The 72,089-nt window shown below is 42.0% G+C and overlaps 1 long non-coding RNA gene across 1 annotated transcript; it reads right to left on the bottom strand.

Annotated features, from left to right (window-relative positions):
• Window positions 1–33,101: 33,101 nt before the first annotated feature.
• Window positions 33,102–44,922, bottom strand: LOC147012973 (uncharacterized). Its single transcript, XR_015050963.1, has 3 exons — window positions 44,600–44,922; window positions 36,624–36,685; window positions 33,102–33,620 (listed from the first exon to the last, which is right to left on the bottom strand). It is a non-coding gene; the product is annotated as an uncharacterized LOC147012973 (long non-coding RNA).
• Between the last annotated feature and the right edge of the window lie 27,167 nt (window positions 44,923–72,089).

Here is a 72,089-nt window from a genome sequence, read left to right as displayed (position 1 = left end):
CCAGGGAGGCCGACGGCGCGACCTGGTCGAGGTGGAGACGCTCGTCGCGGGACTCGAGACAGAGTAAAAATCCTCCTTTCCCCGAGCATCAGCAACCCCCTCCTGTTTCCCCCCCCCCGCGCTGAGATAGTGCGACCACGGGGGCCCCTTTCCCCACCCCCTACCAGACACTGTCCACGAGGCCCGCGGAGTTGAGGCACCATCGCCGCTCCGCGTCTCATCACCAGACGGGTAGGCCCGACCCGGTCTCGGCCTCAGGCCCGCCTCATCCTTGAGGGTGTTCTTTTTCTTGGTTTTGGGTATGTGTTGTCGGCGCCGTCTGTGAAGTAGAATTGTATAAGTGTTGCCGTGTGCTCGGTAGTCGGATAGCTCTGCATTGTGTCTTCGCTTTCACATTTGCTTTTTGTGTAAAATTGCATTGTGTTTCTTCTTCTTTTTCTATGTGCTTTTGGTGGAATTGTATATGTGTGCTTTCCGTTCATCGCGAATAAATGTGCTTTATGTTGAACTGTTTCCCGCTTCGCTTCGTCATTTCTTTCATTGAATCCTCATCTTGCTTCACGTAAAGGGTTGGTAGTGGGCTGAATACGCCCGATAATTAATCGAACCGTCGAGGCCGACGATAACACCGCTCGGTTATCCCGATAGTACGGAACGGGTCGCTTAAGTGGCCCGTGTCCGAAGTCGACCTGCGGCGAGGTGCGATCGCCCGGTCTACCCTCCGTGTGGGTACTTAGGTAGGTCGAATTTGGCGAGCAACCCTATCCCACGCGGGGGCCGATTGGCTCGATCGCGGTGAGACCGAAAGATCCACCCGTGACTGGTTCCCGGCGTTAGTCCGAGAGGGTCACGACTGGATTGTCCGTCCGGTGGGCGACGTGCCGCGATTCGAGTTACGTGGCCGTCAGCACGCCGGCGGGCGCGAATCCGTAACAATATATATATATATATATATATATATATATATATATATATATATATATATATATATATATATATATGTATACATGTATATATATATATATAAATATATGTATATATGTATATATATATATATTTGTATATGTGTATATGTATATATGTATATATGTATATGTATATATATGTATATATGTATATATATATATATATATATATATATATATATATATGTATATATACATATGCCTGGTGTTGGCTTAATGGTTAGGGTGGTGGGCTTTGGATCCTATGATCCTGGGTTCAAACCCCACTCGGCTGTTGAATTCATACCAGGTGGGGTGAACTCTGCTTGTCATCCTTCTGGGGTCAGCACAATGAGTGCCAGCATGCTGTTACACTGTGTCGGAGTGGTGACCCATCCAAAATTGTGTCCGATAGCCAAGGAGACTGCTTAGGCAGCACCAACGCTCTGCACAGTGTATGGTCCCAATGGATAGATGGATATATATATATATATATATATATATATATATATATATATATATATATATATATATATATATATATATATATATATATATATATATTTGTAATGCAGTCATGGAGAAGACCACACCACACATTGACCATGGACTTTGCCGTGTGAGCTCATTGACCACGTGGGGTTTTTCAGAGCCCCAGATCCTCACATTGTGCCAGTTGATCTTCCCCAATACATGAAAGCAAGCTTCGTCTGTGAACATGACCTTTTTCAGATAATCTTTGTCATCCTCTATGGGATTAAGCATTTCCAAGGCAAACGCCTTCCATTTCAGTCTGTCATTTGTTTTGAGTTCCTGGTGAATCTGCACCTTATCGGCATAAAGCTTCAGTCTTGTTTCCAAAAGCCTGTGTACAATGGTAGTTGGTCGTCCCAGTTCTCTGGATGTGTGTTGAATTGATTTTCTGGGACTTTGTTGATACGATTCACGCACTTGTTCAACATCTGCTTCACATTTGCTTGGTCGACCGATACTTTTCTGTTTCTCAGAACTTCCAGTCTCCTTATATTAAACATCTTCTAACACTCTTTTATACGAGTCCGCGATGACGGATTCCTTCCATCCGTTGCACGGAAATTACGCTGAACTTGCATGTCGGATCTCGCCTTGAGGAACCATTTGACATACTGAGCTTTCTTCTGTGGAGTCGCCATTTTCTTTTACATTGAACCCCAGACCGGAAAATAAAGAAAACTTTTTTAGTTTCTGTATTATACAGGGTGTGTCAATAAAAGGTTAACCACTTCAAATGACCTTTGTACTTTTAGTCCTTACCTTAATTTTTTTGTGTTTTCTTGAAGTGATCAATGATCTTTGGAGAAATCATTCAAGCATAACCAAAGTATTCTATGGAAAAAAATAACGTTTTCTACGGAGAAAATAGTATACATTATCAAATGGTATTTTGAGACCAAATCAATTGCTTCTGTCCAGAGGAGGTTCTGCACTGAATGTGGAGTGCATCCCAGATACAACCCAAGCAAGCCAGCCATTTGGAAACTTGTGAAAAAGTTCAAAAGTGAAGGGGCAATTCTCAACATCAAGAAGGGCACGTCCGGTTGCCCAGGAAGTGTACGATGTGAAGGAAACATGGAACGAGTTTGTGAGCAAGTCATGCAAAGTCCGAATAAATCACATCGACAAAGATCGGCTGAACTGGGTCTCACTCCCAGCAGTATCAGAAGAATAATGAAACAAGATTTAAACCTCTTTCCATACCACATCACAACAGTCCATAAATTGACCGATGGGGACAAAGCAGCACGAGTTGCTTTGTGTGAGATGCTGCTGCAGAAGATGGAGGCAAACCCAAACTGGATTTGCGATGTGTGGTTTAGTGACGAGGCACACTTTCACGTCAATGTTGCTGTCAATTCACACAACAACATTTTCGGGGGAAGTCAAGGCCCAGATGAGGTTGAAAAGAAGTCACTTAAGGGTCGGAAAGTCACTGCTTTTGGGCCGTCAGCTATAGAGGTGTGTTTGGGCCATATTGGTTTGAAGACAAAAACGGAAGATTGATTACCATCAATCAAGAATGATACCGATCGATTGTCAATGCATTCGACAAGTACTGCAGCACTCCGTTGACAGTGGTACATGCAAGACGGTGCTACCCAGCATACAGCCAAATGAATCATTTGCCTTTCTGCATCAAAAATTCGGACGAGTTCTCAGTTTGCGTATGGAAAATGAATTTTCTCCACATTAGGCCGACCTCAATCTGCTGGATTTGTTCCTCTGGGGAGCTTGTAAGGATAACGTCTACAAGGAACATCGCAGATCTGAACCTGATTTGGAGGCTGCAATTGAGGCTTATGTGCAGACAGTAAACATTAAAACTTGCAGAAAGGTCATTGAAAACTTCCCATTTCGCGTGAATGCATGTTGTGTGCGTCGGGGTGTTCACATCAAACACTTCAACTCGAAGCACATTAATGCAAAATGAGTTTCATTTCCCAATGATTTGTTTTTCATTTTCCGAGTTAATTTTTTGTTTTGTTAACCTCCGCCATCGAAGATCGGAGGTTACTGTTTTTACCCCTTTCTGTTTGTTTGTTTGTTTGTTTGTGAACAGATTTACGGAAAAACTCCTTGACGGATTTCGACGAAACTTGGTGGGAGGATTAGGTATGGTCCAAGGATCATGCCATTAGATTTTGGACTTGGTCAAAAATCCAATATGGCCGCTATGGCGGCGATTTAAAAAAAAAAATTTGAATTTTTTTTTTGCATTTATACATGTTTTAAGTGATTTCCACCCCCCCCAAAAAAAATTGTTATAGAAAAAAAAAATTTTGCAACTTTTTTTTCAACAAAATTTCGATTTTTTTTTTTTTTTTGCATTTCTAGATGTTATAAGTGATTTCCAACAAAAAAACATGCCAAAATTATAATTGCGGATGATTTTGGAATTTCAGGTGGATATACCCACATAAAATCAATTTCTGTCTCAAGGAATCTAGTTATGACGAATGAATTGAGTATGTAAAAGTTAAAAGTAAAAGGGAAAGTTGCAAACTATAACTCTCTGAGCACTGTTGATGTCAAATTGAATGAATAGGATATCAGGTTCACTTGAGTGACCGAGCAGTATTGGCGGCGGAGGTTTTGCACTCTACCGAGTGCTTCCCCTCTAGTTACTCAATGTTTTGGTTAATAAAGTTTTGAAGTGGTTAACCTTTTATTGACACATCTTTGAAAGTATAAACCAAAGGGGATCATTGTATAATTTGTGGTTCCAAATAATTTAACAACCAAAGTTGTCAAGGTCTTTTTGGAACACCTTGTATATTGTGTTTGGCCACATCGTTCAATGGTAAAGAATCATTAAAAAAAAAATCGTATCAGGATCTTCATCAAAATCTAAACAATTCGTCTGTGTCACACAACCAACCTGTCCACCAAATTTTATCCGAATTCGTCCATAACTTTTTGAGATATCCTGCTCACAGACAAACAAACAAACAGTAGTAAATTCATAACCAGCACACGTGATCACATGCATAAGTGAGATAATTATTGAATTATCACCATATTCTGGGGGCTTATGCTCATTACAAGGATGTCACCTGAACAAAAGAGGAAACACTGACTACAGATCTACTAACTCGAAAAGTCTCCACTTGTGATTTATACAGACGTGCAATTGTTAATTAAATATTATCCACTCATCTGGACAACCTCTCATCCATGGTGAATGAAAGAGCACCTCATCAATAAAGGCAAGTCGAGATAACGAACGATCAAGAGTGACGTGAAAAAAACTTCTGCACCGTTGTGCTCTCATTTTTCTCATCCATTTTGAGTGCATGTACGAACATCGTCGTTTAAACTTTGTCACATATAGTCTTGCGCTGGGCTTTAAAGACTTGCTGTGCCAATTATTTCAAGATCACCGAATGTCAAACGCCATCGACATGGTCCATGTTTGCATCGGTGATTGACTTTCGCAGTCCACTTTTACTGTGAGGTGTGCCATTGCCATTTGACCTTTCTCGATATCGATTCATCAAATTATGGACAGCTTTCCTGCTGAATGGTTACATCTGCCAATTTTCAACACATTTTTAGATCCAACACCTTCTGCTTTCTGCAAAATAAATAAATAAATAAATAACAGTTAATCCACAACATACTACATTTCATCCTTTGAATCCTCAATTAAGATGTGATGTGTATTTCAAGGCAGTGGGACAGATAGCTCAGCCATTGCAATTTTTGCCTTATAAACCATCCTATGACTCGTCATGGGGTCTTGTATAAATCTGATGAGATTTTCATCAGATCTCATGAGAATTTATTGAAGGGAATTGGTGACATGGTTGTCCTTGGGTTTCCCTTGGGCTTGATGTCAATGACACTGCCATTCAAAGATGTGCAAACAGGAACATTGATTGCATCATGGAGTAAGCAATCTTTCAGAAGGGACATCAAAGCTGGCTATCCTATCTATAGTGCAAATGTTTAAAAAAAATAACTCATGCTATTATAATAGCTTGGCTTCCACTACCATGACAGATTTCATTCCCACCATGGGTTGATAATTTCACCTCAATCACACTCTTCTTGAGCTACGACCACAACAATAGCTCAATGATGATCCAGTGGTAATATTCCTCGAGAGATCGAGTAATAGTTTTGAAGAAAAACCACGATTGTTGGATTACCAATTGAATTTTTTCTGAAACATGTGAAGTGAAAAAAAACTTTCAACACATTGCTTATGTGTGAATGTATGTATGTATGTATAGTAAATGCCCATGCACATATGCTCATACATTTAGATGTAACAAATGTGTAGATGGAGATAGTGATACAGATGTTTAAATGGAAATAAAGTCAGAGACAAAAAGACAGGCAGGCAGATAGAGTATGCTAACTACAGAGGCTGCTTTAATTATTGCCTTGGATATCCCATCATCCGATAGATTATTAACAATTCACATTCTGCAGGTGTGCCTTATGATCGTGCTTGGCAGGCAGTGCCATGTGTGTGAGGTTGTGGGGGAGGAGTGAGGGGGTGGAAAAATTGGGGTGGGTAGTGGTGGGAGTGGGAAATGAAGGCCAGGGTTAGTTGCAAAAGCCCTCATTTCATTTTCAATTTTTTTCCCAAATTCAAATCAGCAATCTTAGCCTGTTGGCAGCGACAGAAATTAATCGCATGACTCTGAATGCCGCCATAACTAACACCTCCCCCCTCCCACCCTCCCCTACCCCCTTCCCACCACTCCAACCCCAGCCTCTCTTTCTTTCTCTCTCTATCTATCTCTTCTCTCAGCAACCTCCTTCCCCGCGACGATGACCGAGCCCCAGCTTCAAAAGTGCCATCGTTCCAATTTGCATACTTGGCGAGAGTAATTTCATTAAGGTAACCTCGGGGAGAGTGGGCGGCGAGGCACACGCCGCTTTGACCCACACTGATTGGTAACCTCAGCAACCCCAGCCAGCTGTTGCTGCTGATTGGTAGACCAACCTGAACTTTAAGAATGGCTTAGGCCAGAATGAAAGGGGAGTTAGAATGTTAAGAACCGTGAAATCTGCTGCGGGATCCTTGAGTGAATAGCATTCTCGGTAGCCATCTTTGAAGCAATGAGGTATGGTTCGATTTGACATCAAAATTGAGCAAGATGCGGGTTGCAATAAAAGGAGGATGAGGCCTCAGCAAAGTGGGTTTAATGCAGCTTCAGTCGCATTGCAAAGGGAAAAGCAAACGAAATAAGTTACTTGCCTCCTTGCAGGCCCAAATTACCATAGCAACTTCCAAATTTGGAACAGAAACTGCACATAATCCCACTCGACGAAAAGTTCTGAACAAGCAAAGGGAAATAAAGCAGGTGACAATGCCGGATCGATAATACACAACCTGCTGTATTCTTAATCTTACAACAGGAAGTTACCTGATGTTTCACTCCTTATGGTTTTCCATTTGGGGTTAAGGAGCAAGAGTCAAAAATTGACATTTTCTTTTCATGGCCCCTTCCTCATCCTCTCCCATATTTTTCTGACATACAGTGTGGCCACTTCAACATCGCGTTGGCACGGTTACGTGATGAAGTGTCTTTAACAATCGTAGTTTTCCTTCAACAATTATGGATGCCCCACTCAACAGCAGTTTTTCTTTCTCTCGACAGAAGTTGCGGCTCGTGGAAGAGCTAAATGATCGATAATTGTAGATGAATATACTGGATATGTAATGATAGGAAACGGATGGACATAAATCAGTCAGATGAACAGGAAAAGCTTTTGATCTTAATTAAGCTTCTTGAGAGTTGGGACAAATCAAAATAGGAAAAGGATGGACCTACTTGGCCTTCAGAGTAAACTTGTCATTGTTATGTCTAGTTTTCATGATGTACCCTGGAAGCTGTTCACAGACATTTGATTCTTCCATCAGCAGTTACTGTACAATTTACATTTACATTTACATCAGTCTTTATTTGACCAAAAACACTTACCATAGAGTCGTTGTGATTTTGCCAAGGAAATGGGGAAAAGGGGGCTGTTGGTGCCAAGTTCGGTGGCTTTACGGTTACATGCTGACTTGGTGGCATTGCATTACCTGCAGACTCGGTGGCATGACGGTTATCTGCAGACTCGATGACATTACGGTTACTCGCAGACTTGGCGGCATTCCGGTCACCCGCAGACTCGGCGGCATTCCGGTCACCCGCAGACTCGGCGGCATTCCCGTCACGCGCAGATTCGGTGGCATTACAGTCACCTGCAGATTCGGTGGCATTACGGTCACCTGCAGACTCGGTTGCATTACAGTTACCCACAGGCATGGCAGCATTCCGGTCACCCGCAAATCCAGCGGCATTATTGATACCTGCAGACATGGCGGAATTCTGGTCAACCACAGACCGGCGCACTACGGTTACCCACAGACTTGGTGGAATTTCCGTAACCTGCAGACTCAACGGCATAACAGTTACCCGCAGACCAGGCAGCATTCCTGTCACTCACAGACTCGGTGGCATTCTGGTCAACTGCAGAATCGGTGGCATTCTGGTCACCTGCAGACTTGGTGGCATTCTGGTCACCTTCAGACTCGGTGGCATCACGGTTACCTGTAGAGTTGTCGCATTACAGTTACCCGCAGACCTGGTGGCATTCCGGTCACTCACAGACCCAGTGGCATTATGGTTACTCACAGACCAGGCGGCGTTACAATTACGCACAGACCCAATGGCATTACTGTTCCCAGCAGACGTGGTGGAATTCCGGTCACCTGCAGACTCGGTGGCATTAGAGTATCCTTCCTGGGTCAGGGAGGTCGGAAGATCCGATTCTGACGATGGCAAGGTTATAGCAATGCCTTGCAAAATGGAATGTATCGCTTCCTCAGGCAAAACTCAATATACAGAGATGAGCACAGACAAAACCCCCGTGATTGGGGGTGGAGAAAATGATGTCGCAGATATTCAGAGTTCCTTTGGAAGTTACAACACTTCTCCAGAGGTCGTATTTGTCCGAATTGTCTTGTTCATCACATACTATTATTTTTTAAAGTTGACAAACCTCACATCTTCATCTCTATCACCTTGAATAGTCCAACAATTATTTTTCCCAATGAATCAATTAATTGCTTTTGTTTCTCTTGTGCACAATGGTGGATCAGAACAAAGTACGTCCCCAACAAATGTTCAGCCCTTTGTGCTTCGAATTTTTCATTCACACCACAAAACAAAGTTTCAGAAACTAAAGTCCTTCACCGACAGGATTGCATAAGATTTATCAAGCCTTAAAGCAAAATTTTCAACAACTTGATTCCTGAATTCATGGTAAAGGATGATGTGTAAAGTATACCCATCTGGGAATTGCGATGGGTACTGCAATGATGGGCTATAGCTTACAGGTTTAGACCAAATAATATCTCGTCTATATATGGAAAGGCTGCCTTTGTTATTCTTCAAATTTATACTCACAAGATGTACACCTGTGCAAGATTACCAATCAATCATAATTTCCCTGAAATAAGGTTATTAATCTTGTTTGCTTCAGGTTTTTAGTTTCCGCCATTCTAGAAGTCAACAAGATGTGCACCCATGGTTAGGGTAATGCTACCCCCTGCTGTGCCTTTCTGGGAGTGATTTTATCCACACCATGGTTAGCAACCCCTGAAAGAGTGATCAACGATGCCCTGTCCAAGCAGCCTATTCTAGTGCACTGCAGGACCAAGGTCTGTCTCCATTTGTGTTGAGGGGCATTTGGAAGACTTGCCACACTTGTCAAGGGAAGGTTGGTGAGAGTGAGCAGCGATGGCAATTTAACCAACATTAGCCGGTGAAGAAAGAAATGTCTGGAACCACTCAACCAAACACTCTGCTTCATTGGTGTGCTCTAGCAAAAGTATCTGAAATGTATTTATATGGTTGGGGAGGGGGAGGGGGGAGTCGGTAGTTTGGAAGGGGTGGGGGTCGTTCGTTCGTATGATGCACATGTTTGCATCAGTTCTTGCAAGTGCACGGCGATGGCGCGGATGCCTCCTCCTGGAGGTAAGAGCAATAAATTAATGACATAAAGACATAATCCTTCATCCATCGACTGGTTTGGGTTGGATTCCAATGGCTGCTCACTCTCGCCAATCCACACTTGGCAAGGAAAGCATGGCGAGTTTGCCAAATATCCCTTCAACACAAGTGGAGTGGACCTTTGTCCGACGGTGGAGAGAAATAAATGAATTTGAGGTTTTGAAAATCACTTTTCAACTGAAAAATTACCATATTTTCCCATTGTTCAGCCACAGACTTGATAATCAATCCTCGACCTAATAATCAAGGTAGCACTGGTGCACTAATTAAATTCCAATAATCAAAAGCTAATTGAGTGGGAATGCACATGAGCGTTGATCTTTAAGTTCATGGCCGAACGGAAATAGGAAATATAACATAGAAAAGAGTTTTAACATTTTAAAATTGAACTTGAAAACTCATCAATTCACTTCTGTGAGGCTCATTCTTGTTACCTCTGCCACCGAAAGTGGACAGAGGTTATGCTTTCACCCATCTGTGTGTTTGTTTGTCTGTCTGTCTGTGAGCAGGATATCTCAAAAAAGTTACTGACGGATTCGGACCAAACCCGTTGGACAGGTTGGGTGTGCGACAAGGACGAATTGTTTAGATTTTGGTGAATATCCATATTAGGATGGGAGAATTTTTTTAGTTATTCTTCACCAATGAAAGGAGAAAAAGATGATCAGTTTGGACAAATTGACAAGGCTGTGAAAATAAGTTGTCGAAAAGATAGAAGGGAATGGATAGAATCCAAAGGTAATGAAGTGCAAGAAGGAGCAAGCCAGAACAATTCTAAGATGCTTTAAAAGATTGTACACGACTTTACTGGTACAAGATCAAACACCACCACACCAATTAAAGACAAAGATGGCAAATCACTGCTGTTAGATGAAGAGCAAAGAGGAAGGTGGATGGAGCATTTCCAAGGGATTCTCAAACAACCAAATCCCACCTCCACGTTTGAGTTTGATGACAATATCGTGTTGATGAAGCTGGACGTCAATTTAGAAGGAATCACCGATGCGGAGGTTCAGAGAGCCATCATGAAATTTACTAACAACAAGGTACCTGGGTTGGATGAAATTCCAGCAAAGCTTCTGAAACATTGACAGCATGTCATCATCAGAGAGCTCAGAGACCTGTTCAATAAGATCTGGAAAGTGGAAGTTGTTCCAGCTGAGTGGAAGCAAGGGGGTAATTGTTAGGTTACCAAAAAAAAGGAAACCTTCATAACTGCAACAATTAGAGAGGTATAGCACTCCTATCTGCATCTGGTCAAGTTTTTTTGCACAGTGCTCCTTTACAGACTAAATGAAGATGTAGAGGAAATCTTTCATGAAGAACAGTCTAGTTTTCAAAGTCTTAAATCATGCATAGAGCAGATTTTCACCCTGAGGAACATTTTTGAACCATCCCTCCATCCTTTGAGACCATACTCTGTGCAGAGCATTGATGCTGCCCCAGCAGTCTCCTGGGCTATTGGGCACAATCCTGGACAGGTCACCACTCTGACACAGGATACCAGCAAACTGGTACTCATTTTTGCCAACTTCAGAAGGGTGACAGGCTGAGTCAACCCCAGAAGGATGACAGGCTGTGAACCCCACCTGGTATTAATTCAACAGCCAAACAGGATTTGAACTCAGGACCCTTGGATCCCAAGCCAACCACTCGAGCAAACACCAGGCATATCATTGAACAGAGCCTCGAATATCAGAAGACATTCACTATCAACTTCATAGACTTCAAGAAAGCCTTTGATAGTATCCACGGACAGTCATTATGGAACATTACAAGACAGTATGGAATCCCACAGCGATATATCAATATATTTTAAAGCTCTATTCCAAAACTCTAGCTGCTGCATCAGGACCAACTCTGGAACTACAGACTCTTTTGATATTGTTACAGGAGTATGCCAAGGGTATATACTCTCCCCTTTTCTATTCCTTTTGGTTATTATTGACTTTGTAATGAGGAAAGCCATGACAGGTGCCATCTTTGGCATCTCATGGCAGCAACATCACTTGCAGACCTTGACTTTGCAGATGACTTTGCACTGTAGGCTGTAGATTGTACTGGGCTGCAAGATGTGACCTCTAGCTTGGAGAAATCTAGTGCCAAAGTAGGCCTGAATATCAGCTGCTCAAAGACCAAGACCATGATTACACAACAACAAAGAGGTCACCCTATTACAGTTAGTTAATAAAACATTGAGGAAGCCTACCATATCCCATATTTAGGTAGCACACTCTCCAGGGAAGGTGATGCTGAGATTGATGTCTACACAAGAATTGGCAAGGCAGCCTCAGTTTTTCAGTGCCTCTGCAAAGTATGGAAATTAACCACTATTAATATTGCCACCAAGCTAAAACTCTACATGTCCATTGTAGTAACCATTGCAATTTATGCCAGTGAGACCTGGAATTGAACAGTGATGGCATCACATAAACTGGACATTACCAATGTTGCCTCCGCAAGATTCTTGGAATCACATAAAGAGACCATATCACAAACAAGGAATTGTTAAAGAGAACTGGGTTAAGGTGCCTCTCAGACATCGTAACAGACAGAAGGTTGAGGTTAGCTGGACATAACTTTTGTCTCCCTGATACCTGCTATGCCAGAGTAGCCCTCAAATGGATACCACTAGATGGTAAAAGGAAACAATGTCACCCAAAAAAGGCCTGGTGAAATTTTTAAAGAAGACCGGAAAACAAGAAGCATCACATGGATGAGGGCGAGAGAAATTGCTTTGTATCGGACAAGATGGTGACACTTTGCTGTCCAATTCCCCACTAGGGACAGGAGGAACTAAGTTCACATAAGTCTTCACCTTTGAGAGATATAGGGCGCAAAATGATATATAGCATGATATCTCAAAAAATGATGGACAGATTATGACAAAATTAGGTGGATGAGTTGGGTAGGTGACAAGAACAAGCCGATTCAATTTCAGTTCAGGTCTGGATGGAGATCCGGCCTATCAGTGGGATAACAAACACAAACCTTTTAACCTGGTGAAGGTATGCATTCTACCGAGTGTCGTTCTAGTTAACAAGAGTTTTGAAGTGCATATAAATTCTCAGATATTTCCCCAAGTTAAACATTTTTATCAAAAGAATCAAAAAATAATTAAAATAAAAACCCTCTTCGGGTCTCGTAATTTTGCACAATGAAAAGGAGGTTTGGATTCTGCTAATCGTTGACATGTGATGTCCCTCCATCCTCCCCTTTGGGAGAGTACTTAACACTGGGTGCAAGATGCCAGCACAGTCTTGGATGAAGACCATTCGGTGGTCCAAACATCAGACCTCAGCCTGTACTAGCTGGAAGTGAAATATACTTACTGGTGTGTGGTGGTGCTTTAGTCAGAGTATTGACCTTGGCAACTACAATAAGCTGTTTTGAGAACTTGAAGACCTTACATTGCATGTGAGAAATATTACATTTCAGCTGTTTGAAAACCTACTATAGTTCTCAAATTCTCAAATTATTACTTTACGATGGGTGATTGTCAAGTCAAGACCAGAGGGGAGAAAATAAATTTATATAATCTCTGATACAATTCTAACGTTTTACCTGAAAAACCATCATGTTAAAATAAATTTATAAAATTCTGTTTAAATAAAATTTATAAAAATGTTAGAATAAAACTGAAAAATGAAAATAATATTATCAAATCTCTGATACAGAAAGTTTAACTTTCACTTACTGTTTCACTTTCAAAGTTTCACTTTCTGTTAAGAAATAGGACAGTCCTCAAAGCTCCTGTGGGTTTGTATTATTATTATTTTTACATTGAAATAAACTCGGGAAAAGACTCTGGCCTATCTGAATAACAATGTTACAAGTATAAATTGGGAGTTCTTCTTTTTAAAGACCTTTTAAAAGAGTTTTTCTTTTTAAAGACCGATAACGAATCCTCCATAATCTCAAACACATCATATAGAATGTGAAAACAAGCATGCGTGTCAGAAATATGGACAGAGTTGAGGCCTGGCAAGGAATGGAGTTCAGGAGCATTTACTATTACCTTTTCACATAGCCACAAATGCTTAGGCACCACATCAAGTGATTAACAAAAACAAAAAACAACAATAATAATAAAAAAAATTAAGAACCTTTCCTGAAGAATTTTCAACATGACTTTTGCCCATAACACTCCCCGGATACACTGATGAACCTCGGAAAGTTTGAGGAAGATCCGTTTGGCCATCTCCAAGAAAAAGGGCGACATACAGACCAACGGCTCTCTCATAGTATCGATATACTGTGTGTGTTGGTATATAATATATATATATATATATATATATATATATAATATATATATATATAATATATATGTATATAATATATAATATATATATATATAATATATGTATATAATATATATAATATATATAATATATATATATATATATATATATATATATATATATATATATATATATATATATATATATATATATATATATATACACACACACACACACACACACACACACACACACACACACACACACACACACACACACACACACACACACACACACACACACACACACACACACACACACACACACGAGTCGACCCGTGAACCCGTTGGATTCCCGTTGTGACAGCGGTTGATGAAAAAGATCATTTTAAGAAAACAAAAAAAAGATAGCTCCAGCGAACTATACTGCTGAGGTTGTTGGCATTGATCAAAATTGCCAAAGATTACTTGATGAAACGGGAATTGATTTTTAAATATTTTTTTTGTTGCCCGATTTGAACGAAACTTGACACTGCACAACGCAGGCGAATGGTGAGTAAGGTGGCCCTAAAATTTTTGCGCTATCACTTACCGTCTTGGCTGTATTTCGGGTACATATATATATACACACACACAATATATATATATATATATATATATATATATATATATATATATATATATATATATATATATATATAACATATATGTGTGTGTGTGTGTGTGTGTGTGTATTTATATACATGTGTATATATATATATATATATATATATATACATATATATATACATATATATATATATATATATATATATATATATATATATATATATATATATATATATATATATATATATATATATATATATATATATATATATATACAGTGGGGAGAACATGTATTTGATACACTGCCGATTTTGCAGGTTTTCCCACTTACAAAGCACGAAGAGGTCTGTAATTTTTATCATAGGTACACATCAACTGTGAAAGACGGAATCTAAAAGAAAAATCTTGAAAATCACATTGTATGATTATAAAAAAAATTAATTTGCATTTTATTGCATGAAATAAGTATTTGATACATCAGACAAACAGAATTTAATATTTGGTACAGAAACCTTTGTTTGCAATTACAGAGAGCAGACGTTTCCTGTAGTTCTTCAGCAGGTTTGCACAGACTACAGCAGGGATTTTGGCCCACTCCTCCATACAGATCTTCTCCAGATCCTTCAGGTTTCGGGGCTGTCGCTGGGTAACACAGACTTTCAGCTCCCTCCAAAAATTTTCTATTGGGTTCAGGTCTGGAAACTGGCGAGACCACTCCAGGACCTTGAGATGCTTCTTACGGAGCCACTCCTTAGTTGCCCTGGCTGTTTTTCGGGTCGTTGTCATGATGGAAGACCCAGCCACGCCCCATCTTCAATGCTCTTGTTGAGTGAAGGAGGTTGTTGGCCAAGATCTCGCGATACATGGCCCCATCCATCCCCCCCTCAATACGGTGCAGTCGTCCTGTCCTTTTTGCAGAAAAGCATCCCCAAATTATGATGTTTCCACCTCCATGCTTCACGGTTGGGATGATGTTCTTGGGGTTGTACTCATGCTTCTTCTTCCTCCAAACACGGCAAGTGGAGTTTAAACCAAAAAGCTCTATTTTGGTCTCATCAGACCACATGACCTTCTCCCAATTCCTGTCTGGATCATCCAAATGGTCATTGGCAAACTTCAGACAGGCCTGGACATGCGCTGGCTTGAGCAGAGGGACCTTGTGTGCGCTGCAGGATTTTAATCCATGACGGTGTAGTGTGTTACTGATGGTTTATTTTGATACTGTGGTCCCAGCTCTCTTCAGGTCATTGACCAGGTCCTGCCGTGTAGTTCTGGGCTGATCCCTCACCTTTCTCATGATCATTGATGCTCCACGAGGTGAGATCTTGCATGGAGCCCCAGACTGAAGGAGATTGACTGTTATCTTGAACTTCTTTCATTTTCTAATAATTGCGCCAACATTTGTTGCCTTCTCACCAAGCTGCTTGACTATTGTCCTGTCACCCATCCGAGCCTTGTGAAGGCCTACAATTTTGTCCCTGATGTCCTTCGACAGCTCTCTGGTCTTGCCCATTGTGGAGAGGTTGGAGTCTGATTGATTGAATGTGGACAGCTGTCTTTTATGCAGATAACGAGTTCAAACAGGTGCAGTAAATAAAGGTAATGAGTGGAGAATGGGAGGGCTTCTTAAAGACAAAACTAACAGGTCTGTGAGAGCTGGAATTCTTACTGGTTGGTTGGTGATCAAATACTTATTTCATGCAATAAAATGCAAATTAATTATTTTAAAATCATACAATGTGATTTTCAAGATTTTTATTTTAGATTCCGTCTTTCACAGTTGAAGTGTACCCATGATAAAAATTACAGACCTCTACTTGCTTTGGAAGTGGGAAAACCTGCAAAATCGGCAGTGTATCAAATACTTGTTCTCCCCACTGTATATATATTGTTACGGATTTCAGAATCCGGTCTGATGAATGCATCCACACATCCAGGTCCTCAGACAGTTATTTCCTTAAATGCATGTTCAGATGAGCCCCATCCCCATGTCTAATGGGATCTTAAATGTGATGCGTTGAGAAGGGTAAGGGATAGAACCCCTCTCTTATGGGAAGCTATTTTCTTTACGACAGACACATACATTCACACGTATTCTTTCACAAGCTCTGAAGCCCGCCCTCGTTTTTCCTCAGCAACATTCCTTCGCGAGCTCCGACGCCTGCCTTTTTTGAGAGCGCACGGGTTGTCATGGTAACCGTTCCCCAGTGGGGTGGGGTGAGCTTGGGGTGGACGGCACCCCGTGGAGATGGCCTGGGGATATAAAAACGAGCGAGAGAAAGCATGAGGGGTGTTCTGTGAGGATAGACGTTCTGTGAGGAGAGTCGTTCTGTGAGGAGAGTCGTTGCCTTCCATTCCTCTCACCTCACACTGTCTTCCCTTCCCCCACCCCTCCTTGATCACCCACCCCTCCTCCCTCCTCTCTCCTCACTCTCTCTCCCCTGCCCCTCTCTCCCTCTTCCGCTCTCTTTTTCTCCCTCACCCCTTTCGTATGACCGTCAGTGAAGTGACGGGTAGTATTTGCTTGTATATATATATATATATATATATATATATATATATATATATATATATATATATATATATATATATATATATATATATATATATATATATGTACATATCTTCTTCTTCTTTCGGCTGCTCCCGTTCGGGGTCGCCACAGCGGATCATCCGTATGATCCGCATAGTGATTTCGCACATGTTTTTCGCCGGATGCCCTTCCTGACGCAACCCTGGTTGCCTCTTACGACACAGGGATATGGTACACCTATTTTAACCGGGGTATACACCGGCCCAGTACACTGGTACTCATTTCGCCGACCTCGGAAGGATGACAGGCTGAGTCAACCCCCTGGTGTATTAATTCAGCGGCCCAACGGAGCTTGAACTCAGGATCTTTTGGATCCCAAGCCGCTGCCCGAACCACTGCGCCAACACCAGGCTCCTATATATATTGTTGTGGTTACCAAATTCGCAAACCACCATTCAGGTCCCTTAGGTGAGGTATCTCGGTAAGTATATGTGTAGTTAGGCCCAAACCCGTTGTCTAGTGGGAATACATGTCATTTATGCGTGCTGCGACTCTTCAGGATAGCCGTTTTTCTTTTACTATCTTTATTTTGGACCAACCGCCATTGTTACCACCACCAACCACAACATCAACCACCCACCGCGGCGCCGCTTCACGTCACACCTCGCAACCGTCGCATCGCCACCGTTCTTGCGCCGCTTGTGGGTACCGGTGTTGGACTCGTGCAGGGCGCGCGCCGAACAGCATGTACAAAACCACGGATTTTCAGCTCCAAAAACGGATCAAAAACGACACACGCCCACTTTTGTTCCGTCCAATCGGTGAGCGAGGGGCGATTTGGCCCCGCCTCCAGGGCGTTGGAGGGCGGTCGCTATATGCAAATTTATGGATCAAAAAGCATTCACGCCCATTTTTTCTCGGGCCAATGGGGAGCGAGGTGAAAGGTCGAAGGCAGGGGGTCAAATATGAGAGAGCGAAGCTTATATATAACGACCTTATATATACGGGGCTTATATAAGCGACCGCGTTCGTCAGTCAAGGGAGTAAAGACTTCGCAGTCGGTGGAGTTGGGAAGAAGAAGCAAGAAGGAGTTGGTCGTCGTCGTGTGCGTTGGAGTCGGAGCGAAGGGGACGGAGCTGTGGAGAGGCGGCGAGGGCAGACGAGGGGTGCTCGCGTCGTGCCGGGAGCTGCACACCAGGGAGGCCGACGGCGCGACCTGGCCGAGGTGGAGACGCTCGTCGCGGGACTCGAGGAAGAGTAGAAATCCTCCTTTCCCCCGAGCATCAGCAACCCCCTCCTGTTTCCCCCCCGCGCTGAGATAGTGCGACCAAGGGGGCCCCTTTCCCACCCCCTACCAGACACTGTCCGCGAGGCCCGCGGAGTTGAGGGACCATCGCCGCTCCGCATCTCATCACCAGACGGGTAGGCCCGACCCGGTCTCGGCCTCAGGCCCGCCTCATCCTTGAGGGTTCTCTTTTCTTTTTCTTGGTTTTGGATATGTGTTGTCGGCGCCGTCTGTGAAGTAAAATTGCATAAGTGTTGCCGTGTGCTCGCGTAATCGGTATTAGATCTGCATTGTCGCATTTGCTTTTTGTGTAAAATTGCATTGTGTTTCTCTTCTTTTCTATGTGCTTTTGGTGGAATTGAATATGTGTGCTTTCCGTTCATCGCGAATAAATGTGCTTTGTGTTAAACTGTTTCCCGCTTCGCTTCGTCATTTCTTTCATTGAATCCTCATCTTGCTTCATGTAAAGGGTTGGTAGTGGGCTGAATACGCCCGATAATTAATTGAACCGTCGAGGCCGACGATAACACCGCTCGGTTATCCCGATAGTACGGAACGGGTCGCTTAAGTGGCCCGTGTCCGAAGTCGACCTGCGGCGAGGTGCGATCGCCCGGTCTACCCTCCGCGTGGGTACTTAGGTAGGTCGAATTTGGCGAGCAACCCTATCCCACGCGGGGGCTGATTGGCTCGATCGCGGTGAGACCGAAAGGTCCACCCGTGACTGGTTCCCGGCGTTAGTCCGAGAGGGTCACTACTGGATTGTCCGTCCGGTGGGCGACGTGCCGCGATTCGGGTTACGTGGCCGTCAGCACGCCGGCGGGCGCGAATCCGCAACACTGGTGTCAGGTCGTGCGAAACAAATCCATCGCCCTCCTCGCGGCACTGGTATCGGAGAACAGGAAAACGGGCTCTCCTGTCTCCAGCTAAATTCACGGGAATCGGTCCAGGGGTGAGAGAAGCGACCCCCGATTCCCTCCAAATTAGGAGCGAGCGAAATTAACCCTTCACGAGAAGCAAGATGGCGTCTCAAGGCGAGCGGGAGCCGGGGGTATTAGAAATGGATGTAGAATGTGTAGAATCCATGGCTCAGGATGGAATCCCCGAGCAGGAAATGTTGATTGTGCAGGAACACGGACTCGCCCAACTGAACCCAGAGCCCGAAATGGGTGCGGCAGCGGCCGCGGTGTATGACACCTCCCCTCCCCCTCTCCACCAAAACCCTTCCCCAACCCCTGCCGAAACGGCTCACCCAAGCGCACCCGACATGGCCCAGCTATTCGCCATGCTGGCGGCAATGACAGCGAGAATGGATGCGAATACACAAAAAATGGATGCGAATACACAACAAATAAACGAAAAGATGGATGCATTCACAAACGCAATAAATGGAAACTAAAATGGAAACAAACATGAAGGAAGAAACGAAAAAGCTGCGGGGTGAGACGCAGAACATGGGCCGATGCCTGCAGGCGGGCATGAAGGCCGTGACCAGGGAGCTGGGAATGGCGACTCCACGTGTGGGAGCAAACGAGCTGGAAGGGGGTGCAACGGCTGACAGGCCCGCGGTGGAGGCGGGTAAAAAAATAATTCGGGGGGCGTGTTGGACGAGGGTCGTGACAGAGGAATCGACGGTGACCAAAAGGGAAAAATTAAATGGGGAGACCAAAACGTGTGAGACGAGACACGAGGTGACGACGACAGAAACTTATAAATGTATAGAGACACGGGAGATAGAGGGTGAATTGGACGGGGTAAGTGACGCACACACACACACGGAGGTAGTGGAGGATAATGGGGGTGAGCTCGCGGAGCGTGTAGAGACCCAGTGCGAGCACCTGGATGACCTCCTCCAGGAACGAGGGGAGGGAGTATGCCCCCTTGAGGCGAGTCACGACCAGGTGAGTTCGGTCGTGCTTTGCGAGGTTGAGGGGACGAGTGCTGTGGACAGGTACACGGAGAGCTTGGGGGGTATAGAGGCCCCGGAGACCCTTGTGGGGACACAAATCCCCAGTGTGGTTGTCCCTGTGTGTGTGGTGCAAGGCGTGAGTGCGTCCCCGTGTGTGGAAGCGACCCCGTGTGTGAGTGGTGTGGTGGCGATGGTGCCAAAGTACGTGCTTCCCAGCACGCCGAGGGTGGATGGGGCACCGCGGGTGAGTGCCCCCGTGTGTGTGGGTGAGGCACCGTGTGTGAGTGAGGCCGTGTGTGTGGATGAAACGGCCAGTGTGGATGAGGCACCGCGGGTGAGTGCCCCCGCGTGTGTGAGTGAGGCACGGAGTATGGATGAGACACCGCGGTTGAGTTCCCCCGCGTGTGTGGATGAGGCACCGCGGTGAGTGCCCCCGCGTGTATGAGTGAGGCATGGTGTGTGGGTGAGGCACAGCGGTTGAGTGCCCCCGCGTGTGTGAGTAGTATGGTTTGTGTGAGTAGTGAGGCACGCGTGAGTGAACAGCCGTATGCAAGGGAGACCGTGTGTGTGAGAGAGCGGTATGTGAGGGAGATGTCGGTCGGCATGTGTGAACATGCAGCCGCGTCTCCCGGTGTGAATGTGATGGAATGGAGCGTGAGCGTCGTAACATGCGGGAGTGCGTGTGTGGAATGGAGACGGAGACGGCGACAGAGGAGAGAAAGCCGAGTAGCGGCTGTAGTTGTTTCGGGGACCGTGCCGGGTTCACCCAGCAGGGAGCACGCGGTCAGTGCTGTGCAACGCACGAGACCACCACGTGCTCGCTTGCGAGAGTGAAGTCCCGGTCTGGAAACGCACGCGGTGGATTTGCCGATCCCGCGGACGGACAAAGTTTAGGCAGGTAAATGGATTTGGACCGGACGCGTTCTCCACGCGATCGTGTGTGTTAAGCTCCAACGGGCAAAGCACACGTGTTCGCGTGGGGAACCCCTCGAGACGTGGGGCTTGTGTTTTTTTTTATGCGCACGGTGACGTCATGGCTGCACGTGGGGTTGGAATCCGGCAGGAGGGGTATCTCTGCCGGATGGTACCGTCCAAGGAGGGACGAGGAACACGTGCAGCTGCATGACGTCACGGGCAGGTGCAAAGTGCGCGAGTTGCCGCGCTGGTGATGCGCATGAAAAAAAAAAAAAAGCAAGCCTCACTTTCGGGTGCACAGGATTCCTGGGCAAGGGGTGGAAGACCCCCTTACCTGGGCACAGGATGGAAACTAGTTAGGGGAAAGGTTAGCTTAGTTAGACCGACTTCATGGGGCAGGGGTAAGTCCTCATGGAGTCCGTGGAATGGATTAGTTAGAGGGATGATAGCCAGATGTAGGTTGGGTAAATAATTTTTGGGACATTTGAGAACAGTGACAGACAGTGAATGTGTAGTGGGGACGTAGCCTAGCTACGTAGTGTTAAAAGGAACGTGCTATAGTTTAAGGGACGACGTGGGAGCACGAGTTAGTTAGGGGATGTAGTTAGAAGGATGGCAGAGTTCAGCGGTGAGTGTGTTGAGGAGTTGTTGGTGAGTGGATTGGAAGCATGTGCTTGGTGAGTGAGTGAGGCCAGCGGGTCTGTGTGAGTGGAGCGAATGGGGAATGCATGGTGCGATGAGTGATTGGGGGGAGGAGTGACTCCTGCCCAAGGGACCCCCGGGGTCAGTGTAGACTGAGTTAGTGGGATAGTCAAATTAACAAATATGGAAGTCGTTTTGTTGTTGGTGGGGAAGTAGGCTCGAAACCCATTTGGAGGGGTGCAGGAGCCCTGTTGACGGGCTGGGAGCGTGGCTGCGAAAGGTGAGTATCGCTGAGTGGGTACCCCGGGCACCAGGCTAGTCGGCCGTGGTAGGCCAAGGGCCCATGGGGGGCCGGGATAGCGTAGTGGGCACGGGTGCGCCTGCTTGGTGCGGGGGCCCGGGGCGCCATTAGCCGCGTGGGCAGTGTTGTGGGCACGGGTGACCCTCGGAAAGGGGCCTGGGAAGCCAGCCTGCCACGTGTGCGTTTCAGGGGAGGTGCCATGGGGGGCACTCCCCGGTGTTAGGCAGCTGGTAGGCTCGGAGGCAGTGTAGTGCCCGGGGGTGCCATTGTCAGAGAATCGGCAGAGGGTCGTGCCTGCCAAAGGGAGCCACGTGTCCCAGCCATGAGACCGTGTGAGGGCACGGAGAGAAAATTGGGGGGCGAGGCCCGAAATTGTGAGGACACCAACACAGGCGATGCGAATCTGGGTTGTTAGAACCAATAGTTTAAGCGAGAGGCGCTTGTTGAAGCCCCGGGCTAGTTTAACAGTTAAATGGTTAGGGTAGATTAGGAGATGTACCCCTCCGCACCATCCATCCCCTCGCTCTCGTTGTGGGCCGCTGGACCCACTTTGGTTATAGATCGCCGACCTCTGGGGAGGCCATTCTGGGGCTTGAGTTGGGCCTCGACACAGGACGTTAGCTCTCCCTTGTTCCCCTCCGGGAAGGGAACGTAGGGGTTGGGAGTAGGCTAGGTGACAGGATAGGTTAGCCGAACAAGGACGATAAAGGGGGTTAGGGGACGATTTATAGTGGGGAAGTAAAAAAATAAATAAAAAAAAATAAAAAATAAGTGGGGGCTAAATTGGTTTTTCACAAATTAAGGGAGTGGGTATGTACAGTGACAGGCAAAGGCGATAGGTTGGGAGGGAGACAGGTAGGTAGGTCCGAGCCCACCTTCCAAGTGGCCAGCACCACCGCACTTCCTCCACCAACCTCCACTGAACGGCAAAAGCTGGCCAGCTTCATCTGTTGGCTGTGTTGCTGCAAGGCCTGTGCCGGCCCACTTCATCTGCCGGCTGGCTGTTTTTTTCTCAAGGCCTGTGCCGGCCCACTTCATCGGCAGCTGTTGTGTGCTGCAAGGCCTGTGCCGGCTGGATCGTCTGCAGCTGCTGTACTTCAAGGCCTGTGCCGGCCAGTTCATCTGCGGGCTGTGTTTGCCTGCTTGCCTTTGCCATGCCATGCCCACTGCCCATGTTCACCAGCCCCGTTCAATTTTGCTTTGCCCCCCCCCCCCATGTTCATTTCCATGTGCTGTTTCCAAGTTAAGGTTAAGATGTACTGTAAATATGAGTGCGCACCCGGCATGTCTGTCCTAGCGCCGGCAATTTTATTTAAGTCGTCCGTGTGAGTGAGTTTGTTTAGGTAGTTACGCAGCCCTCAGGTTATTTATTTTGGGGACACGAATACCATGAATGTCGCACTCAGGGATCCGTAGGTAAAATGTACTAGGGGAAAACTACACACGATGGCACACGAAAATTTGACGACTCGGGACGAGTCTGTAAAAAGGGGAGGGGGTAGTGTTGTGGTTACCAAATTCGCAAACCACCATTCAGGTCCCTTAGGTGAGGTATCTCGGTAAGTATATGTGTAGTTAGGCCCAAACCCGTTGTCTAGTGGGAATACATGTCATTTATGCGTGCTGCGACTCTTCAGGATAGCCGTTTTTCTTTTACTATCTTTATTTTGGACCAACCGCCATTGTTACCACCACCAACCACAACATCAACCACCCACCGCGGCGCCGCTTCACGTCACACCTCGCAACCGTCGCATCGCCACCGTTCTTGCGCCGCTTGTGGGTACCAGTGTTGGACTCGTGCAGGGCGCGCGCTGAACAGCGTGTACAAAACCACGGATTTTCAGCTCCAAAAACGGATCAAAAACGACACACGCCCACTTTTGTTCCGTCCAATCGGTGAGCGAGGGGCGATTTGGCCCCGCCTCCAGGGCGTTGGAGGGCGGTCGCTATATGCAAATTTATGGATCAAAAAGCATTCACGCCCATTTTTTCTCGGGCCAATGGGGAGCGAGGTGAAAGGTCGAAGGCAGGGGGTCAAAGATGAGAGAGCGAAGCCACGGGGCTTATATAAGCGACCGCGTTCGTCAGTCAAGGGAGTTAAGACTTCGCAGTCGGTGGAGTTGGAAAGAAGAAGCAAGAAGGAGTTGGTCGTCGTCGTGTGCGTTGGAGTCGGAGCGAAGGGGACGGAGCTGTGGAGAGGCGGCGAGGGCAGACGAGGGGGTGCTCGCGTCGTGCCGGGAGCTGCACACCAGGGAGGCCGACGGCGCGACCTGGCCGAGGTGGAGACGCTCGTCGCGGGACTCGAGGCAGAGTAGAAATCCTCCTTTCCCCCGAGCATCAGCAACCCCCTCCTGTTTCCCCCCGCGCTGAGATAGTGCGACCAAGGGGCCCCTTTCCCACCCCCTACCAGACACTGTCCGCGAGGCCCGCGGAGTTGAGGCACCATCGCCGCTCCGCGTCTCATCACCAGACGGGTAGGCCCGACCCGGTCTCGGCCTCAGGCCCGCCTCATCCTTGAGGGTTCTCTTTTCTTTTTCTTGGTTTTGGATATGTGTTGTCGGCGCCGTCTGTGAAGTAAAATTGTATAAGTGTTGCCGTGTGCTCGCGTAATCGGTATTAGATCTGCATTGTCGCATTTGCTTTTTGTGTAAAATTGCATTGTGTTTCTCTTCTTTTCTATGTGCTTTTGGTGGAATTGAATATGTGTGCTTTCCGTTCATCGCGAATAAATGTGCTTTGTGTTAAACTGTTTCCCGCTTCGCTTCGTCATTTCTTTCATTGAATCCTCATCTTGCTTCACGTAAAGGGTTGGTAGTGGGCTGAATACGCCCGATAATTAATTGAACCGTCGAGGCCGACGATAACACCGCTCGGTTATCCCGATAGTACGGAACGGGTCGCTTAAGTGGCCCGTGTCCGAAGTCGACCTGCGGCGAGGTGCGATCGCCCGGTCTACCCTCCGTGTGGGTAGTTAGGTAGGTCGAATTTGGCGAGCAACCCCATCCCACGCGGGGGCTGATTGGCTCGATCGCGGTGAGACCGAAAGGTCCACCCGTGACTGGTTCCCGGCGTTAGTCCGAGAGGGTCACGACTGGATTGTCCGTCCGGTGGGCGACATGCCGCGATTCGAGTTACGTGGCCGTCAGCACGCCGGCGGGCGCGAATCCGCAACAATATATATTATATATATATATATATATATATATATATATATATATATATATATATATATATATATATATATATATATATATATATATATATATATATATACATATATATACACATGTGTGCATGCATGCTCATCCATGCAGCAACCTTTGCACACCTCTGGTCGGCTCACTCGAAATTTGATTCGTACATGCTACAGTCCTCTTAACAGAGGGGGAGTGGTTGGGGAGTAGGGGTGGGGGAGGGTGGGAGAGAGAGGGAGGGCAGAGGAAAGGGGGAGAGGAAAGTAGGGGGAGAGAGGGGAGGGGTCAGAGAGAAAGCGAGAGAGAGACAGAGACAGACAGACAGACACAGAGACAGAGACAGGGACAGAAACAGACAGAGACAGGGACAGACACAGACAGAGACAGACAGACAGAGACAGACAGAGAGGGGAGAGAGTGCAGAGGAGGGGAGGGGGAGAGGAGTGAGGGGGGGGGGGGAGATTCTCGAAGATATCACACCCAGTTAAACATTCATCTAAGAGGAGGCACACACATTGATGAATCAGTGCAGAAATGAAATAAAGCCACAAATGTTGGCATATAAGCATTGCAATGTATCCAGCAATTTGTAGAGATGATTCACAGGCATTCGATAAGATGAGTGAGGAAAGTTTAAAAAAAAAAAAAATACTTTATCGTTCAGAAATCATTGCAGCCTGTTCCAAGCCAAGGCATTGTTGAGCAGGCCCAAAAAAATGGTGGCTTAAGAATTTTGCGAGCTGAGAGAGGGCTGACCAAGATGGCATGTCACCATCTTGGTAAGGCTTATTTTGTTTTTTCATGATGAGCACCCCATAAATTATCTTCAAAAGGGGTGCTTAAATTAACCCAAACAACAAATTTTCATTAATGCACCACCTTGGACTTCGCTTAGTATACATGCAAAGTTTGGGAAGGTTTATGGTTTTGGAGTTATGGAGGCGACAGACTGACGGACGGACACTCATAGTTATTCCACTATTATAGATATATGTGCACATATAAATAAACATTTTTTTTGTTTTTTGACCCAAGACCCAACAATGATCTGTTTGGCTTGCAAGATGGCCTAGAGGTATGCACACTCACCTCTGAGCCATCAAGCTTGGTTTGAATGTCGACACAGCCATAAATGGTCATCCTGGTGTTTTGCATTCAGGACGATACATCGATCAATGTGTGTGCCCATCCATCAGGAGGACAGTGAGCTGGAGCACCTTTCTGCCAGAACTGGTTGGCGGTGCCATTAAATATGCCACAGTCGGTGTCTTTCATGAAAAGTTGGCGAGTTTTCTCCAGCACACTGAACAATATTCCTGCTCAAATCACCTTCAGTTGAATGGCAGAGGTATGAAAAATTGGTTCGTGAAAGACTTGGGCCAAACACTTTCCACAGCTGACCCCACAAAAAGGTGGGACAGAATAATTGCAACTATTATTCTCGTCATAGTAGTGGGCGACCCCATAATTATCTGGTGTATAAAGTTGAATGGTCAGCTTTACCCTCCTTGCTTTCGAGATGTTTGGATTTTGCAGCTTCTGTACAATGTGGATAAAAGCATCAGCAGTATTTAGTCTTTAACCTCTGTACTATCTGCCTCCCCATTATAGACCTAAACCGTCCTAAATAGACCCCGGAAAAAGATCAGTTACAAACGGCTTGGAGATGGCCTTCCTCAAGTGGAAGTTGCGGTCAAAGATCAAGCCAGATTCAGAGCATCGTTTTTCAAATATACCAAGTTTAGCTTTAAGCCACGATACGAAAATGAAACTTTGCCCCCCTTTCCATCTTTCTCACGCCACAGAGCAAGTCAGACAGGGCTCAAACACGCATGTGAAACAGCAGAAGCAGTGAAACAAAGGCGGTGTAAAAGTCACAGACAAAAGTCCAATCACATAATCTCCGGCTCTCCCGTGTCTCATGTCTCTGGGGCAAACAACGGTATCCGTCATCGTCGCGTCTACGCACGGCCGACCCCCCCTTCTCGTCCCCCCAAGCACGGCCCACACCCAGAGACCAAACGGGATCCGTGTTCCCCGAACCCCCCTCGCTCCCAGCCCTGTAACAACGCACGCCGTGTTCCTGGCCTAACAGCCCGAGTAACTCTATTACCCATTTCTGAATCAAATAACGTGGCTACCTTCTCAATTTTTGTCTAATGACCCTTGCAGTACACCCACCCTCCCCTTTCCACCATCTATCCTCCTTTCCTCCCATCACACACACCATCCCTCACTCAGCTCAATCCTCGCCACTCTCCCACTTCCAAAAAAAGAAAGCTTGACTGAAGTACTTTCCATGGAGGAAAAATATCAATCAAAGAAATTTCCCATTTAATCTTACGTTTATTTTCTTATTTAGGGGGTCCAAAGAGTTGGACGATGGGGAAAAAGAGGAACAGTTGTTTCAAATCAAAGCACAATGGGTGTTCAATAAGTTATTGGAATGAGATACAGTACTCACAACAGTCCAAGAAATGCCGACCTTTGTTTATTTGTTTCAATACATAATTATTTCTGGTTAGTATGGAAAACATTACTTTCATCATTTATTCACATACTTATCTATTAGCAAAAATATCAAAACCTTAGAGTACCATGGACTATTGTGAGTATCTCATTACGAGAACATTTTCAATGCATGGAGTGCCTCGTATTTCAAATAGCAACAATACAAGCAGAAAATATGAAACCCTGAACAAACAACTCGTATGGGAGTAGAAATATATATATATATATATATATATATATATATATATATATATATATATATATATATATATATATATATATATATATATATATATATATATATATATATATGGAAGAAACTTGTTTTATATACAATAATGGAGATTAAAAATGCACTGAAGATGCAACATAATTACTTTCATGAATTCAATCATTTCATGGACAGACAGAGCTGATTACAATATCCCCCCTCCCCTCCCCTCCCTCCCCCCAGTTATTTTTTTTTAAGTGTGGGGATAATTTATTGAACAGCAATTTAAGGGATGTTGCACATTATACTAATTGTACAACACCCTATGATATGCATAACTTAATTTTAAGTACTGAATACCTGTCTTGACGGATGGGCTAATTCTCCCAGAATTACGACAGGATGAATTGTCATACCGGGAGTGGTGCCAGATCATAATTATTTATTTTAGAGCCTGAAACCTTCCCAGGCACCGCACAAGTACAAGTACATGATTTCAACTCATTCCATCTGGATGTTCAGGATTGCATTGAAGTTCAACAAACAAACAAACATAAAAAAACCACAGAAACGTGTTGAATAATATATCGGATGATCACAAACCTCAACAAAGTTTCATATCAAAAGTAAGAACCAGAGTAACTTGCAAGCAATTGACTGATTTTCTGGCTCCATTCTTACTAAAGGTTGATACCACTAAAGGATGAAGGTTGAGGTCAGTCCACAATCTTTGCCATGTCCATCCACCCCATTTAAGTAACTAATATACCAACACACACACACACACACACACACACACACACACACACACACACACACACACACACACACACACACACACACACACACACACACACACACACACACACACACACACACACACACGATACTTTGAGACCTGGTAGGTCTCTATTCCATCTCCTGAAACCCAACCACATGTAGAGACAGCAGCCAGCAACAGCAACTTGCGCGTGCGCACGCACGCACGCACACACACGAGGCTGAAAAAATATTCCCTCCCTACAAAGTTTTCAAAATTTTCATTCCACCTGAGCTTATTTCATGATGCTTTTAAATCAAATTTAATATATCGAGTCTTCACAATCCACTCCAAAGTGATAAAGCTAAAAAATGCAGATAAAATGTGAATAAGAGATTAACAGAGACAATCTGATTATTCTCAGTTACATAAGTATTCAAACCCTTCACCCAATTAACCCTAAGCAAATTATTTGTTTCAGGAGCAAATTTTTGTTTGAAACGTTATAAAATAAGTGTAATAGATTTCACCTGTATGTAATCAGTGGTTTAACTCAAAAATAAGTTCCCCCACTCAAGTGCTGGAGAAGACTGTTCAGGAGAGGATTATAAGAAGATTTCAAAGTCACTCATTATTACTTTGAGTTGGTGAAATCCATCATTAGGAAGTGAAAGATGAATCATACCATGCAGACTCTACCCAGATCAGGTCATTCATCCAAACTCAGTTGCCAGACAAGCAGGGAACTGGTTCGGGATGTCACTGTAAATCAAGCAATGACTTTGAAAGATCTGCAATACTCTCTGTCCAAATGGGGTTCAGTGTTCAATCAACAATATCCTCTTCCCTTCACGAAGCTGGCATCGATGGAGAGGTGGCAAGAAAGAAGCCATCACTGAAAAAGACATATCTAAAAGCTCGCATGGAGTTTGTGAAAAGGCATCGTAATGATAAGACAGGTATGTGGTGAAAGGTTTTGTGGTCAGATGAGACAAAATATTTAAAGTTTTCGTTCAAATTCAAAGCGTTGCATCTGGTGCAAACCTAACACTGCACATCACCAAGCCAACACCATCCCTACTGCCAAGCATGGTGGTGGTAGCATCATGTTATGGAGCTGTTTTCATCAGCAGGGACTGGCAAGCTTGTCAGGATAGAAGGTCCAATGGTTGGTGCAAAGTTACAGGAGAATCCTTTATGAAAACCTGCATGAGCCAGCCATGAATCTGAAACTGGGTTGGAGATTCACATTTCAGCAGGACAATGATCCGAAGCACAAAGCTAAGGCCACACTGGTGTGGCTGAAAGAGAAGAAAATAAATGTTCTTGAGTGATCCAGTCAAAGTCCTACTTGACCCCAATTGAACATTTATGACGAGACGTGAACATTTCAATCCATCTACGATCCCCATCAAACTTGGCAGAACTAGAGCAATTTTCACGTCGAGAATGGGAAAAGATTTCACCATCTCACTGTGCAAAGCTGGTTGAGACTCCACCCAAAAATACTCGTTGCAGTCTTTGCTACAAAAGGTGATTCTACCACGTACTGACCTGAGGGGCTGAATACTTTTACAACCAATGAATTCTGATTTGTTCATGTTTTTTCAGGTATTCCTGACATGTAACCTCCTTCAACTATAACAGTGCTTATTTTGATCTCTTCAGTTATGAATAAAAAAATTATTTTGGAAAATTATTGTTTCTACATAATTCATCTAAATGTTGTATTATTGGTAGGGGGTGAATAGTTTTGCAGGACACTCGATATGAGCATGCACACATGAAGGTGGATACTTTGAGACCTGGGAGGGCTCTGTTTGACATTTTGAAACCAACATATGGAGATAACAACCAACGACACACACACACACACACACACACACACACACACACACACACACACACACACACACACACACACACACACACACACACACACACACACACACACACACACACATCTTGTCCTGATCCCTGTAAAAGATGAATTATATTTGAAACCAAAAGTTAAAACATTATTTTTAACTTGTTGGGTGGGTTTTGGTGGAATAACAAAACATGAAACATGTGACAGTGAAAACCTCTAAATTTTCCTCACGTAGCACTCTCGATCCCTCCCCACACTCGGATTACAAAGGCTCGGACCATGATTGACGTTTTATTGGATTATGAATGAAAGACATCAGAAAGTGCATTCTCCGTCTCTAGAATTTCAAATGCAAAACGCATCATTCGATTTCGACATATAGATGTTAAAATCGATACATAATTGTGTAGCATATTGCTCATTCTCACAGTGCGTGAAATTTGACGAGAAAGCTTACAGACTTTACTTTTTCAAACGAAGATCGAACCACATTATTGCTCATCCTATTCAATAAAATGAATGGTGTACAAAACCAACAAAATTTCAATTTCAATTATACTTACAACGTTGTAACAGCTCGAGGTATATGTCACGGTTTTAGACTTTACGATCGGTTTCTGATAAGTGCAATATGACTTGTAATTTGCTGATCCCTATTAATTTGTGATGCGTCAACATGGAAAGGACTCAACTGTGGGTTTGAACAAGACCATGTATAATAAGAGGAATGTGTCATTTGCAGTTATAATGAATCGGTAAAAACCAATATAGATAGCTTCTCTATTCGAATGAAGAGCATCCACAATGAGCTACCATAATAGGGATAAGAGATAGGCAGATGGACATTGTATTTCCTCGCATTCACATCATTTGATAATATAACAACGCTGAGGTCGAAATGAAAAAGAAACAGACCCAGAAGAGGTCTGGTCTGCAGAGGCAAGGATGGAGCGGGCATCCTCTTGAAGCTCCAGTAGCGCAGTCAATTACTGGCGGGCCAACGGAAAGGCCGGGTCAACGAGGCCGAGGCGAGAGAGGAGCTCAGGCCTCTTTGTTATACCTTCGATCGAATGACCGGGAAGGCGAACTGCTCTGTAGATGTTGCTTCTTCCAAATGTCAGGTCTCGAGTGGGAGATGGGAGGGAGGGCTGGAGATGGCAGGTGCAAAGGGAATAATGGCGATGGGGAACAGGGGAGGTGGTTGTACGCGAGGGAAAATACATGGTTTGGCGAGTCCCACCAGGCCATGACCTGGCTTTAAAGCAAATGGTGGAATGAACCAGACCTCAAGGGTATGCTCTAAAGGCTAAGCAGACGATTCATGCACCAAGGATAGAAGGAAAGTGTTCAGGAGAAACTTGACAAAAAGGCTGTGCACATCAAAGGATATAAGAAGGGCAGAAGTAGAGATAATTATCCATGTCTAATTGTTGAGTCTTTATAAAATGCATTAGATTGACTTTCATCAACCTGTAACGTTCTACATTTAGAACACTACTAACATTTCAATATTATAAGATACTATAATACAATACCACACAGTAAGTACACATGACTAGGATTGCTTATAAGTGATGTTTGGACATTGTACTTGACGTCGACTATGCTGCTTGGTGAATGGTGTCTAGTTTGTGTCAATGTACTCTGCAGAGTGGACAGAAAGTTCCAATACCCTTTGTGTATCACGAGTCATGGAATATTAACGGATTATGAGGATCGACCCATGTATTTTTTACATCTGCAAATATGGCAGGATTTTTGAGCCCTGCCACTCCATATGCATTGAACATACACTTTACCTTCCCTTGCCTTAAACCTATCTCCTCCAAAATCTTCTTATCTTCTGTGCTCAGTCCTCTACCCTCACTTATCTCTACTTCCCTTCCTTTTCTCAATTCCCCACTTCTCTCTCCAACACCCCAGTGTATTTATAATTAGAGAGCCCCAAAGTATTTCCACTTTCCTCCTGTGGGATCTTTCAGTGGTCACACCTTCAAGATCACTTAATCATAGCTTATTTGATATGGACTTGTTTGGGCATTAAAGTTTTTCATCCAGTACATATAGATATGTATTACGAATAAACAGCAGTGTGTGTGTGTGTGTGTGTGTGTGTGTGTGTGTGTATATACATATATATATATATATATATATATATATATATATATATATATATATATATATATATATATATATATATACATATATATATATATATATATATATATATATATATATATATATATATATACATATATATATATATACATATATATATATATATACATATATATATATATATACATATACATATATATATATATATATATATATATATATATATATATATATATATATATATATATATATATATATATATATATATATATATATATATATATATATATATATATATATATATATATATATATATATATATATATATATATATATATATATATATATATATATATATATATATATATATATATGTATATATATATATATATATATATATATATATATATATATATATATATATATATATATATATATATATATATATATATATATATATATATATATATATATACATATACATAACCATTGGCAGTGGGGCATTCTTGCACAATGCAAGCAAATACTCTGGTGCATCCTACATGCAGACATCATAAATATAAGCTTTACATATTTGATGCAGTTGTTTGTGAAAGAGCTTTATCTTCAAGAGCAGTGAGTCCTTGGTTCGAAAGAGCTTTATATCTTTGATTAAATAAATACTCAGTGGTTAGTAAAAGCTTTGTACATCATCTTAGATTAAATAAATGTGGAATAGGCATGCTTCCGTCTCGAAAAACAATGTGCTGCACTCTGGTATCTCAATTTCAAGGAGATGAGCAGCGCCTGTTATGGCTGAAAAATCCAATCTGAGAGTGGCAGTCTCACCCACAATTGCTGCAGACAAAAAGTAGGGGTAGGGCCAGCTTCAACTCCTGGCCCTGCGTTGAGCAAGCTTCTGCTCTCAGTCAGCAGCTCCACTCTCATCTGCCAGTTACACACCTGATGACACAGCACGACTCCAACTGCCACGGTTCTTAGCCAGCTGTTCTGAAATATCTTGCATACATCTTTGAAGCAGACCTGAGGAGAGCGAAAGAGAGGATTTGACACTCTGAAGACTCCGAGGAGATCGCCTCAGAGAGAGAAACATTTGCCTACCGCCACCTCTTCATGCTTGCTTTGTGCCTTGCCCGTCTCGTCATCTAGCTTGTTCTGCCTGCCACGTCACCATCCTCTGTCAACATAACTAAAGGAGGTATGCCCACCCGGAGTGACTCTGTCCTGTCTGGCGGAATGGTGGTCGTGTGTGGAGAAGGCATGGTTTTTATCCGTTGCACTTGGAGTGTTTTAAAATAAAGTAAAAGTGATTTAAACCTCAAAGTGTTGGTGAGCTGCCTGGAGCATTCTTTAATCAAAGAATCGGGACACATAAGCCAATTCAGGATAGCCCATATAACTGAAAAGGGGAGGGCAAATATCAATATAGGCCTGTGGGAGTCGCAATTAATGGGGAAAGGATGAATGATGTGACACAGGAGTGGCTGGAGACTCGGGACAATGAGAATAGGGAGGAGGTTGCTTGAGTCCAACAGAGTCTGCAGGATGAGGTGAGTTGGTCAATAAAGCATTTCCAAGAGGAGATGAAATTGACCCAGAGGACTCTCTCTGCAAGCCATATTTGGGCACCGGAGGCTCCGAAATTCAACACGCAGCTGCCTGGGTGTTTTATCCCTGGTTTTTATAACTCAGACATGGGGAAGTTGGGGGAAAAAGGCCTCCAAAAGGACTATCCTCCGAGTAAATTTGGACAGGTTGGGGAGCTTCGAGGCTTTACTGATGCAATTTGAATGCGTGTCCCGACTCAATGGTTGGAGCAAGCAGGAATGTACAGGGAGTCTGATGGAGTGTGGCATCCCTTGTCCATCAGAGCGCTGTCTGAATGAGTGTCTCGGGCAGGTGGGGTCACCGGACCCTGGAGGGGGCTGAGACACTGGGAGTCCAAGATGTTTCCCTCTGGGCACCTGTCATGGTGTACCATGAGAACCACTAGGAGGAGGTGTTGCAGGCCGCACTTTGGTGGCTGCACCACTGAGGACAAGCACGGCTGGCAGCCTCTCCCCGAGGCTCTGAAACAGTAGTAGGATCAAAATATGAAATAAACAGCCTAACCTCAAAAAAATTGCAAGAAAACGTTTTATCATGTTTTTCTGTAGTACTTGGTCCAGAGAACAACATATCAAAAGTTGGCCGAAATCGGACCATCAGAAAGGGTCAAACTTTGACGTTAAAAAAGATGGCTGCCACTATTAAAAAGTGCCTCATTTATTCTCCTATCCCATCATCTTAGCTGTTTTTACACATATAAGTGTAAAAATAAATAGTTTAAAACTGTTCAAACCAGTATCTCAGTGAATTCGCCATTCTATATTGAACATTGCATACCCAAGTGACGTCATGAGGTAATCTATGACGTCATGATGTGACTTTTTATTATTTCACAATTATGTGGCAAATTGATGATGATGAAGATTTTAGATGGTATTACTGAAGGCATGTAAGTTCATTAATTCTTCCTGATCAAGCACCTATCATTACAGTGCTGCCATCTACAAATATCTTCAGAATATTAAGACAAAGGATTCCAATCAGCTTCAGATTTTTCCAAATTTCACGTCCATCAAAATGTTGAATTATGATATAGAAAATGACAATATGTTTTGAAACTAAAGATCACACTGGTAAGATTAAAAAAACTTTCAATGGCCATTTTCCTCATTAGACAGTAATTCAGTTTGACTTCAATTAACACTGGTGAAGCCATGTGCATTTCTTGTGTAGGCGTACATGGTGTAAACTATATGTAGGGCAGAGACCATTGATGAAGTACGAACTTTCACCATATCCACCCTCCTTGTTCGAAGCTAAACATCAACTACGGAAACCAAACAAACCTGCGCTTCTCGAGGCTATAGGGAACCATGCTGCGTCCGTGGATGATGCTGTCCTTCAGTCTATTCCCAAGACAGAGCATTACGTTTTAGATGGAGGTTCCCTTCTACATCGCTTGAAATGGACAGAAGGAAGTACCTACAGTTCAATTGCCGATGATTATGCATCTTTTACAGTGGAACTGTATGGAAAAGCCACTGTGGTATTCAATGGATATGAGGGACCAAGCACAAAGGACAACACCCACCAGCGATGGAAGACAACAACTGTGAGAAATGCTGTGAACATTACAGAGACAACTAAATTTGTGGGGAAGAAGGATGATTTCCTTTCCAATGAAAAGTACAAAAAGTCACTTATTGATATGATATCAGCATGTCTGAAGCAAAAAGGCTGCCATGTTGTCCAGGCAGAGGGGGATGCAGATGTGGATATAGTGAAAGCAGCTGTCACAATGTCCACTTTCAAATCAACTACGCTTATCGGAGAAGATACAGATCTTCTAATATTGCTTCTCTATCATGGGAAAATGGATAGTAAAGAACTTTACTTTCGGTCAGACAAAGGGAAACCAAATGTTTACAATATAAAGGTTTTGAAGCATTTACTCGGAGATGATGTTTGTACTGATTTGTTGTTTGCCCATGCCTTTACTGGATGTGATACTACTTCTAGAGTCTTTGGGGTTGGGGAAAAATAAGTGTTCCAAAAACTCATCAAAGGTGATTCTGTCTTGCATTCCTGTTCAAAGATTTTCTGTGCTCCAAATACGGATCAAGATGCTGTAGAAAGTGCTGGCTGCAAGGCAATGGTGTCATTGTTTAATGGGAAAACGTCTGACTCTTTCGCATCAATGCGATACAGTTACCTCTGCAAAAAAGTGGCGACAGCAAAGACATTCGTAACGCCAGAGAGATTGCCCCCCACAACTTCAGCTACAAAACAGCACTCAAGACGAACTTATCTTCAAGTCATGGTATGGATGGGCCAGAGTGATAACATGGACATTACAAAATGGGGCTGGGACAATCAAGGGAACAAACTCACACCAGTAATGATGGACAACAACCCTGCTCCTGATATTCTGCTAAAAATTATTCACTGCAACTGCTCGGCTGGATGCAACACACTTACATGTAGTTGTAAGAAGTACGGACTTGATTGCACAGGGCTTGTGGACCTTGTCAAGATGGCAACTGTGAAAATATGAACCATGCACCCATTTTAGATGAAAACGAGGACGAATATGCTGACTTTTTTTTTGCTAAAGCAGTAATGGGTGTCGCAACTGGAATAACTTCCTTGGTACCAACTACCCAGGTATTATTTCAAAGAAATTGAACACATTGGTCTCCATGGCTGTTGTTTTTGCGTGTATAATACTGCGCCTTATTAAAAGGTATGGTTGTGGCATTACGATCTTGGCATCATCATTGAATTTATGATGTCATCAGGTCATCAAACAGGATGAAAACTATTTTTGTGAACATGTTTTCATAAATTTGGAAGTTACCATGAAATCGCATAAAATTACATCATGATGTCATTCATGAATGACGTCATGATGCAACTTTGGGACACTCCCAGCAACCTCACATGTTTTGGTACTTATAAGGTAATAAGTTTTATCGTTAATTGTCACTTTTAAAGTGGTTCAGAACTGTTTCTTTCGAAGGTATGCATAGATATTAGGTATTTTGCTCTAATGGCGGCCATCTTTTTGGACGTCATATTTACACCCTTCTGATGGTCCAATTTTGGCCAACTTTTGATATGTTGTTCTCTGGGCCAAATGTGACTGAAATAACACCATAAAACGTTTATGCATGTGTGTGTGTGTGTGTGTGTGTGTGTGTGTGTGTGTGTGTGTGTGTGTGTGTGTGTGTGTGTGTGTGTGTGTGTGTGTGTGTGCTGTGCTTCATTGTACAGTGCCAAATACAACTAACTCTTGACAAGATTTATTGAGCGTGCTAATATGGCATCAATAAAGTTTGTACATCTCTTTCTGAGTTTCACTTCGATGTCCAAAAGTGGCATGACCTTGGCCATTTGTTTTCAATTTGATCACTCTTGGCTGACTCGGCCTAAGGCTTCATGTCATCCCTTGGACTAATGATCCTCTGTGATAAACATGACCGACTGAGCCATGCTTTGTTGAGACTGCAAGCTTAGAATCGTGTAAAATGGTGAATAAATACTAATTAGCACAAGTGCATGTGGTACAATGGAAGAAATAAACACGCACTTCCAACTGATATTTTTAGTATGTGTAACGACTGCTCTTAAGGAGTCAATTTGAGTGTCAAGTTTATAAAGAAAAGAAATGATTCTATGTACAGTACCAAAATGTCTGATCCAAATTGACAAATTTAGATACAGGTACCATCGATACTTTAGGAGTGAGAAAAGGTAAGGTAGGTGAAAAAGCCACAACGTGAATTCATGACCCCACCCAAGGCAAAACTGGGTGTCTCACCCCATCACCAAGTCCACCCCTCTGCCTGCGGCACCGGCCGTTTCCCACGCACTGCCTGGGTGCCGGGTGGAGAGCTGATAGCCTACTCATGGGCACAAATGGGTAGCAGTGCTGAAGAGTGCAATGGAAAAGGGAGAGGGAGGAGGGCGACAAGGGACAGAACAGAGAACGCTTTTGGAGGTACATTTCGCTACATCTCGCCTCACTCCCCACCACAGCAACCTACTTCTTTCTTTCCTCATCCAATTCCCATGTCATTCAATTTTCTTTTTTCATTCCCTGTAAATTTCTTGGTTTAGCTCACAAAGCGATTTTGGACTTTAACTTTGGAAAATGTCCCACCTCATTGTTGAAGTGAATGATACTATCGAACCAAAAATAACGTTCAACAATCTGTATTAGCAATTCCTTTTGTGGCAAGAGAATCACTACTCACCTCCACTCATTTATTCCTCCTTTTCCCACCTGTGGAACCAACATTCACATTATCTTCAATCTCATTATTCCCTCCAGGTCTTCAAGACAGCTGTTCACCATGATCTCAGATTTTCCCCAATCCAAAACCATGATCTTTTCTATCCTCACCCCACCTCTGCGACCAAAAAGGAAAAAAAAAGAAAAAAAAGAGGAGTGCCAGCAGGTGTGTGCATGTGTGCATGGTTTGAAATGTTGGTGAAGAACAGTGTGTAGATGATGATGCATCTGTAGGAAAATCAAGTTGGGAATCATGTCACTACTTGACATACAAATGTTTCAAAGTTTGACCTTATCAAAAGTTAGGCATATTGCATTTGTTAATTGGGATCATTACAAGATACTGTAAACAGGACTGGTAGGATGGCCTTGAGGTATGCATACTTGCCTCTGAACTGTCTTGCCTGGGTTTGAATCCTGACTCAGATACAAACTGCCACCCTGGTGTTTCACAAGCAGGATGGACTGACATGGCCTTGTAATCGGTAATGTTTGAATACGTTAACATATATTATAATAGGTATATAAAATATTTTATGAGATAATGGAGTAAAGAAAGAAAAAGTTTAGTGTGTTTACCGGTACTATTTTTCCAATGCAGTTAACATAAAAGGATAATGAACTTTTAGTTGAAATCCATTAATTATCTTGTAGACCTACATTTCAGATACACACAACTTCAAATACTCGTATGCAATTTTCTGAAATATCTGTGCTGTCATGTGGATGAACACCCCCCCCCCCGCCAAGCCCCCCTCTCACCCCCACCCAGATCCGCAAGCGATTATTGATGCAGGAACCATACACGCTGGAATATAATTATCCCATGTATGATGAGAAATAGACCAGCTTGCATGAATTGACATTCATTTTCCTGTGTGTATTCTATCATGCCAGTTATTATCAAACTAAAGATGATCACTTATTTAATCCTCCAAGAGTTATCAATCAATAAGCCAAATCATTGGCATGGCAAAAATGGCAGGAACCCGAACACACACGCAGCCTAAACAAAAATAAATAAAAAAATAAATATATTTTTTATTAAATATGATCATGAAAGGCAGAAAATTCAGGACATGAAGACAAAAGACAACAAATAGGAAGCCGAGTAAAAACTAAAAACCCTTTCGAGGCAAACGCACAGCCACACATTCATACGGAACAGAGACAAAGTGCTTTAGGACCACAACACACTGAGTATATGCGAGAACTGAAGCTTGCAGGATGCAGACGAGGGTGGTAGAACAGGTGTGAAGAGGACGAGCAATTGATATATGAGCTCCCCTTGATACATGTTCTGTGTGTTAGCTCTTATATGAGTCTTGACATTGTTTGTTTAAAAAAAAAAACCAACTGGGCAAGAAGGAGCTTGGTCCTACAAGAATGTAACCGACAACCTGATGACTTCTCTGACAGAACTATAAAGGTCCGTGGTGAAATGGGAGAACGTTTTGGAAGGACACCAATCTCCGCAGCACTTCACAAATCTAGGCTTTATGGCGGAGTGGCCAGAAAGAAGCCACTCCTGAGAAAAAGGCACTAGCGATCATGCCTGGTGTTTGCAAAAAGGAACCTGAAGACTCAGAGCAAGAGGCAAAAAATTATGTGGTCTGAGGAGATGAAAATTGAACTCTTTGGCTTGAATACAAAGCTCTATGTCTGGTGGAAACCAAGCAAAGCTCATCACCCATCTAACACCATCCCTCACATAAAGCATGGTTGCGGCAGCATCAGGCTATGGGGATGCTTTTCAGTAGCAGGGACAGGAAAAAAACTTGTAAGGATAGAGGGAACAATGAATGGAGCCAAATACAGGAAAATGCTTGAGGAGAACCCGCTTCAGAGTGCAAAAGATTTTGGACTGCAGTGAAGATTTACATTCCAACAGAACAACGACCCCAAGAATACAGCCAAAGCAACACTGGAATGGCTTCAGAACAAGAATGTGAAAATCCTCGAGTGTCACAGCCAAAGCCCAGACTTGAATCCCATTGAGAATCTGTGGAAAGAGTTGAATATTGCAGTTCACCGACACTCCCCATCCAACTTGACAGAGCTTGAGCAAATCTGCAAGGAAGAATGGGAGAAAATCCCCAAATACAGACATACCCAAGAAGACTCAAAGCTGTAATCATGGCCAAAGGAGCTTTTTACTGAGTATTGACTCAGGGGGTTGAATACTTATTGATGCAAGACATTTCAGCTTTTCATTTTTAATTGATTTGAAAAAATTTCTAAAAACATGTTTTCACTTTGTCGTTATGGGTATTTTGCGTGGATTGGTGACAAAATTTTTGTACTTTAATCCATTTTATATTCAGGCTGTATCAACAAAATGTGACAAAAGTCGAGGGGTGTGAATACTTTCTGAAGGCTCTGCATGTTAAACTTAGCACAATTTCTTCTTTACTTCAGGATGCTGCACTTTGTAACCCCATCCATTTGAATTTAAGATTCCAAAATAAATCGGAATTTATATACATACATGTCTTTGACTAATACTGTCTGTCTGTCTGTCTGTCCCCCATCCCGTTCTGCCGAAACACAGAAATGTGAAATAGAAGTTGCTCATATGAGAGCATATGAAGTTTCTTCAGAAGTTGCTTCATGAAATAGAAGTTTCTCTCCTCAGAGAGAAAAAATTGTGAAATAGAAGTTGCTTCAAATTAATCCAAAGTTAAAGGAAAATTACAGGAATATCTCTCCCAACAATGGATGGAGATCCTCAATGCCAGACATGAAATCAGAACCAGACATATCACGTGCCTTTGATTTGGTCTGACACCCTGTCCTGCTCACCAAACTCTCTTCCTATGGTATCCAATGACATCTCCACTTATGGCTCACAGACTTCCTCTCCTGTGGCAGCCAACGTCTGGCCCTGAATGGAGTTCTCTCATCCCCTCTTCCTATCCAGGCTGGAGTTCCTCAAGGGAGTGTTCTCAGCCCTGTTCTTTTTCTGGTTTTCATCAATGATCTCTCTGACTCTCTGGAAAATCCTCTTCATATCTTTGCTGATGACTTCATCCTCTGCCGCATCATCTGTCATCCCACAGTTCGGCAAGCAGCAGCCTCTTCACCCTCTGCAAATTTTGATAAAATCACAAGCTGGTCCAACACGTGGAACATGTCTTTCAACCCTGACAAATCTCACACTCTTACAATGTCTCTCCGAAAGGACAGTCTGGAAACCCCTCCCCCACCTTCTTTCTCAACAATCCTCTTGAAGAAGTCCTTTCATTAAAGCGTCTTGGTCTCACTATCTGCCATGACCTCTCCTGGGAAAGCCACATTTCCAAGCTGGCCTCCAAAGCCAGTAGCTGACTGGGAATCCTCCGTCGTGCAAAGTCCTTCCTTGGCACACCTAAGCTTCTGCCCACATACAAAGCTTTAGTCTGCTGCCTGATGGAGCACTACTCTCCCCTCTGGGTTGGTGCTCCTGCTTCTCACCAATCTCGGCTTCATGCTGTGGAAACCAAGGCGTTTCGGATCATTGGTATCTCGCGCGATGAGGCTTATTCTTTGTGTCTCTCACTCTCTTATCACAGGCAGGTCGGTGGTCTTTCTGTCATCTACCATCTCCTCTCTGGCCTTGCCCCTCCTGCTCTGTCTGAGATATGTCCCCCCCATATTTCTGAAAGGCACTCAAGGTACACCAGCATCCCCCTTCTGGTAAATCTACCAAAATCAAGAATCACTGCTCACCTTCACTCTTTCATTCCTTTTTTTTCCCCACCTTTGGAATAAATTATCACACTCTTCAATCCAGGCCTTCAAAACAGCTATTCACCACCTCCTCTTATCTTCCCACATTCAAAACCACGATCTCTTCTGCTCCTGATAATCCACCCCAAACCCATTTTCAAATTACCTGCTTTCCTTCTTGACAGTCCCTGTCGTGTAGGGACTTTAAAGTCCCTGTCGTGTAGGGACTTTAAAGTCCCTGTGGTGTCCATATTGTTTACCCTGTGTACCCCGCACCATCCCTCTCCCCTCCACAGATCTCCTCTTGTCTCCTGCTCACCTTGTTGTACGTTCTATGTGTTAGCTCTCATATGAGCGTCGACAGTGTATACAAAAAATAAAATGTTGGCCAACATGTAGATTACAGTGGATTATTACTTCGATGTTGAGGTGTACTGAAGAACACAAGATACTTTATGAATTATGTGACAAAATACAAAGAAAACCACAACATTGTATCTCTTTTGGTTTGGTTGTTATGAAGTTTTTTTTTTTAAACCAGAAGAAGACTTTGTGGACAGCCTGTAAGCCTAAAATTATCTTAATTTCATCCAGGGTAAGTTTACCAAATCGAATGTTTTGAATAAATCAATAAGTTGTTCAACTCATTTCATGCTCTTATTTTATTTAAGCATCAGGTGCATACAACAACTCAACATATCCCTTTTTGAACCTCCCTGTTTTGAGCTCTTTCAACCAGTGAAACGATAAAATAATTCCTTTTTCTTTTCTTTTTTCGATCGTGATATTTTTACCATGGACTTCTCCTGGTGAGATATTAATATACTTTAAGCAATCAATGCATGACGTAGGCAGCAACATTGGGTCAGCTCTTGAACACTTTGCACACGTGTCCAACATCTTGGTCCTGTGCAAGCCTATATTGGAAGCTGCCCTCTCATGCCTTTACAGCCTCCCCAAAGGCAACGCAAACAGCAACGTCTCGTCGTATTGCAAAAAGGGTCTTGTCATACGGTTGGACGAACATCTAATGGATCTACCCTTTTACCCTCAAAGTGTCCTCTGTCTGTGACCTCAGATTACTCACAAGATATCATCTGCACTCATCTGTCTTCCAAAACCCCTGCTCTCAAGGATGTTTTACATGATGCAAGGTGGTAATTCTTCCAAATTATTTATGATCATTATTATCACCATACATGTTGTCACTCACACATGATGTATGCCTTTTCACTTTCATAGTGTGTGTGTGTGTGTGTGTGTGTTCTTGTACCCATTTCACCTGTTATTAACGTCACGTCATTGCAGTTCGACCCACCGCCACAATAGTTGCTGCTCGTTCTGCGATTGAGTTCAAAACACGGAGCTCCTGCCCTCTGGTGGTTCAAGTGAAGACATGTTTGGTACCACCACGGTAAGCCATTTACGAAAGTTTTACAATCATAGAACCATATATACTGCATCTGGGAGAGGGGATAGCAAACCACCCAGCACGACCCTTGCCAGGAAACTGCTTCGTCAGCACCAACACTTTGTGACAGAGTAAGGTACATCGGATTGACTGAATCTAAAGCCAAGGAACCATTTTGTGGGCTTGTCTTGGTTTTGTTGGTGCTTTATGTACCGGACCTTGATGCACTTTTATTGGCACCAGGAATTGAGCAGAAGCGATGGAGCATCAGCTACGACAGTGTATTTCCGGTGGTTAAGGGATAATCTATTTAATAGGTACGAAAATATGGTAGAATGCTTCAACTACCACGATGTACGCAGACACATTTATGAAAAAGAGGGATGATAAGTTAACCTCGATCTACGCATACTCTGAGCTGTCGAGGCTGGGTTCGAATCTCGAGCCAACTATAAACTGTCATTCTGGTGTTTCGTAAGCAGAGTGAGGGAGTACATTGACCAATGTGTACACCTTTCATTGGAGGAGATTGACCAGGTGTCCCGTCAGCAGGCACTGGGCGTTGGTGGACATTAAAGACCCCCACAATGCCTTTTGTGAGGCGAGTTATCACCGGCACACAAAACAAATCCAAATTCCTGCTCCAACCTCTGGGGGCACTGCATCAGCGGAACTGCATCAGCAGCACAGCCGCGCTCCCAGGTGTGATGCAACCATGAAGGAATGAATGGAAAAGCAGCAAGAATTCAATCGACTTGCCTGGACGAGACAACGTGACTTTTGTGGTGCAGTATATGTATTACATATGCAATCATGGGAGAAATCTTGACGTGTCCAGTAATGTACTCATAAATGATTCCCACCTCCCACGTGCATATGTAATCAATGAATGGACTTTTTGAAGAACACAGTTCTGTTTTCGCACTCAAACCTCATCACACACAACTACAATGAAAAAAACCTCAAAACAATTAAAATTCACAGAATCACCGATTATTGAAATATTTTTCATTGATATTAAAAAGGCATGAGAAATTGTACCTGCACGGTGGGCAGCAGGAAGTATGAATTCAGAGATCGGGACAGGTAGACAACGTCTGAAATTAAACTCGTGAAAATTGACGTCACGGCATCTCGGGATCTCAAGAAAAATACAAAAAATCCCGATTCGTGGAGCCACGCCCATTGTTTATTGGTTTAAATCTTGCTTTTAATAAGCTGTGCACCACCATAAAATTACCAGCCTTTCGTTGTTCTGCCCTCCAGAGACGACGTCGTCCATTCGACATCGCTATTTAATCATCTTCCTCAACAATAATGTTTGTAATTGCGCATTATACTGTCATGGCTTTCAGTGAAAATCAAACGTTCCTTCAGGACTCAAAAGCTTCATTTGAACCAATGAACAGGGCAGGATTTACTTGCTTGTCGGCCCTAGGCCAAACCTTATCAGTGCCCCCCCACCCCCCCCAAAAATTTATTATATATAAATACATCGTAATATTGTAATGTAAAAAAAAGAATTACAACATAATGTAACACATCAATAATTTTTAATCAAATCAGTTCCATATCAAGTACATCGAAGTAAATCAAGTTCCATATCATGTACATCTTAAGGCCCAGTCACACCTTGACGTTTTAGCCAGCAATGGCAACGTATAAAAATGCACGTAAAACGTTGGCGTACGCTGAAGTTTTGCGTTTTTTTTTTAAAGTTTTGGTCGTATTCATAACGTGTTGGTCGTATGCATAACATATTAGTAAGTACACAGAACGTTTCGTTGTGTTAAAGATAACATACCAACGAATGCTTAGCCTGTTGTCAGCGTTCACAACCTATGCCCAACGATAGTTTAACTTAGTCATAGCGCGCTGCACGTATCGCCGACGAACTCGTGGCGTTCTCTGTTAAAAACCTGCCACTCGCCGATTTAAATCATAACCGCCTGAAAATTGGAAGTGTCAACATCGCAGTCACACCTTGACGATTTAGCCAGCGTATGCCGACCTATGAAAAATGTGTCTAAAACGCTGGGACACATCAAATACGGTATGGGTAAGTTGTGTATACGTTATCAGCACGATGAAAAACAATGAAGTACGCTGGCATATTACGTGGTACGTCTAGTATGTCGTGAAATTTCAAGCATGCTGAAAATTTTACGACGTACTCGACGTATGGCTCACAAGTTCCACATATGCTGGCATAAGTTCTCGGCACGCTCCGCAATCGTTTACACACGTCGGCCACACGTTACTTGTAAGTTACTCATTAGTCGAAACACGTCGAGGTAATGTTTAGGATACCCGAAACTTAATTTTTAACCTACGAGTAATGTGCTTTGAACCTATTAGTAGCTTGCTTTGAACCTATGAGTTGCGTGCTTTGAACCTATGTTTAACGAATCTCAAACGCACATTGGCGTATGTAGACGAATTTGATTGACGTCTTCCGGACGACCACAGAACTTACTGAACGTGTTTCTAACTTACAGCTACCGTATAGTGGCATATTGGCAGCGTTTAGGGGAATTGTTATATATATATATATATATATATATATATATATATATATATATATATATATATATATATATATATATATACACATATATACAAATGGGCTTCACAAGAGGAACCCATCAGTGTTCCAGACTCATTGTTGAGTAGATGTCAATGTCACTAGCAGTGGCAGTAGCAGTAGTAGTAGTAGTTGTAGTAGTAGTAGTGGTTTGTAGTAGTAGTAGTGGTTATTAAACTTTGCTTTTCATTTGATGTTCTTTTCAAATAGAGCATCTACGGTCGATTATTTTCAATACATTTAGAAGTTGGTCTGGCAGGATATTGTTTCGAGGTATGCACCCTCGCCTCTGAGAGGTCTCACCTAGGTTTGAAACTCAGCCCAACAAGGAACGAGACAACAGCCTCTTCAGACAACAGACAGAGAGATTCTTCAATGTTTTTGTTTTTAATCTTGAACGCTACTGGCACGGACTGAATAGTCCTCATCGAGGACAATCCTTAAGTAAAATAACTACACGAATAGAAAAGAAAGTAATGAAAGAATAGTCCAAGAGTTTTTGAGGAAGTAAAAAATCTGCTTTTTGAAAAGGGGAAGGTCATAAGTGTTTGGGAAGAGATGAGAAGGTAAAGAGTTCCAGAGTTTGGCAGTGGATGGGAAGAAACAAACATCGTAACAGCCCACCCTTGAATTGCCAATGGCCAAACAATAATCATGTGATGTAGTGGCTTGTCGAGTATTCCTTGTCCCGCTCATGCTGATGGTACACAAGCAGCAACTTCTTGTGAGCAGAAACCGAAGTAATATCTGTAGCAAAGAGAAAGAGAGCCTACTTTGCGGTGAAATTTGAGCGGGTCAAGTTTTGAGGTCATGTTGGTAGAGTTGACAAGTCCAATAACTTTGGATTCAATTCTGTCCAGTAAGTATGTGGAGCTGGAACCTCTTCAGATGCGAGAGCAATACGCTATACAAGGACGAAACAATCCTCAATATAGTTGGAGCAACTGTTCAGAGGAGAAGAATCTTCAACATCTGAACAGGACTCCTAATTTCTTTAAGGCAGACTTAGCTATTTGAGTAATGTGTGGATTCCAGGATAAATTCGAAGTTAGAGTAATACCTCATAGGTTTATTGTATCACATGGTGTAATTGTAGAGCTTTCAAAGGAGATTGGAGAATTGAGTTGAGAGAGAGGAGAGAGAGGAGAGAGAGAGAGAGAGAGAGAGAGAGAGAGAGAGAGAGAGAGAGAGAGAGAGAGAGAGAGAGAGAGAGAGAGAGAGAGAGAGAGAGAGAGAGAGAGAGAGAGAGAGAGAGAGAGAGGAGAGTTCAGTTGAGAGAGAGGAGAGAGAGAGGAGAGAGAGGGAGAGGAGAGGATAGAGAGAGGAGAGGATAGAGAGAGAGAGAGTTTAGTTGAGAGAGAGGAGAGAGAGAGAGAGAGGAGAGAGTTTAGTTGAGAGAGAGGAGAGAGAGGAGAGAGTTGAGTCGAGAGAGAGGAGAGGGAGAGGAGAGAGTTGAGTTGAGAGAGAGGAGAGAGAGGAGAGAGTTGAGTTGAGAGAGAGGAGAGAGAGGAGAGAGTTGAGTTGAGAGAGAGGAGAGAGAGAGGAGAGAGTTGGGAGAGAGTTGAGTTGAGAGAGAGGAGAGAGTTGAGGAGGGAGTTGAGTTGAGAGAGAGGAGAGAGATGAGGAGGGAGTTGAGAGAGAGAGAGAGAGAGAGAGAGAGAGAGAGAGAGAGAGAGAGAGAGAGAGAGAGAGAGAGAGAGAGAGAGAGAGAGAGAGAGAGAGAGAGAGAGAGAGAGAGAGAGAGAGAGAGAGAGAGTTGAGTTGAGAGAGAGGAGAGTTGAGTTGAGAGAGAGGAGAGTTGAGTTGAGAGAGAGGAGAGTTGAGTTGAGAGAGAGGAGAGTTCAGTTGAGAGAGAGGAGAGAGAGGATAGAGAGAGAGGAGAGAGTTGAGTTGTGAGGAGAGAGGGAGAGAGGGGAGAGAGGGGAGAGAGGGGGAGAGGAGGAGAGGGAGAGAGGGAGAGAGGGAGAGAGGGAGAGAGGGAGAGAGGGAGAGAGGGAGAGAGGGAGAGAGGGAGAGAGGGAGAGAGGGAGAGAGGGAGAGAGGGAGAGAGGGAGAGAGGGAGGGAGAGAGGGAGAGAGGGAGAGAGGGAGAGAGGGAGAGAGAGAGAGAGAGAGAGAGAGAGAGAGAGAGAGAGAGAGAGAGAGAAATTGAAATCCATCATTAACAAATGGAAGACATATCATACCACCCAGACACTACCCAAAGCAGATCACCCATCCAAACTCAGCAGCTGGGTAAGCAGGAAACTGGTTTGGGATGTCACTGCAAATACAACAATGATTTTGAAAGATTTGCAAGGCTCGATGTCCAAGATGAGGGTCAGTGTTCATCAATCAACAATATCCCATTCCCTTAACAAAACTGGCCTCTGTGGACAAGTGCCAAGAAAGAAGCCATTACTGAAAAAAAACGCATCTCAAAGCTCATATGGAGTTTGTGAAAAACATCTTAATGATACTACAGGTATGTGGTGAAAAGTTTTCTGGTCAGACGAGGCAAAATATTTAACTTTTTCATCTAAATTCAAAGCATTACGTCTGGTGAAAACCGAACACTGCGCATATCCCAATCAACACCATCCCAACTGTCAAGCATGGTGGTGAGAGCATTATGTTACGGGGCTGCTGCAATGGATGGTGCATTGTGCAGAAGAATCCTTGATGAAAACCTGCATGAGTCAGTCATGAAACTGAAACTGGGAAGGACATTCACATTTCAGCAGGACAATAATCCGAAGCACAAAGATAAAACCACACTAAAAGTAGGACATCAGAGCTTCTGGTGCACCTAATTTACATGGAAATGAAAGGGGGAAAATGGAAAAATTTATTGACTGACACCAAAATTCTCCCAATTTCCCTTGTTTTACCTTCTTTAGACCCCACTTTCAAGACTTTCTTCCCCAAAGTCTGTCAAGATCTTCCTCCTTTTCAGGGGTTCTGAGTCACTTACAAAAATTTACATGGCTCCAACAAATATTTGTTCATGGTTACTTGTCTCCGTCAAGTATACCAGGAAAAAAGGTGGCGGTAACCCATAACCCCAACTACATATTTTGTTCTTACACTTTAAATATATCCATAAGGGAGGCTATCAATCCCATTTTCTCAAAGAAACCTCGTCATCAAAAGCCCCCAATGCCTTCTTATTTACCTCCTCTGTATAGAAATGATGTTTATAACTTCTTATTGTATTCATTTTTTTGTACTCTTCTTTCTTAAAGACTAACAATTTTAATGATCTTCAAAATTTATTGTTTCTTTGATTACATTTTTCTTTTCCCCCTTTAACTTTCCATCACTCTTTTCAATTTTATCATCAATATATTTATAGGCATAGGCCTTTGCTCTCAATCCCACAAACTCACTCATTATCTTTCCACCCAACTCATCTTTAAAATTTCCAATAACCTTTTTATTCTTTGTAGAGAATAGTTTGTTATCTCTTTTATAATTGCTTGTTTCATAAATACCTACATCTTGAGATGTATCCTTATAAATATCTTCCATATTAATTTTCAAAATAAAACTGTCTGCATCCACACATAATAGATTAACCCCTTCCATATATTTTTTCTTTAAGTTGTTGTGGAAGTAGTCATACATTAACAACTTTGACAAGTCAAGAATTGATGTTCCTATAAAGATAGGTTTATCCATTTCAATACTTTCTTTGTTGAAATGAATAGCACAAAAAATCTCTGAAAACACCTCCACTCTTTGAAAACTTGGTATATTAATTAATTTGGATGCTTGTTTCCAAGATGTAGCAAGTCTTATGTTTTGTCTATTCCTAACATTTTCCAGTCTTTCCAAAAACAACATTATTCATTATTTTATAAAAGTTCTCCTCAAAATCATTTGCAGCAAGTGTAATCTTTTCTGTGATAAAATCAGCCCGCCTGCCCAAGAAACGAGTTTTACAAAAGTCTTCCTTTGCCTGAAACAAAAATGCTGGTTAAGAGATGGAAAATATTCATCCCTACCTTTGAGAGACATGCCCCCCAAAAACCCTTTGTTTTCTCATTTCCTTTGTTTTGTGGATTGTGTGGGTGGGGAAGGGTGGGGTTTGATGAAGGGTGGTTGGTCAAGGGTGGGGGTACACAGGGGGAGAGGATCATGGTGTATATGGGTGTGGCTTGTGTGGGTGGGGAAGGGTGGGGTGTGATGAAGGGGTGGTGGGTCAAGGGTGGGGGTGCACAAAGGGAGGGGATGATGGTGTATATGGGTGTGGATTGTGTGGGTGTGGCTTGTGTGGATGTGGCTTCCATGGGTGTGGCTAATGTTGGTGTGGCTTGTGTGGGTGGAGACAAAGGAGGGCAGAGTGAATTTTTAATTAAATAAATGCATTGTGTGGGGGAAACGAATAGACTAATCATTGTATGATGGATGTGGATGTGATGTATGGATACGATATGATGGATGTGGGTGTGGCTTGTGTGGGTGTGGCTTGTGTGGGCAGAGTCTAAAATGGGGTGAAGTCAATTTGTGAATTTTTTTATTTTAAATTTATTATCTTTGTCTTTTGTAATTCCTGTAAATAAAATTCCTGGTTGATGCAATTCCCCTGGTATTCCAGTTGTTGTAAATTTACTTCCTGATAAAAACTTTTGCATATCTCCCCCAATTTTATGATTAGACTTGAATTTACTCTTTTTAGTACCACAAACTAAACATATTCCCTTTTGATGAACTCTATTATTTTTACTTTTAACATCCGAGAATTTTTACTCAGTTTTATTTTTACATTTGAGACAATAACTCATTTATTTATGAGAAAAAATCCTCAAGAGTGCGAAAACCTTTGAAGTTTCCAACATATACATTTGAATCTTAATCATTAAAATACAAAGAATCCTTAGAAATGGCTCACTCTCTCCTCCATTTATTGAAGAAAAAAAGTAAAACTTTAAGCAATGTCAATCAAACAACCATCATCAATCATATTTTCCTTCTTTCACTTCTTTATTTCTACTTTCTCATTTAAATCGTCTCCATGAAATCAATGTTAATACTCTTGACCCATATATTTTTGATGGACTTGTTAATTCGTTGTTTTCCTCCTCAATGCATTGAGATTGATTTATTTTCTGTAATACCTCTAATCATTTTTTATTCTCACTGGTTTCCACATTTTCATATTTATTCATTCTCTCTCTTTCCTCCCGGTCTCTCTCTCTCTCCTCCCTCTCTCTTCTCCCTTGCCTCCTCCTTTCTCTTCTCATTTTCTTCAACTCCTTCCTCATCCCTTACTACCTTTGAACCACTTTCACCCCATAGAATATCATACATATATTCATCTGGATTTCTTGATAGTCCTGAATCCAAAATAATATTTTTTTACAACAGGAAACCAATAAAATTTCTTCTGAATTTCTAAAAGAGCCTTGTATTTTCGAAACTTTAAAACCTTTTCATAATTTTACATTTTAGTTAAATCCAAAGTTGTTAGTGTAGCAACATCAGTATAAAGTCAATCTTTTCTTGAAAATACCCCATTCTTATGTTGTGGAACATATTTATGAAAATACTGAATACCCTTTTCTTGTAGGTATGCTTGGTCACAGAAATGATAATTTTGTTGAAGCCTTCTTGCTGTTATTTATGTATCAGAAATATATGACATTAATATGATAACAGGTTATACCTTCCCCTTGTTAAATGAGTTTGTATTCCCTTAATTACTATATAAAATCCTGTTCTTTGTGTTTTCATGATATAAACTATGTCTAAGCAGCAATTGATTTTAGCCTTATTAAATTATTTAGATTTTAGCTTCCACAAAACTCATTCTCGGCCCCAAGTGGATAATATTCTTCCTTACGAGACCGATTTAATTGTTCCAGGTCTTCTTGGTTTATTTTAAATGACCAATTTTACCATAAATCATTCATATCACATCCCCAATGTTTTATTCTCATACAAACGATATGCCCTTCTTCATAACATTTTATTTCAATTGGAACTGTGAATTCTGTATGACCTGGAGATAGAAAAAACATTTCTGTATCTTTAAAATATACAGCCATTTATTTAGGGATATAAATTGTGATAAATCACTTAATCTCACTAAGTCATTTGCCTCAGTCAGGTTTGGATAATTTATTAATATATAATCATTTTTCATGTCCTAAATTTCTGAAGTTCAGCCTGGGCTTTTGTGGAATAATTTGAAATCCAGTTTTAATATCCAGTTCTTGGGATACTCCAAAGGTTGAACCATCTTTTCCAACATCAGTCATTTATATTAGATTAAAAATAACATCATAAAATTTGTATTTTTGTTGCGTTGAAACAACACATACAGACATAATTGACCACAACACATGGAAATTAATTCTTGGACTTGAAATATGTGATAAATACTATTCTGAAAAAAATTTCATGACTTCAACAGGTGGTGGAAGACCATAACCATCAAAATAATATTTAACCTGATTATTATAAATTCATACACAATGAGAGCTGTTTCCATTATTATCTTCTAAATTGATAATAATATTCTTTGTATATTTAGACAAGTCTGTTAATTCATCTCTCATACAAATAACCACAAAATCAATTTTAAATTTGCTTACAATATTTTGCAAGTTTTATATTTGATGTTGTTTTCTTTCCAAATTCTTTAAACCACTCATCGATGCTCATTTATTTATGAGAAATAAATAATCCATTACCCCTTTCAGTTAATATTGTTATGAATCTGGAAGCCATGAGCACTCAACATACAGGTCCTATAGCTCAGTTATTTCAATAAGTAAATGTGGATAGATAGCTCCCTTTCCCTTGTTTAATGGGTAATTAAATGTTCATGCACTGCCGAGTTATTTTGATAGTTAGGATTTTTACATCTACAACTACAACAATGACAACCCTCTGCTCCCAGCATTCTCCGCGCACTCGCTGGTATGCGGGTGTGCTCGGAATTCATTTGGGGATGGAATTCCATTCCCAAATATGGCCATGAACTGGTTCGCTTGGCTGCACACCAAATAAGGGAATGCGTCGTGTCCCACCCAAGGAAAGCAGGCCACAATGAGCGAACCATGCCCAAAAAGGGGATAAAAGGAACGGAGAGCAAATAATCAGGTGGATCTGCTTGAGCAGGTAGAAAAGGATCGGCACCCCTATTCTGGGGCACGTGCTCTAGTTCCCGGCTCATCTCGTCGCTGGCGTGGGCTGGCGTACTCTGGTTCCCGGCTCATCTCGTCGCTGGTGTGCTCTGGTTCCCGGCTCATCTCGTCGCTGGGGTGCTCTGGTTCCGGGCTCATCTCATCGCTGGCATGCTCTGGTTCCCGGCTCATCTTGTCGCATGCGTGCTCTGGTTCTCGGCTCTTCTCGTCGCTGACGTGGGCTGGCATGCTCTTTTTCCCAGCTCATCTCGTCGCTGGCATGCTCTGGTTCCCAGCTCATCTCGTCGCTCGCGTGGGCTGGCGTGCTCTGGATCCTAGCTCATCTCGTCGCTGGCGTAGTCTGCGTCGGCTGCCTTGGTCCGTTCTTGCCGACTGGTGCTCTGGGAAGGTGTGGACGTCAAGCCGCGTGCTCGTGGCCAGGTAGCCAGCCACTTTCTCGTCCCTCAGCTCGACTTCCCTCCCAGCTGAAGGGATAATAAAGACCATTTTGGGTCCATTTCTTTTGGGTGTGCATCTGTCTGTGGACCCGTCTTTAAGTAGTACATTGTTAAGTTGCTTCGCTGTACATTATTTGCATTGCATTCCTTATAGTCGGATAACTCTGCTCCTTGCGTGCTCCCCCCTTCCCCCCCCCCCCATTATAAATAAACCCATGTGTTAAATGTATCAGCTCGTTTTTGTGGTTCTTCTATTGGTTTAATGTAGTGCGTGTTGGGGAATTAGAAAGGCCGTTGTTGCCGTAGTGGTGTGCATTTGGGACCGACGGAAGCTCGGTGACCATCCGCTCGGGTCACGCATGGGTCGAGCGCGCATACAGCTCGTCCCGTACGAGTTCTGTCGAGGGTGTGAATACTCGGTAGCTCGCCACGTGGGTCTAGGTATTTTGAAGTTTGGCAAATAACCCTGTACCACGTGGTGAAATTATTGACGATTCACAGTCCGGAAAGGGACCCGTACCCTCGGGGTTTTCCGAAAAGTAAGATCTAAATTCCGGGTGTTCAGTAGAGTCGTCCCTACTGGTCCACCTTGCGGTCGTGCTCGCAGCCGATCCCAGGCCCGCAACAATATTACACCTGCTTGTGCGATAGAAGAAAGCATATCTCCAACAAACAATCTCACTTTATCAGGAAGGCGTTCAAGTTTTTCAGCAAAATCTACAATTACACCACTTCCACTGATTTGTTTCTCCAACTCTTTGTTATGTCTTTCCAACTCTTTTTGAGCCTGTATTTAAGCCTTCCTTTCATTGGCAATTTTCACCACTGCTGAAATACTGCCTGTCAATGCTCCATCCGCACTTATACTAACAAATAATGCAATTAGAAAGAGGAGAAATCCTCCAGTCATCTCTCTTATTGAATATTTCTGAAACATTGGTTTTGATATTTTAATTTTAAGTGAGCCAGTATCGTTCAATATTTTCACCTGTTCTCTTATGAACAAAACATAAATTCTTACTGCTCCTTTTCTCTGAATTGTATTAGGGTTAATCATTCAAGGCTTTTCATTTTGAATACAAGATTAGCGTTTATTAAGACTGATTTGATTAACATATACCCCAGTTGGCACTTTGCGTCTCATATTTTTATCAAAAAATTATGAGACTAATCATAACACCATTATGCGTATTAATATGTAATTCTGTTTCTTCCAAATGCAAACAATATGCATCAACTTCTTCACTCTCTCCTCTTTCAATGTATAGGGAAGTATCCATTCTATTCAACTTTATAGTTTCCTTTTGAGTGCTCAGGTCAATCGTGAACATTGTATGTCGGCTTTTAAATGCAACCATATCCAAAATAGGTTCTTCATTACCATTGCTTTCACACACCTTTTTGTAAGACTTCTATACTTCAGCATAATCATTTTTTCCCCGATCAATTTCTAATTTATCTTGTGGATAAAATGTTACATCCAGAGAAACGCGAAGTTGTTTCACCTTAGCATTATCACTCAATGCATTATTCTTATCAGTCATAGTATCTCCATCTGATTTCTTTAAAATGAGCCGTAGGTATCGTGGCTTTCCTTCAAGAACACCCAAATTCCACGTGTAAGTGGTGTGGTTGAGTTTAACATGTTGACATCTTCTTTTAAGGTATGATACATTTAGTGGTTTCGTGAGTTCAGTTTTCTTTTCAACACCTCTTCTGTTTTAAGATTCGGAGTATATTCACTAATATACAAAGTCATTTCATCAATAACAAATTTATTCTGAGCACCAAAAGCATTACCAACACCAAAAAGTAATTTATTTTCATTATCATTCCTTTGTAGTTGAAATCTAATTTTCAGTCCATTCAGAGCTTTATCATAATCACAAAATCCAAATATACCTTTAAGAGGAACTGCCATGTTAAAACTATTACAAGCTTTTGTGTTAGCTTTATACATTGCCTTTATTTCACTATAACCAGGGTCTGTGTTTGGTCCCGTTGCCATACCAGGAATAAAACCTTCGACAGCCCCATTATCCATTCTGTCACAAAACGAATAAAGTGTAAATTTCATCATTTCAGATGGAGCAGAGACATGATCAACTGCTTCAACTTATTGTGTTCCAATATACAAACAAACACTATCACACATATTCCAGAAGAAATCATTTACGAGTGCAGCGTTTGTGTTATAACTAACCTTAGTGAATGTAATTTTACACACCAAGAACCTATCGGCGAGGCTCAAATAAGTTTGTTGATTATTTATTTCAAAACTTTTTGTTCCATTTGTATTCCAGTCTGTTCCTGTGATAGCATTTAACTTGAAGTATTCTTCTTTTTAGTAGAAATTGAGAAAACGATTGTATCATCCAAATCATAGATACTATCAATTGCTTCCATTCTTGTATTTATTTAGAAAATAAAAGATGTTAAAACTTTTGAAACCCCAACCCAAGTGTTTGAATTCTTTTCTGGTATTCTTGGGGAAACAACTGAGTTTTGTCTTTCTTAATTTCTTTCATTGCTTGCAACTTATGGGATTCCATTTGGTCATCTTTTATACTCTTAATAACATCCACTACATTTCCCACAGCAGAAGCAGTTGAACCAATTAGGTCTTTATGTTTAAGAATAGTTGAACCTATACCCATTAGAGTATCACTGATCCCATCTCCTCTAAATTGATGTCCAACACCCCTTTGTCTCCTAGGTTTATAGTATCTTCCACCAAGATACATACCTTCACCCTTGTAGTATGGGGAAAGGAACATCCCATCCCATGTAATTATTTTATATTTTCCCAACTCGTGTTTCCTCACAATAAACATCGTATTTATTTCTTGTAAAACTTCACGTCGGTGGATTCTGATGGATATAATCTCTCCATTCAAAGAAATCATGTGATTATCTTGGTTTGATATCATAAAATTTACTCTGTATATGGTTTTTCCACACACGGGAAGATAAACCAGATTTTTTGGTTCCATATTAAATTTATAACCAATTGGGGTTGAGTATGCACTGAATGAAAATATCGTATTTGTTCTTATTCCATCATTATAAGCACCATCAATCAAATCACAGTAAATTAAAACTGAATTTATGCCTGAAGATATTTGTAAGACATTATCACTATAAAACGGCCCATTAGTTTCAATCTTTTTTGAGGAGAAACTCAATAACTCTCAAAATGAATTATCAATTGTGAAATCAACCTTCTTGTTATTTTTAAGTTTAATTGTTGATTTTGAAATATGTTTTTGAATATCTATACAATATTTTTGGTTCATCACCCTGTTCTTTCATAAGGCGAGCAATTTCAGAAGATATTTGAGAAACTCGTATGCTCTGTGTGAAACTGTTGTCGTTTTGTATCCACTTCCCGGATTACAACTAAACTTGTCATTTTTCTCTGTGATATTAAACAAGGTATTCTAAGCTTCCATAGACAATAAAGATGCCTCATATTCTTTTGTTGTGTGAAGTTGTAGTGTGTATGGGAAAGAAGTTGTGGGATCACTCGATGTGAAATTAAAACTAAGGATTGTGCTTCTGATTTATAAGTTTTAAAATGTCTGAATATATATATATATATATATATATATATATATATATATATATATATATATATATATATATATATATTCATTTAAAATGTCTGAATAATTGCTATGTATCTCTTTTTTATTTTCTGAAACACCACACTTGTTAAATAATCTTGAAAATAAGATTACTCAAATCATTTTTCTTTCAACATTCAGTGGCAGTAATTCTACCATTATCTTATCTATAAATATACATACTTCTTTATCATCTTTCAACAATTATAAATAATTCTCAATAGCATCAACAATTGATGATATTTTTTCATTTTCGTCATGAGAGAGAATTAAACTCATTTAACATGGCATTTAACATGGCAACATGACATTTAACATGGCATAAAATATCTTTGTATTGATATTTATTAATTACTTTCATGTTCATTAACTGGTATAAAATGGCTGATGCTTCATTAAAATAATTGTTATTGCCAGCCTTCTTACTACCTAAATACAATAACAGTTTATTAACTTATTGTGATGGGTCATTTGGAAGAAAATTAATACCTGACCCAAGCCTACTTAAAGATTCATTAATGTGTTTCTCCTTTTCATTCTTCCTTCCTTTACCAACAACAGAAACTCCATAATAAAGCGAGTTTCCGAAATCAATATATACTCTATCATCCTCATTTTTTATGTTCAACGGTTTATCGAAATAACTTGATTCACCCCTCAAAGTTGAACCTTGTCTTCCATCTTTTGTAAGAAAAAACTTTAATCTCAGAGTTAATTTAACAGGTGGTTGAACAGAACTCAAGAACCTTAATTCATCATTAAATATCAGCCCCTTTTCTTTGACAAGATGAAATATTGTTGGTTGTTCTGTAGGAATGAGACCTGCTATGGTTTTTGAATCTGTTGAATATACATTGTTTTGGAGAACATTCACAACATAATCAGGAGGTTGATTTATCTCTTACAGTTGTTGAAATAATCCCTCATCATCGTATTCTAATTCTCCAATGTCTTCTCCTTCTTGCTCCGTCATTTGACTAAAATCTTTTATCATTTGAAGTTTTTTAGGGGTGTATTCTATCATAGATAGGAACTGTAGACCTGGGTTGGGGAGTTTTTTTTCAAAGTGGTTTAAAAAATTTCTCTTGATTTCTTCCAAACACTTCTTCACCCATTAGTTTCTGTCTGCATTTCTTCTTTCTGTCTTCCTGTTGATTTACAACTTTTGAAACCAACTCTTGATGTTGCTTAAATCTTCTTGCTCATTCTTTTGCATCCATTTATTTATTGGAAAAATATCATTTAATGAAATGTAAAGGTCAATGGGGAAATTTACCTTTTCTTCATCATGAAAGTTGATGTGTTCAAATAAATTATTTTCTTTTAATATTTCATCAAATTCTTTATTAACATTAATACAAGTTGTAATTTCTTCTTCATTAACACTTATATCTCTGCTTTTCATATGTTTGCCTTGAGTTTCTAAATCAACATTAAAACCGAATGATAAAATCTTAACTCCATTATCACTCACATGTTTAATAATTTGTCTCATTCCTTCTGGATTAGTTTCTAATAACCCAAGACCACCATATTTTAATTTCTTTAACTCACTTACAATGTGAATATTTTGTTGTACCAAGAGAGACCTTCTCAAACATTTTACCTTTGTTTCTCAATCACTTATGTTCCTCTTTTGAAATGTTGTAATAATCTTTACCTTCTACTTCTCCAGGTCACATGACTGTTTGTTGATAGAGTAAGTGTGACAGGGTGTTTTTTTTTTTAAACACCTGTAATATTTTCATTTTCACTATTCAAGAATGTAGATTTATGAAAGTTTTTCCCAGAAGATTAATAATAACAACTATCATTTATGTATGTCATTGTTTATAAAATAAAATAATATATATCCCTTAGTATCTTATCTTCTTTCACAATAATGTATTTATATTTTGCAGTCGTGTGTTTCCTATACTCCTCAAATTATTTTTTACCACCCAACGTAGAAAAATTGTCTCTCCAAAAATATTTATATCTATTGAATTTAACTTGAATAAAACAAAAGTATTAGTTTCTTATTGAGAAACTAATATTCTTATTTCTTATTCTTATTCAAAAACATTGTTTCTTATTAAGTGATGAGGGAGTCGAAAGTATGATTGACTAAGACATACAATTACAAGAAGAATGACCCTTTTTGTGTAATAGCTATCCATAAGCATTTGGTTTCTCTCATTAACACAATCATCAAAGATAATGAGGTTCTTTTTTGATTTATCCAAATCGTGGGGAGACGGTATATCATCCATAATATCACGAAGAATGCAAGTTATAGGTTTTGATTTATTTTTACATTTCTGTGTATCAAAAAATAGTTATATTATATCTTCAATGTTATAATCATTTAGTTTGTTTTGAAGTTTAAATAAACCAATTACGTCTTGATTTTGAAGACATGAATTAAAACCTTGTGAGAATAGTTGATACTCAGGTTAAAAACTTGACTTTGTGAGAATTATTAAATTGTCAAAATCGAAAAAGTTGGAAGTAAGGAGCAACTTCAAAAGCAGGCAGGTTTTTCCACATCTGCTTGAACCAACTATGAGACATCTTAATGAATTTGGAAGATTTTTATGGTTGTTAAATTTCATCTTATTTTCACAAATGGTAAAACACCATTTATTTATATATTTAGAAAATACATTATTGAAATTTTTGTTGGCATTTTTCGAAACTCTTTGTTTTATCCTAAGTTGAGGTTTAATTTCAAGATAATCCATTATTTTATTTTTACAATATCTTGTGTTGATATTTCCCTGGAAATTACAATCGTGAGTAATATACATCATCAATCCATGAAACATTACCGTCATTTGTTCAGTCTCTTCTTTTGTAAAAAAAAAAAAAATTAAAAGGTGTGTTATCACCCTTGTACTTCACATTCATTTCTCTTATTAATCTTGTAAAGTAATTCGTTTTTAGTGTAATTATGAAATAGTTATGTTCCTTTTTATATATTTTTATTTTCATTAATTAGAAGATAATCACAGAATATACATTGTTTATGGGCTTTTGACTCAGTCTTTAATCCCACTCTATCACATGCAGGACAATTCTCAAATTTGTCATATGGCAATTGAAGGAATTCAAGAGGCTCAAGATCTGGCATTCCATATATATATATATATATATATATATATATATATATATATATATATATATATATATATATATATATATATATATATATATTTCTATCGTAAAACTTCACTTAAAATAAAATTCATCTTTGGTATGATCTTCAGTACTTTCATCAGTACGTTTATGATCATCTACGAAACGACTTTCATCACTATCATTTGTACACAAACTCTAGGTATCATAACTGTCTTCTGTTCCAATAGAGATACTATCATAGTCTTCAAAATCTTCACTTGAATAATGACATATTTAATTCATAGAAAAAAAACATTACCATCTGTATCTATATACTTTTTTTCATTAATAGATTCAACTGCTACATTTTTTACATTGAAGGTAATTTTAAAATGGTCCTTAACTACTCTTGAATGAAATGCCATTTCACCTGATGCATTAACCTCCTTTCTTTCATCAAGATTTACATCTTTAGGGTTGTTAAAAAAATGCAAATTTCTCCTTGCTTATTGGTGATGGTTTTGTCTTTTCTTTCTAAAACCTCATCCATAAGGGTTTTATTTTTTGATATTTTTCTTGCTTCATTGCTTTTTCTAGTTTTGAATATATTGCAAGAATGAGAGGAGAAACTTTTCGTGGAGTTACCTTAATTTCTGTTCTTCCAGATATGCTCAAAGCCCTTTCACTGAAGGAAATGGAAAAACTCATATTATCAGTCATAAATGTTTTATCCAGTAGTTGTTATATTTATCTATATTCAATTTTACATCCTCGACATATTTCTCAGTATCTTTTACAAATGTAAAGATTGAGTGAAACTTGTCTTTTGTGTCTTGATACATTGTATTTATTCAGGAAAATAGTTGGTGGGTTCACCTCTAAATTACCACAAGATTTTCATCAGGAAAATTTCCTTTTATTCAAAGGAATTGCAAAAGACAAAGATAATGAAAAAAATTTTGAAAAATACGGTTCCAATACTGAAGCAGTCTCCTTCAAAGAGACTAACTAATTTGGACCTGTGCCAATAATTGATTTTTATTTTAAGCAAAGTTATACTATATAAATATGGTGAATACAACTCATTGTGATGTTTGTAATATTAAGTCTTTAATTTTTTTATAATAGACACCTTCAAACACAAAAACAAAATATATTGTTGCGGTTGAGGAAATTCGCAAACCACCATTCAGGTCCCGTAGGTGAGATATCTCTGTAAGTACATGTGTAGTTAGCCCCAAACCTGTTGTTTAGAGGGAATAAATGTGATTCATTCGAGCTGCGACCCTTTAAGATAGCCATTTTTCTGTTCTATCTTTATTTTGAACCAACTACGTCTCAACCGCCATCACACAACAACCACCAACTGCAACGCTGCTTCACAACAACAACAACCACAACAGCCACGACCTTTACCTTCACAGTTCGCTCCCGCAAACATCGCATCACCACCATTCCAAGCGTGACCGTGGCCATGGACCACCACTTTAAACCCTCCACCACCTTCGCCTCTCCTTCTGTGGCCATTCCCACACCACTTGTGAACGCCGAGCGTCAGGCTGTCCTGGCCTCGTGCGGGACGCGCGCCGAGCCGCGGGTGCAAAAAGCGGCCTTTCCGAGGAGAAGTCGGATCAGGAATGATACACCCCCACTTCTGATCCATCCAATCAGCAAGTGCGGGGCGATTTGGCCCCGCCTCCAGGCGTGTCGGAGTAGAATCGATATATGCAAATTCGAGGATCAGGGGAGATTCACGCCCCTTTTTCTCCGTCCAATGGGTGAGCGTGGCTCCACCCCCGAACTCGTTCTGATCCAGAAATTTGCATATGGGTTCTCCTGCCGTACTATAAAGCGCCGAGCGCTTTGCGAATTTAGTTAGTTTTGGGCTCGGGCGAGTTGGAGAAGTGTGGCAGCGGCAGAGAGTTTTACGGTCAAGGGAGTTGGAGAAGAGTCAAGGCGAGTTGGAGAAGTGTGGCAGCGGCAGAGTGTGGCAGCAGCAGTCAAGACGGGTCTGGAGGAGAGTCAGTCTGTCGGGGTTCGGAGTTTGTCGGGGAGCTGCAGAGAGGGGAAGCCGGGAGCGCGGTCGAGGTCGCAGTGGAGTCACTCGTCGTGGGACCCAAGCAAGCCAGCTATCCTCTTTCCCCAGAGCATCAACAATTCCCCCCTTCCCCCTCCGCCTGCGCTGAGATAGTGCGGAAAGGGGGCCCCGTTCCCACCCCATTCCAAGCAGTGCCAACAAAACCCGCGGAGGAGCGTGGAGTCGGGGCACCGCCGCCACATTTGCGGCTCATCACAAGACGGGTAGGCTCCACCCGGTCTCGCGCCCACAGGCCCCGTCTGTCCCCTTGTCGTTGAGGGAGGCCCTTTTCTTTTGCTTTTGAGTATATGTGTTGTCGGCGCCATCTGTAAAGTAAAACTGTGTCAGTGTTGCCGTGTGCTCGCGTAGTCGGTAGTAGATCTGCATTGTTGTGTTTCTTTTGTTGCAATTGCTTTTGGTGCATAATTGTTGTAATTGTATGTGTGCTTTCCGTGTGCCACGGAATAAATGTGCCTCATGTTGAACTGTTTTTCCCGTTTCGCTTCGTCTTTTCTTTAATTGAATCTCCATCTTGCTTCACGTAAAGGGTTGGTAAGTGGGCTTAATATGCCCGATAATTGATCGGAACCGTCGAGGCCGATGATAACACCGCCCGGTTAGCCCGATAGTACGGAACGGGTCGCTTAAGTGGCCCGTGTCCGGAGTCGACCTGCGGCGAGGTGCGATCGCCCGGTCTACCCTCCGTGTGGGTACTTAGGTAGGTCGAATTTGACGAACAACCCTATCCCACGCGGGGGGCCGATTGGCACGATCGTGGTGAGGCCAAAAGGCCCACCCATGACTAGTTCCCAGCGTTAATCCGAGAGGGTCACGACAGAATTGTCCGTCCGGTGGGCGACGTGCCGCGATTCGAGTTACGTGGCCGCTCGCACGCCGGCAGGCGTGAATTCACAACAATATGTTGAAGGAATATCTTAAAAATATACGCATTGTGATACGTGTGATATTGAGAATTTTTTTTTAATAATAGACACCTTCAAACACAAAACATAAAGTATATGTTGAAGGAATATCTTTAAAATATATGCATTGTGATACGTGTGAAATCGATATTGAGAATTTTTTTAATAAAATAAGACACCTTAAAACATAAAAACACAAGAAGAATTAAGAGGAGACACTTGGATACTCCATTGAAAATAATTATGAAGCATTTAAAAATATATGGTACTGGTATCCTTTTTTTTTCCTGGTATAATTGACGGCGACGAGTAACCATGAACAAATATTTGTTGGAGCCATGTAAATTTTTGTAAGTGCCTCAGCATCGCTGAAAAAGGGAGAAAGATCTTGAGGAAAAGTCTTGAAAGTGAGGTCAAAAGGAGGTAAAACAAGGGAAATTGGGATAATTTTGGTGTCAGTCAATAAGTCTTTCCCTTTCCCCCCATTCATTTACATGTAAATTTTTGAGTTGCATCAGAAGTCCTACTACTCACACTAGAGTGGCTGAATAATAAGAAAAATGTTCTTGAGTGTCCCAGTCAAAGTCCTGACTTGAATCCAATTGAACATTTATGGCGAGACCTGAAGATTGCAGTCCATCGACGATCCCCATCAAACTTATCAGAACTCGAGCGATTTTCATGTGAAGAATGGCAAAGATTTCATCATCTCACTGTGCAAAATTGGTGGAGACCTACGCAAAGAGACTCATAGCAATCATTGCTACAAAAGGAGCTTCCACCAAGAACTGACCTCAGGGGCTGAATACTTTTACAACCAGTGAATTTTGATTTGTACATGTAATTTGCAGGTATTTTTGACATGTAACCTTCCTCAACTATAACTGTGTTTAGCTTGATCTCCTCAGTTATGAATAAAAAATTTAATTTGGAAAAATTGTTTCTGCACAATTTGTAATTCATCTAAACGTGGAATTATTGAGTGGGGGGGGGGGTTGAATTATTTTGCAGGCCACTCTATATTTTGTCTTTGCTGTTAGATGACTATGTTTGAGCGAAGTGGGAAACTTTGGAAGAGACTACAAAGAGCAACTATTTATCAATTGTTGAAATGTTAAAAAAAGAGTAGTTTGAGTGGCCCATTCCAGAGAGATACACACTCTGTTATATTCAATGAAGCTACAAAGAGCAGTCCTGAAAGTTATGTGGTATATGCAGCTCGTTTCCGTCTTCGGGCACACCACTGTTATACTACAATGATGTGTGAGCAAATATAAATGTATGTGAAAGACCAGTTTCTCAACGTGTTAAGTATCCCCATGCATCAGTACATTTAACAACAACTACACACGCAAAACACCGAACAACAGACTGTGTCTCTTGATGCACTAGTTGATATGGCTCAAACCAATGAGGCCATTGGCAATCACACTCCCACCAAGACCGTTTCGTCTGTTAGGAGAAGTTAGGCTTCACTAAAATATTATCTTGCACATGTCGTTATATTGATGATACTTGTGAGATTAATCATAAGTTTTTGAAAAGCTGATTCATGGGATATTTTTTTTCCAGAAAGCCGAAAAGCAGATAAGAGGAGTAGTGATGATAGTGTAGTGCCATATCTGGATGTGCTACTTAGAGTTGGAAATAATTGTTTTAGTACAAATGTGTATCACAAAGTTGACTATTTCAGTTTTCTTATTGTCTTGTATACGTTTCCATCTAGTAATGTCCCAATAAAGAAAGGCTACAATGTGTTTTCATCTCAGCTTATTAGCAGGTGTCAGGTCAGGCCAGATTAGATCTGTGACTTGCTACAGGTATCATGTAAACCTGTACTAACCTGTTCCATGGTCGGGTTGTCGGCGACTAAACCGTCTCCCCCACCAGGTTTTTTTTTCTGATGAGGGTGTTTGGATATGGACACCCAGCAGGATTAAAAACAAAACCTGTCAAAGGGCGGAGGAGCTCCTTGTGAGCCAACGGCCATTCATATCTCGTGCCCAACTGTGCTGCGAACGTGCTCTTGCAGTTGGGTTACTTCTTATTAGGAGGTTGGTGGCAGGATTTGCACTCCGGACACCGTAAAATTTAGTCCAGCGGAAATGTGAAAAAGCATGTTGTGGCATCATTATGAAGTTTTTTGGTTGATTCATCATCTCTGAGCTATCCCCTCTCTATCGAGTGCAGCCTGTGGCTGCTGGTTGCATCATTGGTTGGGATGGGATTCCCTGGTCTCTGTTTATGCTCCGACTGAGGCGAGTGATCTCACCATGAAGGATGCATTCGACGCCACGCTCGAGTCTGTGGTTGATCAGTGCCCTGGACAAGACAGACTTCTAGTCTTGGGGATTTCAATGCATCGACTGGAACTGACAGAGATGGTTATGAGACATGAGTGGGTCCCCATTGGTCTGGATCTGTGAACATGAATAGCACTAAGTTCCTTGACTTTGCAAGAAGTCATGGACTGAGGGTGGCCAGTTCATGGTTTCAGTGCCCACAAGCTCATCACTGGACTTGGTATTCCAACGCTGGTGGTGTGGCAAAGGAGATTGACCATGTCCTCGTTGCTGGTCGCTGGAGGATGATCCAGAACTGCATGGTCTATCGGAGTGCTCAGTTCCTCAATATTGACCACCGGCTTGTTGTCGCAACTCTAAAGTTGCACCTTAAATCCAGGAGAATGGTACCATCCCAGCCTCGGCTGGATGTTGGCAAGCTCAAGGATGAGAGGGTAGCTGAGGAGTTTGCGAACAAGCTGAGTGGAGATTTGATTATTCTGGGTGCTTTGGCAGGTCCTGAAAAGTTGTGGAGTGCCTTAAAGACCTCCGTCCTTGATGTTGCCGGTGGATGTCTTGGAACTCACCATAGGGCAAAGAAGAATTGTGTCTCTCAAGGGACACTGAATACCATTGACCAATCACAGGGCCAGGCTGAATGGCAGAGCTCAGTTGTTCAGGCAGCTGAGGTGTAAAACTGTACGTGCGCTAAGGGTGGACAAGGAGGCCTATGTGCGAGGAATCTGTGAGGGGGTAGAGCATCAACTGTGGTCAAGGGATTCTTGTCCTGCCTGCAGGAGAATTCACGCATTGCGTTCATCCAAGCCCATCCCTCGGTGCACTGCAGTTAGAGCAGAGGGTGGAAGGCTCTTGACAGAGGAGTCCGAAGTGAAGGCCCGCTGGGCCGGTTAATTTGAGCGGTTGAAGCAGGCTGATCCACCAGCTGTCGAGTTGGATGTCCGGGGTGTGAGAATCCCTGTTGCTAACTCTCCAATCAACTGTGGTCCACCTTCGCTTGTGGAAACACAGGCTGCGGTGAACCAGTTGAAATGGGGGTAAAGCTCCAGGGATCTGTGGCATCCTTGCTGAGCTTCTCAAGGCTAGTGGAAATGCTGCACTCGTGTCATTGAATGCAGTTGTGCTCTGCCTGGAACACATGCATCATCACAACTGACTGGAAGAGGGGCCTTGTTGTCCCTCTCTTGAAAGGGAATGGTGATCGCCAAGACTGCAACAACTACCGGGGGTTGACGCTGCTCTCAGTGCCAGGCAAAGTCTTTGCTCAGATAATTATTGATAGGGTTCACCACCATCTGCTTGAGCACCAGCATTAGAGCAGTCAGGCTTAACACCAAAGTGGTCAACGATTGATCATATCCTTGCTCTTCGGGTCCTCACCAAACGCAGACGAGAGTTTCGGCAGGGGCTGCTTGCAGCCTATGTTGATCTCTGTAAAGTGTTTGATTCAGTGAATCGGGATGCCCTCTGGAGGATTCTTGGTCTTCCTGGGGTCCCACGAAAACTGATCGATCTGATGTCTGAACTCTACTCTGGAACTGAGAGTGCTGTGAGATGTGGTGGTACCATCTCTGACTTATTTCCAGTTGTTACTGGAGTTCGTCAGGGGTGTGTCCTGGCTCCCACACTTTTCAGCACTTGTATGGACTGGATTCTAGGGAGGATGTCAGAGAGATCAAGCTGCGGTTCATCGTTTGGTAATGTCAAGATCTCTGACCTTGATTTCGCAGATGATGCAGTCATCTTTGCGGAGACTTTATATATCCTTTTTGGGCCCTCGAGGTGCTGAATGAGGAGTCGGAGCCACTGGGATTACGGGTTTCCTGGGTCAAAACTAAGATCCAGGCTTACAATGACATCTTGGATGCTGCTGTCCTGTCTGTGCCTGTTTTTTTGGTGAGGATGTTGAAGTCATGGAGAGATTCACTTACCTTGGCAGTGATATTCATGTCTCTGTTGGCTGTGAGTCAGAGGTGAATAGACGTCTGGGTCGGGCCTGGGGAGTCATGGATTCACTGGATCATGGGGTGTGGCGCTGCCGGTACCTGTGTGGGAGGAGTAAAGTCTGAGTCTTCAGGTCCTTGGTGCTTCCAGTCTTGCTCTATGGATGTGAGACTTGGACTCTGACCAAGGATCTGAGACGGAGACTTAATTTCTTTGATACCAGGTCTCTTCGGAGAATCCTTGGCTATCGCTGGTCGGACTTTGTGTTTGAGACTCAAACATCTCAAAGTGCTTTATCTCCATTTGAGAGAGACTCAAATGAGATTTGTTGCCTGCATAGTCCGTGAGCGTCAACTGTGGCTGTATGGACATGTGGTTCTTTTTCCTGACGCTGATTCTGCCCACCAGATTCTCTCAGCGAGGTGTCTCGTGAGTGGAGGAGGCCAATGGGCCGACCACATCCCTCGTGGTTGCAGCAGGTTGATCGGCATCTTAAGGAGATGGGGATGCACAATAACGTTATTTTAGCGTTAACGTTATTTTAACGTTATGCACAATAAGCACAATAACGTTAATGTTATTTTAGCACAATAACGCCTGGCATCTGCCTGGGGGATGGCCATACGGAGGCCTCTGGAGTACCGGCGGAAAGTGGACGCAGCGATGTGCTGCTCTGGCGCATGCTCCCATACCTGACCTGACCTCACCTTATTAGATTTGTTAAAATTTGTTCTGTTAAGGATGATTTTGTGGTCCGTGCTAAGGAGATGTATTCAATCATGTAAAACAGGCGTTATTGTGCTAAAAGTTTGATGAGGTCATGTGAGAAGGTTTTTAGATGTCATTTTAAATCTCTTGTATAAGTTTGGTTGGTTTTCGTGTGAACAGGTTCCTGTTGCATTGGAAGTTCTGTGAAAGAATAAAAAATGGATAATATATATTTAAAATTAATTCATTAATTAATCAAACCAAAGTGTGTCAGTAGAATTTATTGGAAATGGATCTTCATTATAAATTGAGGGTCTGTGCATTGAGGTATGTGCTGGTGGATTCCTGTGTGCATGTTGTGGAGGTAAGGTGAGAAGTGTTAAGATATTGCGTGTGTGTGTGTGTGTGTGTGTGTGTGTGTGGGCATGTATGCATGTGCACACGCTTTGGTGTTGCTCTTGGTGTGTGTGTGTGTGTGTGTGTGTGTGTGTGTGTGTGTGTGTGTGTGTGTGTGTGTGTGTGTGTTTTCTTTCCTCCATCTCTCTTTCTTTCTTTCTGTTGTCCATCTCTTTCTTTCTTTTTCTTTGTCTATGGGTGGGTGACTCTTGCAAATAGTTTTTGTAATGTTCACTTGGCTACACCTTGATGGGTTTGAGGGTAGAAGAGTAGCAGCGGCCAAAACCCAGATCCTATCCAGTTTATTCCTGCTGACTCCATCTTTGTCTGTTTGTTCCTCCTGATACTCCAGTGCTGTATTTTGTTAGTTATTTTATTCCCCACTGTTGTTGTGCTTCCCTCTCCCACCTCTCATTGTATATGTTATGCATGTTAGCTCTTATATACAAAAAAACCTCGACAACGTATACAAAAAAAGCAAACGACAAAGGCAATCCTTCCTATTGAATGTAACATGGCAACAACAAAAACATCGGACAAGAACATGGAAACAACAAAAACAATGGACTGGAACATGGCAACAACCAAACAGTGACCAGATATGAAATGAATATGCTCCTCAGCTGCACCAATATATATATATATATATATATATATATATATATATATATATATATATATATATATATATATATATATATATAAATATATATATATATATATATATATATATATATATATATATATATATATATATATATATATATATATATATATATATATATATATATACACACACACATATATATATAACAGTGCATAAACAGATGTTTGGTACTTCAGAACTTCAATATGGATACAAACAAACACGACATAATAGTGACCTATAATAATAACCGAGGTCACTATTATGTCGTGTTTGTTTGTATGTACATATATATATATATATATATATATATATATATATATATATATATATATATATATGTATACACATATGCAGAACCTTCCCGTTGCTTCATTGATGGACAATTGGTCATCGTGTTTGCCAAAAACTTTGTGCAAGAAGGAGAAGGAAAGGAAGACAAATATACCAATGCATAGAGTGCTTTATCTCCTACCTCTCCTCGCATCCCCCCTAACCCTTTGCTCCCCTTCCGTGCTGATGTCCCTTCCCACCAGAAATGTCTCACACACAATGAAATGCTTTGATAGTCCCTTTGTTTTGGGTTTTTTTGTGTTTTTTTGGAGGGGGGAGGGGGTTGGGAAATAACTGAAGGAGGCCAAATTTAGCCATCGAGAGTGCTTTGACCTCAGCGTTGCCCAGGTAAAAAAGGAGATTGTAATACCCTCTATCACCACCACGAGGTGGTGCTACACGGTGCACATTTGCATATATAATTTACCCCCCCCTCCGCCCCCACACCCTCATGTGAGATCGCAGCAACATAGCCTATGTTACCACCACGCAAAGTTGTATTTGTACCTCAAGTTTGGAGTTTGTAACTTAAATGATGTGTCCTTATCGTGAAATTTTATCACCCTCATTATGTGGGGCAGGGGTAGGGGGGGGCTACCCGGCACTGCCCGGGAGGGGGCAGGGGATTTCCCAGCGCTACCCAGCTGGTCAGATTTCCTGGTGCGGGTTTCGGGACGCGTTTGACGTTGAAAAGCGATGGAGTTATTGGCCTCATGGTGGTTACCTTTTGCATGTGGGCCGGCGGTAGTACTGCCCGACCTCACATCGCAATATACACTTTATAGTGGCCTTTGGTGACCTCAAAACGACCTTCAAGGCCAACAAGTGGTAGCATAAAACCTTGCCCAGATTCTGAAGTACCTCCACCCCAAATTTGGGACCTCCAGTGCTATGGTTTGGCCATGAAAGTGTAACGTACAAACAGATAAGCAAACACACAAGAAATGGACAGTATTTATAAAATTTCAACGTCTTCAATGCACAACATGTACCGGACAACCTACATCGTCTTTTTTTTTTTTCAATGCACAACCTACGTAGTTTTTTTTTTTTCGTGGGCAGCGCTGGTTACCCCAGCAAAGTTGTGTCACCTGATCAAGATCGGGTTATTTAGACTTCAGTAAACCATCAAGAAGATTGATGTTTTCAACTGCAGAAAAAATTAGTCCGAGACTGCACAACTGAGAATCTTCAGGTTGACACTTCAGGTTGCACAACGGCAATGATGGGCCAAATGTTTTTTTCTACGATTTTCATTCATGCACATAATATGTGCAGATAATTTTCTTGTTGGGGGGGGGTGGTGGTGGAGGGGGTTGTGCCCATGACCTGAACCTGGATACCCCAGCAAATATGTCAAATGTGGTATAAATTGGCCAAGCCATTTTTTTCAGATGTATACGCACATGCAGACAGAGAATTTCCCTGTAGGATTGGGGGGGGGTTGTGTGTGTGTGTGTGTCGTGGGGGGGGAGGGTGAGCGTAAAACTTTGCTCAGATTCTGAAGTACCTACACCAAAAGTTTGGGGCTTCTACGTGCTACAGTTCGGCCATGAGAGAATAATGTACAAAAGTGTGAAGAAACGCACCAACAAAAGCACAAAAAAAAAACAACCAAACACTTGAATTTTTTTTGATTAACCCGTCGTATCCCAACCCTTTACTTGTGTTCCCTTCCCGCGTCTCTCCTGTTAATTAATCCCCTTGTTTATTGGGTCAAAGAGTTTCTCTGTTGCCCGACTGTCAGTAGATCCACTACGTTAACTGGTCGCTCTTCCATGAGACTTTTTTCAGCCCAAAAAGTTAAATTAAAGATCCGATCCGATTTTTCGAAGTTAAAGATCCGATTCTGTATGCGAAGAGTTGGTGAGTGATCGCCAAATTCCATCATTCCTGCCCTAATACCTGCTGGGAAAGCAATGGCAAATCACCTGGTATAAGCCTTGCCAAGAACTGGTTTGGCAGCATTGACCAGGCACAAATCCATGATTTTAGGTTGGTGGGGGGGGGGGGGAGCAAAAACTGTGCATTACACTGAAAAATATAATTTTACTGAACATTTTTTTTGTGGGTGTTTCTTTTTGTCATAAATTTAAAAAAAAACTATTCTAAATTTCGACAAACAACAATAATACACTTAAAAAGAAGTACTCTAATGAAAATAACTTTTTTCTCAAAACTCAACATTTATTTTAATTATTGTCTCATCATAAAAATCCATTTGAATGAAAAGCAGATATTACATAGAATTAAACAAATGACGTCATGATGAAAACAAATCAATGTCGCTGACGTATTGAACAAGGTTTGACATGGAAGTGACTCA

Source organism: Eptatretus burgeri, chromosome 14 (genome assembly GCF_056783735.1).
Source record: "Eptatretus burgeri isolate ZD-2024b chromosome 14, Ebu_testis_v1, whole genome shotgun sequence".
NCBI classification, from domain to species: domain Eukaryota; kingdom Metazoa; phylum Chordata; class Myxini; order Myxiniformes; family Myxinidae; genus Eptatretus; species Eptatretus burgeri.
Note: the sequence above shows the minus strand (reverse complement) of the source record. Positions and strands in the feature narration are given on the sequence as shown.